The 60,948-nt window shown below is 44.5% G+C and overlaps 1 protein-coding gene across 1 annotated transcript; it reads right to left on the reverse strand.

The window, feature by feature from the left end:
• Nucleotides 1-36,622: 36,622 nt before the first annotated feature.
• On the reverse strand, nt 36,623-60,059 carry LOC136613089 (TRAF family member-associated NF-kappa-B activator-like). The gene is made up of 4 exons (XM_066593935.1): nt 59,881-60,059; nt 42,408-42,529; nt 40,494-41,029; nt 36,623-36,957 (listed from the first exon to the last, which is right to left on the reverse strand). The coding sequence occupies exons 2-4, from the start codon at nt 42,517-42,519 to the stop codon at nt 36,784-36,786; spliced, it is 822 nt and encodes a 273-aa protein (XP_066450032.1). The 5' UTR covers nt 42,520-42,529; nt 59,881-60,059; the 3' UTR covers nt 36,623-36,783.
• Nucleotides 60,060-60,948: the final 889 nt, after the last annotated feature.

Consider the following 60,948-nt stretch of genomic DNA (forward strand, 5'->3'; position numbering starts at 1 on the left):
TTTGTGACCTGCATTGAATCGGAGGTGCAGCAACTTGTGACTCGCACTCCATTGAGTGCTAGGTTGCACTACTACACAGCTATCTTTTGTCAAGCAACTTCTATCGCAGCCAAAGTCGCTGTGTAGACCTAGCTTTATTTTACATTTTCTTATGTGCTGCCACATCTCGATAGATGCAAGGACAAATAACCCATTAGACGTTGTGGTTAGTCACTGAATGCCCACTTTGTCAGTGAATACCCACCCCCACGGCAAGATCACAGTGTGCCGTTCAGTTGTCATGGCAGTCTGGGGCTAATAAATACAACCAGGCCTCACATGGATTCCTTCATAGAAGACGTTCAATGTAAAATATACTATAAAACTGAAATATACTGAAGTACTGCAGTATGTGGTACACAGGATCAAATTACTAGAGTAATTACTAGAGCTGGGTGTTATTATGCATGATGTTATGCACCCAAAAAATGAACTGTTTCTCCCACCTTCCCTGAGGATGGTCTGCACACCTGTATTCCCTGTCTGCATGTTATGCAGACCCCCTCTCCCTTCCTCTTTGAAAGGTGCAGCCTCCAGACAACTGATGTCTTATGTGTGTGTCAGGTGGGTGATACCTGACACTGTTCTCTTTACATCAGTTCAGTGTATGACTGTCTTTCCCCTTGGTCTGAGGACACTTGCACTAGCTATTGTTTAATATCTGAATGCAAGAGGCTCTGGGTGGAATTCCCTCATCTGTTGGTGTGAACAGCAACGTGTTCAGTATCTGTGTAGGTGATCAGACATGAGGTGTGAACAGTTTAGGGTGTGCTGATTTGACCAGTAATGTCATTAAAAATTTCGTAGATGGGCCCATGCATTAGATCATTTTGGACCCTACTGACACTTCTACCTTCATTGGAACATGAACCATTGTTGCCTCACTGTTATATCAGCATCAAGGCTTCTTCACATGGGCATACGCGCATCTACGCTTGCCGCTACGGAGTTAGAAAAAAAAGTGTGAAGATAGGTCCTGTAATATCTTTCTCACACACAATATTAACTACTTGCGAGAAACATAGGGCAAGTCCTATCTTTTCTCACAAATACTATTACTGTGTGAGAACCCCGATAGTGGAAACAAAACCATTGAAATCAATGTTTCCGTTCGGTCCCAATATGTGGTTGGGATTATCATAATGGCACAATATCACGCACATCTGTTTAAGCCCTGAGTTTGTGCTTTTTAAACAAGGGCAATTAGTGGGGGCACTGCTCTGTTTATTTAAGGCTAATGTGTGCTACTAATAAGACAGCTTAATATTTTGCTGTTCATACACTGATGACACTAGTTGTATAGAATTGTAGGTACAAATTAAAGAGACTAATGATCTGTTATGAAGACTACAGTAATCATTTTAGGATATGCCACCAAGCTGCTAATTCTACAACTGCATGTTCTATCAGTTCTGCAACAGTAATCAGTCATATTTAATTGAAATAATTGTCTTTGCCATAAATAACAAGTGTCGGGTTGTTTCCTTATATTCATTATACAACAGCATTTTGTCTTACATATTAACTTTTTCCATCCATGGCAGACCGTATTTGCCACTAGGCACTGGAGGGCCAGTGTCTAGGGTGTCCAGTTTTAGTGGGCAGCCCTCAAGAGCAGCCAAATGATTTCTTTATCTTATTCTATTTTATTTTTCTACTTTCTCCAGACTGTCTCCTCAGGCAAACATGCAGGCCACAAGACTTGTAGGAACTCTCCAGAATGCCCCTCAATCCAATTCTGGACAACTTCGTTCTGATGGAAAGGTGCATGATCCTGCTGGAATATCCCATCATTGGGAGATTAGATGAAGGACTGCAAATGGTCACCAAGCAGTGAAACGTAGTGGGCATTAGTCAATGGTATGTTTAGATGGACCAGTAAAACCAATCAATGACATTAGAACACATCCCACACCAGTATGGGACCAACACCAGCCTGCACAGTGCTTTGTTAATGACTGGGGTCTATGGCTTTATGGGGTCTGCGCCACAAATTAACTCTACTATCAGCCCAAACCAATTGGTGACTCATCAGACTATGCCACATGTTGCCAGTTTTCTAGGGTCCAGCTAGCAACCTTAAGCCAAGGCGAGATGCTGTGTTGAGTGTCATGCTGTTAAGGACTCATGTCCACGAGCGGATCGGATTCTGCATGCGGGAGCCTGCAGCGGAATCCCACCCTGCCTGTGGCTGAGGACACTGCTTACTCATCCTGGTCTTCCACTTACCTGTCCAGGTCTTCTATTTCCTTCACTAAAGATGTGTGTGGAAGCGCTGGCCGCCGTGCCACCCCGCCACCGCATATGTACGGTGGACTTCTTTTTGTAACTCCTGCTTTCCCGCAATTCAATTGTGGGCAGGCCACGGATCGGACGGCTTCTATTAACTTAAATGGAAGCCATCTGTGTGGGATCCGCAGTGAAATGGAGCATGCTGTGATTTTTTTTCCGAACCAAAAGATCTGCAGATCAAATCCACATGCATTATTTCATTTGCCAATGTCCATGTATCCCTATAGGCGGCTTGATTTGTGGATCTTCCACGTGGGTGACCCGCGTGGATTAGGCAAATCAGATCCGCTCGTGGACATTGGGCCTGATAGAGGCACTTTGGTAGGTCTTCTGCTCCCATATAACATGAAAGCTAAAGAACGCTGCACTGAGCTGCGGGATATGCGTGTGCATCCTCCCGCATTGAATGTGGATGTGATTGCTGCCAGAATGGCTTGTCTGTTTGTATATATCATATACATCTCTTGACAGAGTAACCCCAAAATCACGTTTTCTTTTCAAAGCTGGTCATCTTGGGATGTGTTGAGCCAAATACAAAGGTAACGAAAGCCAGTTCTGTGGAGACTGTAAGGAAAACGGTATCAAATTCATTATACAGAAAACCTGCCAGAAACTGCTTAGCTGTTTTGCATTTTAATTACCATTATACTGTGTTACTACATATGGTTTTGGGAGTGGTAGGCCCCAGTACTGGTGGTTACTTGTGCTACATGGACTCATATAGCCTCCATTTTCAGCAGTTGTAAATCTCTAGCACTGCCTGTTGGTTTCAGACCATTTGGTGTGTTGCCAGTTGTCACCATGCTGACAGATCTGCAGACACTGTGATAACAATATCCATAATCTTTGCCTCTCTTGCTATAACAGCTTGTGTGTGTGTCTGTGTGCACACATTCCACAAACACTATAGTGAGTTTAATGACCATTTGGCCAAAATGTCTCTAAATGCCTGATCATCCTGGGAGAGCAGAAGGGTGGGAATTTAGATACTACCTCCCTGCTTATTGCACCCAGTGCAATGCAGCATGGTAGGAACGGGCAAGCAAGTCAGAATATGAGCTAATGACAAAATGCTAGGCTTGCTACATGCCCCCTCCCTGAAAGTGTATTGCAAACAGCAGAACAAGAGAAAAACGGGGGAAAACCACTTGAAAATCTGAATTTACAGACATGAAACAGGGTGCAAACAGCAGCAAATGAAGGGAGTAAGCAGAACCTGCTGTATTTTAAAGACTTATTGAAAATTCAGGTGTGCTTAAAGGCTTTCTCACATTTCAGTTGACAGCGGAGGGTTAATTGTAGCTCAGTTTATTATTTTACTACAGACAGCCATATTAAAGGGATGGTGTGCGGTAAAACGGCCAACCCCTTTAAAAATGATTAAATAGAATGTAGTTGAATTGCATTACATATATTATCTCAGAATATTTATTCTAGGGTCATGGTATGAAATGATTGCGAACCATACAAAACGTTTCAAGTAGTGATGAGCGAGCATACTCGCTAAGGGCAATTGCTCGAGCGAGCATTGCCCTTAGTGAGTACCTGCCCGTTTAACAGAGGCAGTGAAGTCCAACTAGTTTGGAAAGAACTGACTATGTGGACCCTTGACCAAAAAAAATTATAATAAAATATAACTTTTATTAAAGAAATAACTAAAAGGAAGAACATACACACATAAATCTAGATCCAGGAAAACCCATGGAACCGATAAAAATGTATTGATACCACTGTCCATAAACAGTAATAGACCGGTCAGTCTGAGTATCGTTATGACTCAGCCATTTAGTGTATTCGGTCTCTTTGCAGAATCTGACAGGATTATCAGAATCTATTGTATACACGTCAACCTGATCAGGAGATGAAAAAGTGACATAAGTCCGACAGTTGGATGTTACAGAACGTGACCCAAACTCCAGAGATCAGGTTCGGTGATGTATACGTCGTTCACATCGAGAAAATAAGCTATGCCGGACCACTAAAAATTGTGAGCGTAACCCAACGCGTTTCTCCCACAACGTGGGTTCATCAGGGGTTTCAATACGCAAAAAATGGTACTTTACTGGTTTAATGACTCCCAGTCAGAAATCGGATAGTGGTACAAAAATAAAAAATTGATGAAGCCTCAAAATGTCCAGCACTGTCAAATAAATGACACACTGGATATAGAGGGATCAATCAGAGTAGAACTGTCATTTCCACTGGTGACAATTATATTACTAGATAGATTATTGTCGCCATATAAGATAAATGAACTGACAGGACTACGAGAACCCTACTACTACAATGGTAGAAATACAGTAGGGTACAGGTAAGAAAAATTTCTACCCTTTATGCGAGAGAAAGTTATAATTTCTCAGGGATAATAGTCCCGAGTACAGAAAGATAGAATAATTTTAGCCGTTAAGTCAAAGAGTATTCCGAGGGCAAAATTTTGGTAATCGGGTCCCTGGATAATCAGATGGCATATTCACAGCAGCCCAGAATAGCCGCCTTTTGGATAGCCATCTGATAAATTTTCGCTCTAGACCTACAAGGAAAATTCCTAAGACCTATAATAGTCCCTCAATAGAGTGGAAAGAGGATTCAAAGACCTATATTAGTCCCTCAATAAGGTGGTCACTAAGTCAGAGCCTTAATAAGCAAAAACTGAAATCAAACAAATAAACAAAACGGCGGCATGTCAGCCCTGGTGGTGGACCGACAGCATGAGTACCTGCCCGCTCGAGACAAAAGGTTCGGGTGCCGGCGGCGGGCAGGGAGCTGTGGGGGAGAGCGGGGAGGAACAGAGGGGAGATCTCTCTCTCCCTCCCTCCCGCTCCCCCCTGCTGACTCCCGCTACTCACCGCTCCCCCGCGCCGGCACCCGAACCTTCTGTCTCGAGCAGGCAGGTACTCGCTAAGGGCAATGCTCGCTCGAGCAAGCGAGTATACTCACTCATCTCTAGTTTCAAGGTTTCCCCAAGTCCTCCAAGACTAAATGTAATTTACTGTAATCCCAGCAATATAGATGTCGTTTATCACTGGATATAGATGCTTCAAATATCTGCTTTCAATGGCTAGTTAAAAACAACACAATTGAAGTAACTTTTTAAATGCATAGAAATCCTTCTCTCATAAGTTCTTACTACTTCATAAATCTTTATTTTTAAAGTACTGAAGTTTCCATGGTGATAAAGCAATTAAGAAGTGACTCAGATGTTCTTTATACAAAACCTGATAAAATACAACTGAAAATTCCACATATTGCATTACATGATGATAATAGTGTTTGTCTACGAGGCACTTTTTAATGTAATGTATCGCATACAATGAGATTACACTTTTGAGTCTCCTAGTTTCACAAGGATGGTAAACAAGGCTCAGCCCATTATCCTATTTAACTAACCCAGCGGTCCATCATTTACTGCACGGCCAGAAATTAATTCTGAGGTATCTAAGAGGTCGCAAGCCATTATCACTAGCAGACACTCAAAGTCCAAGCCACTACTTTGTGAGTGATTAAACATTCTCTAGATGTTGAATTGATTACTTGGTGTTATCCATGAAACATCTGGCTACTGTAACTGTAAAGAACAGAAATATACGGTACACTTAGTTCAGTGACAAGTCTAAGATCAGCATCTACTGCGTCATACGCCGATCAGCCACTACATTGAACCATCTGCCTAAAGTTTTGTAGGTCCTTTCTTGTACTGCTGAAAAGCTTTAGCTTGTTGAGTGTTGAACTTCACAAGAACTTTGAGGGTGTCCTGTGGAAGTCGACACCACGAGGACAGCAGTAGGACAGTGCGAGCTCGTATGTAATAAAGAGAAGGAATCCGCTCACTGGATCCAGGGAGGCAGATAGTGAGGGACTGGGGATGTAGATGAGTACACACATAATTCCCCCCCGACTTAGCATCGCCTGTCCTATAAACCCATAACTTTAGTTTTTGGGACCAGACAGGCCTACTTTAATCTTTTGACTAATTGGTGTATGTGTGAATTATAATGTACACTAATTCAGTGTTAATTGTAACATAAACGTTAACCCCTTAACGCTAAAGGGTATACATGTACTCCCTCTGGAAGCAGGGTTTGTATGGAGTGGGTCAGGGACTGGGCTCAACCTACTACATCCGTGCACTTGGGGATCATTTTACAAGGACGTGTGTGAATATCTAGGTGTGAGCTGCTTCTTTTTTTCGCTGGCTGTCTTTGACAGCTGCCGCCTGCCCGCAATAGCTGTTGGTCACGGCTGTTAACCCATAAATGCTGGTAAAATCCCAGATCGGCATTTGGGGTGCCCCGAACAGCCCCTCTTCCCGATGAGATTGCAAGTTGCTGTTCAGTTGTCCTGGCAGCCCAGGACCTTCTGAAGGCCCCCAGGGCTGTCATGTATGTTGCCTATTAAGACAAGCCTATGGTCTGTCTTAATGTGAGGCTGGCAGAAATACTATATGGTATACTTTAACCCAGAGGCGTAACTTGAAGCTTCTGGGCCCCGGTGCAAAATCTTTAACAGGGCCCCTAATTATAATGCTTTTTTATAGTACTGGGCTCCCAGTATAGAGAAGAGAGGCCTTATGGGCCCCCTAAAGCTCCTGGGCCCGGGTGCAACCACATACCCCTGCACCCACTGTAGTTACGCCCCTGCTTTAACCCCTTAACGCTAGAGGACATACAGTTATGTCCTGCAGCATCAGGGTATGTATGAAGAAAGATCGCACTCCCCTCCTGCAACGTGGATGCCAGCTGTTTCTTACAGCCGGCACCCACATGCAACAGCTGTAATAAGCAGCGTGGCTCATTGGAGCTGTTAACCTTTTAAATGCCTACGTTAATTCTCACAGCGGCATTTAGAACCCCTGGCCAATGTTCCAGGGGCCTGTACGGCCCCCTGTAAGATGATTGCGGGTTGCCGTGCAGTTGTCATGGCAGCTGGGGGCCTTCTGAAAGGCCCCAGGGCTATTATAGTAGATTACCCTTAGGGTGGCTTGATAGAATGCCTGTCCGATCGCTATGGCATTACATCATACTGCAGGAGTGATCAAAGCATCGCAAGTTCATGTCACCTATAGGGACTAAAAAAAAGTAAAAATAAGTTTTAAAATTTTTTACTAATTCTTTAAAAAAAATACAGGTAATAAAAGTTAAAAAAAACAAACTATTTCACCATATTTATAATAAAAGAATCCAAATAATAAAACAAATATACATATTGCTGAGTTCATGAAAGTCTGATCTATCAAAATAACGCATTACTTACCCCGCACAGTGAAAGTCGTCCAAAAGAAAAAAAAAAGAGCATTAGAACTGTGCTTTCTTGGTCACCACCATCTCCAAGAACAAATGTAATAAAAAGCAATCAGAAAGTAGTATGCACCCCAAAATGGAAACTACAGGACGTCCTGCAAAAACCGAGCCCTCGCACAGCTATGTTGATGAAAAAGTGGCATTCAGAATATGTTGGCAGAAAATAATTTCAAAAAATAAATATTAAATAATAAAAAAAAAAAACTATACAAGTTTTGTATCGTAGTAATAATACTGACCCATAGAATAAAGTTTTCAGGTCATTTTTGTTGTAGTGTGTATGTGTCCTTAAGGGGTTAGGTGAGGAAATGATTGCAAGTTTGCTATGGGGTCTAAAAAAGAGTAACATTAGGCGAAAAAGATTTTTATTATTGTAAAAAATAAAGGATACTAATAGTTTAAAAAAAATCTTTTTTATTGTATTCATAATTTTAAAAAATGAATAAAAAAAACATAGTTGCTACCGCCACATCTGTAAAAGTCAACTCAAAATTATACAATATTTATCCCACTTGGTGAACTGGTCAGAAAAATAAGACAAACGACACAATGGTAGAATTGCACTTTTTTGATCACCCTGTCTTCCCAGAAAAAAAACATAATGAAAAGATATCAAAAAGTCGAAAACAACATGTCATCCAAAAAACGAGCCCTTGCACAACCCCTTTGATGGGATGATTAAAAAAAAGGGGGGGGGGGGCTCAGAAAATGGTGACGGAAAATATATAGATTTTTAAAGATTTTATTTTTAAAAGTACAGTAAAAAAAAACCTAAATAGATTGGGTATCGTCTTAAGCCCCATTTACACGCAACGATTATCGCTCAAAATTTCTCCAAACGACGGCTGTTGAGTCATAGCTGTTGCGTGTAAATGTGCGCTCATCGTGCACTCTTCGTTCATTGCTGACTTCAAGTCAACATAAAATCTTTCGTCTCTGATAAGAGCGCTGACAGCATTGTATGCAGCTGGCAGCCCATGGCAGAACAAAGTAGATGTATTTAGAGAACAGACCACCCGCTGTTCTCTAAATACATGCAAATGAAGCTAGTTAGCTAGTTAGTACCTAATGTAAGATGATCGCTCAAAACTGTCAGTTTCTGATGAATTTTGAGAGATGATCTTTGCGTGCAAATGGGGCTTTAATCATACTGACCCTTGGAATAAAGTTATCATGTCATTCATGTCATGGTGTGTGTGACATAAAAGCAATACTCCCCCAAAGATGGCTAAATTGTGTTTTTTAACGTTTTTCAGTACATTATATGGTATATTAAATAGTATCATTGAAATATACAACTCGTCCTTTAGACAGCTATGTGAATGGAATAATAGGAGTGTTAAAATTTTTTGAAAATGCTGGGGAACCAAAAATCCAAAAAAGGCCAGCGTCCTTAAGGGGTTAAATATATTGTAGCAAGTATATACATCTAAAAATATGAATTCCTAAATGCATACATAGAACAGTACATTGTCATGAATTTGTCTCTACATACATATAGAGTTTTTCCACCTGACATAGAAAACTCTACTCGATAACCCTGAGAGTGAAGATGACAGGGTAAGACGGCTGCCAAGATGCCAACCAGGACATTACCTACAGCTACTGATTTATAAATGGGGTTGTCAGACGACTGGTTTGACTCTGATTCCTCTGGTCCTCAGCTCATGGCTCACCTAGCAGTGACATGGGGACAGAGAAAGGACAAGAAGGGTTGCAGTGCTGTCACGATATTTATCACTACACATTTCTATCACATTATTCTGATTTACTAGAAAATAAGTGGCTGTATTTTTAACCCCTTAAGGACCAGGGTCTTTCGGTCCTAAAGGAGCAGATGCCTTTTAGGGATTTTACCCATGTGGTGGTTTTAAAGTCCTATTTTTTTCTTCAGCTACCACGGTTTTTGCTGCGTTTTTCTCCATGACATATAGGACTATCTTTGAATATCTTTTTTCACTGAATTTCCCCCCCATTACTTTGTTTTATTAGGGGTAAAGGCTTTAAAAAAATATAAAAAAATATTTAACATTTAGAATTATTTTTCAAATTACTATATAGTATATTAACACTAAAATAAAGTACAGGAATGTGTCCCCCATTTTCTGTCAGACGTTTTGATAAATAATTTTAAAAGTCTCAGATTACACGGCAGACATGGGGACCGTTTAGGTTGGCGCCATTTTCTTTTTTTAGAAGAGCTGATCTAGGTCAATGACAGGATAGCCAGGTCGAACAGCGGAAGTGACATTTCCACTTTCTCTGTACACTACATAGCACTGATCGAGGCTATGTAGACTGCAAAAGAGAATGCAGAAGCTATTGAAAACCACTTCTGTCTTCTCCTTCAGGTCCTGCTAGATTGTAGGAGCAGAAGATTTAATCTTGTGCTGTATTTTTACTATGGCGTGGGATTAACGCCCTGGACCAGGCACCATATATTTAAGGCGCTTGGTCCTTATCGGGTTAAAGAGACCTTTGAGGGCGCAGTCAGACAAGCGGGTTTTTTTGCTCGCCTATGTGCGCAAGAAAAAAGCGCTCCTTGCATATTCTGAAAATGCGTGAATGGGCAAAGTTTCATATGCGCTGCACATTAAACTTTGCCCATTCACTGGAGCAGCTGCACTTGGAGAAGTGCAGCTGCTCCATGAAGACAGAGAAGAAGCCCCACAGGGCTTCCTGATTTTCCCAGATCAGTGACAGTGAGCGGAGCTATGAGGGGTTTCCCCAGAGCAGGGAGAGACGGAGCGGGGCTATGGGGAAACTCCTCACAGCTCCGCTCATTGTCCCTGCTCGATGCAAATCCCCCATAACAGCGTTGTCTCTCTGCTATGAGGAAATACTAAGCGCTTCCCCCATGGCTTGCTATGGGCATTTGACGTTTTCGGGGAAAGCCCTGAAACCGCACCCCCCCTCTCTCTCCCCACTATAGGTAATTCCCTTGGGGAGAGAGGTGGGGGGAGTCCCCTACTGCCCCCCACTGCTGGGGAATAGCCCAGCAGGGGGGCAGTAGAAATACCCCGCTGCTTACAGCGGGACATTTAAAAGGTGCTGCCCAGAAGCACCTTTTAAATGTCCCATTGTAAAATCCTGTTAGTCCGGGCAGAGAATAACGGAACCCTCGGGGAGTCCCCTAATCCCGGCGGGTACTGACAGAAGTTAACAGTGGGACATTTAATAGATGCTTCTATTGAGTACCTTTTAAATGCCCTGCTGTAAGCAGTGGAAAAGCTATTGGCAGCACAGGAGTTTCCATTAACTCCTGCTCCCGTAGGAGTCAATGGAAACTCCTGCCAGGGCGCACCACAGATAGTGCATGTCCTATCTTTTTAGGTGCACACCATTTTGTGCTGCTAATTTTTTTGCATATGAACGCTTCCAGAAGACACCATTGGTTCTTTTAGAAGCGTTCATTTTCAATGCATATAAAACAGGCTCATCTGACTGCACCCTGAAACACTGTCAAACAGATTATATCAGGAACCAAAAAAACTGTTTTACTTTCTCGCATTTTTCCACTTGATCATACCCCACTGTTTACACTGCAGCCGTGCCGTGGCCGAGACGCTCTGTAGAGTTTGCAGCAAGCTTGTAAGAGGGGTAAAATAGATACCCTTTGTCTGCAGATAATGGGGTGCCCTGGATCCCTTATAGGGTGGTTTCATACACAGTAGGGGTATTTATCATCAGGTGAATATTTGATGACTAGAGATGAGCGAGCACCCAAATGCTCAGGTCCGCGTTATTCGAGGCGAGCTTTTCGTAAAATTCGAGAGCTCTACTTGAGTAACGAACGCCATTGACTACAATGGAAGACTCGAGCATTTTTGTATGTGGGACGCCGGGTGCCGAGCTTTTTTTTTTTTTTCTTGGTTCCTGTCTCTCTCTCTCTCTCTCCTCCTTCCCCTTCCTGCCAGACAAAATTTTTTTGAATGACGCACGCTGCAGCAGGGAGGGGCCAAAACAGGCACATCACAGTGGGGAGGAGCCAAAATCTGGGGCGGGGTCTAACACGATTTGATAATCGTTCGAGTAACGAGCACCATCGAGTACGCTAATACTCGAACGAGCATCGAGCTCGCCAGAGTACGTTCGCTCAACTCTATTGATGACCTTTTTCTTGCAGTTTTTTCCCCTTCTCCAGTTTAAATATGCAACAAAGTTATCAAAAGTCATACGCTATTGATAAATTAATCACATAATCATAGATTGGAAGGGACCTCCAGGGTCATCTGGTCCCCTTGCTCAATGTAATGCAGAATTCACTAAATCATCCCAGATAGATGTCTGTCCAGCCTTTGTTTAAACACTTCTATTGAAGGAAAACTCACCACCTCCCGTGGCAACCTGTTCCACTCATTGATCCTGCTAACTGTCTAATATCTAATTTGTGTCTCCTCCCTTTCAGTTTCATCCCATTGCTTCTAGTCTTTCCTTTTACAAATGAGAATAGGGCTGATCCCTCTGCACTGTGACAGCCCTTCAGATATTTGTGGACAGCTATTAAGTCTCCTCTCAGCCTTCTTTTTTTCAAGCTAAACATTCCAGGTCCTTTAACCGTTCCTCATAGGACATGATTTGCAGACCGCTCACCATCTTGGTAACTCTTCTCTGAACTTGCTCCAGTTTGTCTGTGTTTTTTTTTAAAGTGGGGGTGCCCAGAACTGGACACAGTATTCCAGATGAGGTCTGACTAAGGAAGAGTAGAAGGGGATAATCTCACGTGATCGAGACTCTATGCTTCTCTTAATACATCCCAGAATTGGGTTTGCATCTTTAAATATGCCTATAGATGTGGAGTTACTTTGTATCCCCCTCACTTACTGGAATGTGATTACTAGAGATGAGCGAACACCAAAATGTTCGGGTGTTCGTTATTCGGAACGAACTTCCCGTGATGCTCGAGGGTTCGTTTCGAACAACGAACCCCATTGAAGTCAATGGGCGACCAGAACATTTTTGTATTTCGCCGATGCTCGCTAAGGTTTTCATGTGTGAAAATCTGGGCAATTCAGGAAAGTGATGGGAATGACACAGTGACGGATAGGGCAGGCGAGGGGCTACGTGTTGGGCTGCATCTCAAGTTCACAGGTCCCACTATTAAGCCACAATACCGGCAAGAGTGGGCCCCCCCCCCTCCCAACAATTTTTACTTCTGAAAAGCCCTCATTAGCATGGCATACCTTTGCTAAGCACCACACTACCTCCAACAAAGCACAATCACTGCCTGCATGACACTCCACTGACACTTCTCCTGGGTTACATGCTGCCCAACCGCCCCCCCTCCCCCCCCACAGCGCACACCAAAGTGTCCCTGGGCAGCCTTCAGCTGCCCTCATGCCACACCACGCTCATGTCTATTTAGAATTGCGTCTGCCATGACGAGGGACCGCAGGCACACACTGCAGAGGTTGGCACGGCTAGGCAGCGACCCTCTTTAAAAGTGGCGGAGCGATAGCCCACAATGCTGTACAGAAGCAATGAGAAATAGAATCCTGTGCCACCGCCATCAGGAGCTGCACACGTGGGCATAGCAATGGGGAACCTATGTGCCACACACTATTCATTCTGTCAAGGTGTCTGCATGCCCCAGTCAGACCGGGCTTTTTAATTCATAGACACAGGCAGGTACAACTCCCTATTGTGAAGTCCCTGTCGACCCACAGCATGGGTGGCTCCCTGGAACCCACCGGCGGTACACAGAAATATCCCATTGCATTGCCCAACACAGCTGAGGTAGTAATGTCGTGCTTAATGCAGGTGGGCTTCGGCCCACACTGCATGCCCCAGTCTGACTGGGGTTCTTTATAAGTGTACAGATGTAGTAAAAACTCCGTGTGCACCTACAGCATGGGTGGGTGCCAGGAAGCCACCGGCGGTACATAGAAATATCCCATTGCATTGCCCAACACAGCTGAGGTTGTAATGTTGTGCTTAACCCTTTCCAATCCAATTTGTATATGGTTTTCCTAGGGGGCTTACTCTTTTTCTGCTGTTATACAACGGCGCTATATGCTGGCTAAAGCCAGTACTGCATGAGCTGACACGTAGGATAGGCTCCGACAGCAGAGAGGCTGGCAATATACAGTAAGAGAACCCCAACGGACGTCTACCAACAACGGAGCTGTACAGCCTTAAACCCTAATGTCTTCACAGGTCACACAGTGGACTGGAAAGGGTTAATGCAGGTGGGCTTCGGCCCACACTGCATGCCCCAGTCAGACTGGGGTTCTTTACAAGTGGACACATGTAGGTTAAACTCCCTGTGGACCCACTGCCTGGGTGGGTGCCAGGAAGCCACCGGCGGTACATAGAAATATCCCATTGCATTGCCCAACACAGCTGAGGTAGTAATGTCGTGCGTAATACAGGTGGGCTTCGGCCCACACTGCATGCCCCAGTCAGACGGGTTCTTTAGAAGTGTACAGATGTATTAAAAACTCAGTGTTCACCTACAGCATGGGTGGCTCCCTGGAACCCACCGGCGGTACATAAAAATATCCCATTGCATTGCCCAACACAGCTGAGGTAACGTCAGCTGTAATGCAGGTGGGCTAAAAATTAATTTGATTACACTGTAGGCGAGGGCCCACAAAAATTGCTGTATCAACAGTACTAATGTACATCCCAAAAATTGGCCATGGCCAGCCAAGAGGGCAGGTGAAACCCATTAATCGCTTTGGTTAATGTGGCTTAAGTGGTAACTAGGCCTGGAGGCAGCCCAGTGTAACGAAAAATTGGTTCAAGTTAAAGTTCCAATGCTTTTAAGCGCATTGAAACTTATAAAAATTGTTCTGAAAAATTATTTGAGTGAGCCTTGTGGCCCTAAGAAAAATTGCCCGTTCAGCGTGATTACGTGAGGTTTCAGGAGGAGGAGCAGGAGGAGGAGGAGGAGGAATATTAGACACAGATTGATGAAGCAGAAATGTCCCCGTTTTGGATGGTGAGAGAGAACGTAGCTTCCATCCGCGGGTGCAGCCTACGTATTGCTTACGTATCGCTGCTGTCCGCTGGTGGAGAACAGAAGTCTGGGGAAATCCAGCCTTTGTTCATCTTGATGAGTGTTAGCCTGTCGGCACTGTCGGTTGACAAGCGGCTACGCTTATCTGTGATGATTCCCCCAGCCGCACTAAACACCCTCTCCGACAACACGCTAGCCGCAGGACAAGCAAGCACCTCCAGGGCATACAGCGCTAGTTCAGGCCACATGTCCAGCTTCGACACCCAGTAGTTGTAGGGGGCAGAGGCGTCACCAAGGATGGTCGTGCGATCCGCTATGTACTCCCTCACCATCCTTTTACAGTGCTCCCGCCGACTCAGCCGTGACTGGGGAGCGGTGACACAGTCTTGGTGGGGAGCCATAAAGCTGGCCAGGCCCTTAAAGACTGTTGCACTGCCTGGGATGTACATGCTGCTCGATCTACGCACATCCCCTGCTACCTTGCCCTCGGTACTGCGCCTTCTGCCACTAGCGCTGTCGGCTGGGAATTTTACCATCAGCTTGTCCGCAAGGGTCCTGTGGTATAGCAACACTCTCGAACCCCTTTCCTCTTCGGGAATCAGAGTGGGCAGGTTCTCCTTATACCGTGGATCGAACAGTGTGTACACCCAGTAATCCGTAGTGGCCAGAATGCGTGCAACGCGAGGGTCACGAGAAAGGCATCCTAACATGAAGTCAGCCATGTGTGCCAGGGTACCTGTACGCAACACATGGCTGTCTTCACTAGGAAGATCACTTTCAGGATCCTCCTCCTCCTCCTCCTCCTCCTCCTCCTCAGGCCATACATGCTGAAAGGATGACAGGCAATCAGCCGGTGTACCGTCAGCAGCGGCCCAAGCTGTCTCTTCCCCCTCCTCCTCATCCTCCTCATGCTCCTCCTCCTCCTCCTGTACGCGCTGAGAAATAGACAGGAGGGTGCCCTGACTATCCAGCGGCATACTGTCTTCCCCCGCCCCCGTTTCCGAGCGCAAAGCAGCTGCCTTTATGGTTTGTAGGGAATTTCTCAAGATGCATAGCAGAGGAATGGTGACGCTAATGATTGTAGCATCGCCGCTCACCACCTGGGTAGACTCCTCAAAATTACCAAGGACCTGGCAGATGTCTGCCAACCAGGCCCACTCTTCTGAAAGGAATTGAGGAGGCTGACTCCCACTGCGCCGCCCATGTTGGAGTTGGTATTCGACTATAGCTCTACGTTGTTCATAGAGCCTGGCCAACATGTGGAGCGTAGAGTTCCACCGTGTGGGCACGTCGCACAGCAGTCGGTGCACTGGCAGCTTAAAGTGATGTTGCAGGGTGCGCAGGGTGGCAGCGTCCGTGTGGGACTTGCGGAAATGTGCGCAGAGCCGGCGCGCCTTTACGAGCAGGTCTGACAAGCGTGGGTAGCTTTTCAGAAAGCGCTGAACCACCAAATTAAAGACGTGGGCCAGGCATGGCACGTGCGTGAGGCTGCCAAGCTGCAGAGCCGCCACCAGGTTACGCCCGTTGTCACACACGACCATGCCCGGTTGGAGGCTCAGCGGCGCAAGCCAGCGGTCGGTCTGCTCTGTCAGACCCTGCAGCAGTTCGTGGGCCGTGTGCCTCTTATCGCCTAAGCTGAGTAGTTTCAGCACGGCCTGCTGACGCTTGCCCACCGCTGTGCTGCCACACCGCGCGACACCGACTGCTGGCGACATGCTGCTGCTAACACATCTTGATTGCGAGACAGAGGAGGAGGAGGAGGAGGAGGGTGCTTTAGTGGAGGAAGCATACACCTCCGCAGATACCAGCACCGAGCTGGGGCCCGCAATTCTGGGGGTGGGTAGGACGTGAGCGGTCCCAGGCTCTGACTCTGTCCCAGCCTCCACTAAATTCACCCAATGTGCCGTCAGGGAGATGTAGTGGCCCTGCCCGCCTGTGCTTGTCCACGTGTCCGTAGTTAAGTGGACCGTGGCAGTAACCGCGTTGGTGAGGGCGCGCACAATGTTGCGGGAGACGTGGTCGTGCAGGGCTGGGACGGCACATCGGGAAAAGTAGTGGCGACTGGGAACTGAGTAGCGCGGGGCCGCCGCCTCCATGATACTTTTGAAGGACTCAGTTTCCACAACCCTATACGGCAGCATCTCAAGGCTGATGAATTTTGCTATGCGGACGGTTAACGTTTGAGCGTGCGGGTGCGTGGCGGCGTACTTGCGCTTGCGCTCGAACACTTGCGCAAGCGACGGCTGAACGGTGCGCTGAACTACACTGCTGGATGGGGCCGAGGACAGCGGAGATGAGGGTGTGGGTGCAGGCCATGAGGCGGTAGTGCCTGTGTCCTGAGAGGGGGGTTGCATCTCAGTGACAGGTTGGGGCACAGGGGGAGAGGCAGGGGTGCAAACCGGAGGCGGTGAACGGCCTTCGTCCCACCTTGTGGGGTGCTTGGCCATCATATGTCTGCGCATGGTGGTGGTGGTGAGGCTGTTGGTGTTGGCTCCCCGGCTGAGCTTTGCGCAACAAAGGTTGCACACCACTGTTCGTCGGTCGTCAGGCGTCTCTGTGAAAAACTGCCAGACCTTAGAGCACCTCGGCCTCTGCAGGGTGGCATGGCGCGAGGGGGCGCTTTGGGAAACACTTGGTGGATTATTCGGTCTGGCCCTGCCTCTACCCCTGGCCCTGGCCACCGCACTGCCTCTTGCAACCTGCCCTGCTGATGCCCTTGACTCCCCCTCTGAAGACCTGTCCTCCTGAGTAAGCGTTGCACACCAGGTGGGGTCAGTCACCTCATCGTCCTGCTGCTCTTCCTCCGAATCCTCTGTGCGCTGCTCCCTTGGACTTACTGCCCTTACTACTACCTCACTGCAAGACAACTGTGTCTGATCGTCATCGTCCTCCTCACCCACAGAAAGTTGTTGAGACAGTTGGCGGAAGTCCCCAGCCTCTTCCCTCGGACCCCGGGAACTTTCGAATGGTTGGGCATCAGTGACGATAAACTCCTCTGGTGGGAGAGGAACCGCTGCTGCCCAATCTAAGCAGGGGCCCGAGAACAGTTCCTGGGAGTGTTCCCGCTCCTGAGCAGGTGTCATTGTAGTGGAGTGAGGAGGCTGGGAGGAAGGAGGAGCAGCAGACAGAGGATTCGGATTTGCAGCAGTGGACGGCGCAGAACTGCGTGTTGACGATAGGTTGCTCGAAGCACTTTCTGCCATCCAGGACAGGACCTGCTCACACTGCTCATTTTCTAATAACCGTCTCCCGCGTGGACCCATTAATTGGGCGATGAATGTGGGGACGCCAGAAACGTGCCTCTCTCCTAATCGCGCAGCAGTCGGCTGCGACACACCGGGATCAGGAGCTCGGCCTGTGCCCACACCCTGACTTGGCCCTCCGCGTCCTCGGCCACGTCCACGTCCTCTAGGCCTACCCCTACCCCTCAGCATGCTGTATTACCAGTGATTTGATTTCACAGGCAGGAAATAAATTGGCGCAAGACTGCAGGCCAAATATAATTTTTTCCCTTTTTGGAAAACGAAAGGCCCCACTGCCTCTAGTGAATGAATAATCTAAGTTTAATAACTGTGCTGTGTCCCTGCTAATGTGTCACAGAACGTGAGGGTAGCAGAGTTATTATAACTCTGGCAGAGCAGGTATTTTTTTTCCCAATTAAGGAAAGCAAATGGCGAAGCCAGCAGTAAAGCGTAGCTGGGTGCGTATGATTTAGCAATGTTTTTCACGCAGCTCACACGTGTCCACCGCCCGTAAGGACGGACAGAGGCTGGACAAATAGATTTGTTTTCACTTGTTTTTCCACCAAAAGGCAGCACTGCGTATATTCAATGAACATGAGAAGTTTAATAACTGTGCTGTGTCCCTGCTAATGTGTCACAGAACGTGAGGGTAGCAGAGTTATTATAACTCTGGCAGAGCAGGTATTTTTTTTCCCAATTAAGGAAAGCAAATGGCGAAGCCAGCAGTAAAGCGTAGCTGGGTGCGTATGATTTAGCAATGTTTTTCACGCAGCTCACACATGTCCACCGCCCGTAAGGACGGACAGAGGCTGGACAAATAGATTTGTTTTCACTTGTTTTTCCACCAAAAGGCAGCACTGCGTATATTCTATGAATAATAACTGTGTTGTGGCCCTGCCTATACAATTCTTTCCCTGCAGTATCAATGGAGGGTGGAATGCTCTGCAGAGGCGATTTTGAGAAGCCCAAAAAAAATGCAGCACAGCTAACAGCAGCCTGGACAGTACTGCACACGGATAAATATGGCCCTAGAAAGGACCGTTGAGGTTCTTGAAGGCTACACTCACTCCTAACACTCTCCCTGCCTATGCAGCACTTCTGTCCCTAATGCCAGGTGCAACGCTCTGCAGAGCCGATTTTGAGGAAAAAAAAATCCCACTGCTAACAGCAGCCAACACACAGCTATCAGTGGCCCTAATAAGGACCTTTGGGGGGTCTTGAAGCCTACACTAACTACCAATTCTTTCCCTACAGCAGCTCCGGTATAAACAGCACTGTCCCTCATCTAACTCACCAGGCATCTGAGGCGAGCCGCGGGAGGGGCCGACTTTTATATTAGGCGAACACCTGATCTCGCCAGCCACTCACAGCAGGGGGGTGGTATAGGGCTTAAACGTTGCAGGGGGAAGTTGTAATGCCTTCCCTGTCTTTCAATTGGCCAGAAAAGCGCGCTAACGTCTCAGGGAAGGAAGTGAAAGTAACCAGAACACCGCATGGTGTTCGTTACGAATAACAAACATCCCGAACACCCTAATATTCGCACGAATATCAAGCTCGGACGAACGCGTTCGCTCATCTCTAGTGATTACTATAAATTTTGCAACATTTTAAAAACTCACAGCCCTAAAAAGCTCACTATTCTCAAACCCTTTTTTCTAGACACTTTTGGAAAAAAAATGACGGAAGATACGTAACATCTATTCTTTTTGGTGCAAATCAATAGTAAATTTGTCTAAATAGATTTGCGCCAACAGGGTTAAGTAATAGTTAGCCAGCATGCCAGCTGAGCGGACAGAGCCACATTGGTGAAGTTAGACTGTCAATAAGCTACTGTTGCCTAAACCCACAATAACGGTCTGATATATTTTTTGCAAAGGAGAAGTGGAATGGTGGTTTGGGTAGCGTGCCAGCCTTAGATAACTGGGACATTGTGAGCGTGTCTGTAGGCCGTATTTCAATGAGACTGTATTATCACTGCTGATAGCACATTGTAAATCGAAGGTAAAAGTCCAGTTGCCTAATCATTATCATACTAATGTTTATTTTTATTTATGTGTTCTAAATAAATATTGGAAACTTTGGTTACTCCATCTGCTGCATAGTATCCTGAATTCTGCATCACTATACCTCACACAAAACATTTTCACTGATGACTACTGTCTTCTACAACTCAAAACTATCTACAATGTTGCAGTCATACATTTCCATGCATCTCTGTATACAAAGCTGTGCTGTTCATAATGCCAATAACCTACAGTTATTATTCATCCTTATTACAACTTCTTGCTTCGGTCTCCAGAACCTTTTTCTGTGATGCTACCATCCTGTAAAACACTTGGACTTGGATCAATAGACTCCCTCTATCCAAAAAATCTAATTTAGGCCTCAGTCAGACGGGCGTTTTTTGCCGCGATTTGCGCATGCGCATGCGTCCGGCGATTTTTTAAAACCATTGCTTTGCAATGGTATCGGACACATGAGCGCTTTTTATGCGCTCGTCCGAAAAATTATAGAACAAAAAATCGCAGATCGCACCTATCTGCGATCTGTGATTCCTGTTCGCTTCTGTATATGCGCTCAATGAGGCCGGCGGCAGCAGCGCCGACCCCATTGAGAACATATAGAAGACAAATCATTCTTCTCTGCCACAGCTGTAACAGCTGTGGCAGAGAAGAACGATGTTTGCCCATTGAATTCAATGGAGCGGCAATACAGCCGCTCCATTGAAAGCAATGGGCTGCCGGCGTGCGCGGGGTTAATTGTCGGGAAGGGGTTAAATATATAAACCCTTCCCTGCAATTCATGCTAAAATGTGTTAAAATAAAAAAAAATTGTATACTCACCTTTCCGCTGCAGCCGGAGTCCAGCCGCGGCCGCTGTCAGTTCTCCTGAACTGCTTCTCGGCACTATTCAGCCGGCGGGGCTTTAAAATCCCCGCCTGCTGAATGATCTGCTCTGATTGGTCACAGCCTGACCAATCAGAGGCCGGTTTCACTCACACACCCATTCATGAATTCATGAATGGGTGAGTGACTGCTGCCTCTCAGCGCTGAGCCAATCAGGGGCAGGTCTGACTCACATCCATTCATGAATTCATGAATGGGTGTGAGTGAGGCATGCCTCTGATTGGCTCAGCGCTGAGCCAATCAGGGGGCAGGTCTGACTCACACCCCCTTCACACACACTGCAGGACGGCTGCCCGGAGCTGCAGGCAGAAGGTGAGAATGCAATTTTTTTTAATTTTAACACATTTTAGGATGGATTGCAGGTAAGGGCTTATATATTTAAGCCCTTACCGACAATTCATCCCGGGCTCGCCCGCAGCGCATTGCTTTCAATGGAGACGGCTCTATTGCCGTCTCCATTGAATGCAATGCGCTGGACAGCTCCGGCCCGTTTCTAATGAAACGCGGCTAGGAGCAGATTTTCGGGCGATTTGCGGGCGACTTGCGCGCACCGGTCACGCGATTTGCGGATGCGCATCCGTCATGCGATCCGCAAATCGCGGCAAAAAACGCCCGTCTGACTAAGGCCTTAATCAAGCACACTGATATAACATTGTTTGTCACACCTACCACCTCCGCCAATAGCCCACATACAATGTAACTTGGCTACCCATACCTCCTTATCCAGCTCTGCTGCTCATATATTGGGCTTTGGCACAGATATAGTTAGATGACTACCTCATGCTAGTATTTCTCCTGGGATCTGTTGTACTGCATGGGTTTTTAGCAGCATAGCTTCACAGGTGGTGTTGATTGTGCTGGTTGATCGTGGATTACTCCAGCCAGCTAATCCCCAAGGTTCATTGCTTATTTATACCAGCTCCTCTGCTAGAGGCTGCTGGCCTTTTCTGTTTGTTTGTTGTGGGCAGTATTGTGCTCCTGCATGTCTGTACATGTGGCTGGATATGAAGTGTCTGTGCAGCCTTCAGGATGTTCAGTGTGAACAGTGTCATGCTCCTGCGTGTCTGTGCAGCTCTCGGTACGTGTAGTGTGAACTGTGTCTTGCTGTGGATCCTTTATCATCTAGAACAAGGTAGGTCCCTAGGTTTTAGAGCAGGGTCATCCCTATGGGGACGATCGCCCCGCATTGCTGGCAGGTTTCCTGGGGTTAGTTGTCTTGTTAGTGTAGGGACCTGCGAGAGAACAAGTACCCTTGATGTTGGGCTTGCGGGCTTAAGTATCTTGGTCAAAATATGAACTAATATCTTGTACATTATATACTTATTCCATCTGGCTATGTGTGCAGGTATGCAGGTGAGTGTTTTGAGTGTTTGTTAGTGTGTTTTGTCTGTCCATGGGTTATGTCCGCTATTTTATGTCCAGTTCGCAGTTCACATGCCGGTAAGACTCTGCTGAGTATTTATGTCCCAGTTTGACGTTACAGAATGCACATGTGCACAGATAAGGAGATATTCATTAATGTCCCTGTTTCCGATTTTAACAGCTAGTTATACAGTATAACGCCTTTCTATTTACAAGTGACTGATTCCATTGTGACTCTACAATGGATTTGAATGGAGAGCAACAACAAAAATTATGAAAAAAATACCTACATTGCAACATAAAGAGAGAGGTAATATTGTGAGGGACATTTATGGAGGGGAGGTTGTCTGTCTCATTTGCTGACCTCACTGTAGAGGGTTGAGATGAATGCAGCAAGTGCCAAGCTACATATTACTTCTTTTAACCTACATGTTTAGGCAAGTACATAATATTTCTCTGCATAAAACATCTTGTTTGCGTTCCTACTTGTCTTTAATATTATGACATTTCGTTGTGACAGATGAGAAAAATAATTTTAATTTGTCACACTATCAGCAGCTTGGCAATCAAATTCCTCCTCGGAGTTGTAGAGTTTCTATTTTAGCCTAGAATTCATCATTTCAGGGGCAGCAAGCCTTGACGTGGTGAAATAAATGCATATGTCGCTACATGTACAGGACACATTAATCAGAAAATAAATCACTCTGTTTTATATCTGGTATGATTCAGACTTTGTTCACACTTAGGCTATTATTTCTGTCCTGTCAGAGGAAACTACAAAAATAACAGAAGTGTCGGCACTGCACTGACACAAGCAGCAATGGACCCCATCCAATATAATGGGCTATTTTGGGTCTTCCACAAACCCAAATAGTGCAGCATGCTGTGCTGTTTCATCCCTGATTTCACAATGGACAAGAGCAAGGCTTTACTAAAAAATTGTACATTTAATTAATGAAAAATGAACAGCTTCAAATTGGCAAATTGATTAATTTTGGCAGTTCATTACAAAAACTGGAATAGTGATTAGGGTGCATTTACTCGGGTGGTTTGGATGTGGTAAAAAAAAGCATCAATAAAACCATGAGGACTTCCGGTTCCGGCGCCATGTAGTGAAGTAGCGGAGGAGACGAGCTCCGACCCCACCGCTCCAGAAAAGAACCCCACACAGCCGCGGATCGCGCTACAGCCCGGGAACAACCTCCGTTAGGTCGGTAGGAACTGTCAGTGGCTGGGGCGCTGTAACTAAGCGGCGCTAACCGCTCCGTTCACCCTGCTGCGCTCACTACGTGCCGAGGAGCGGCAGTGAGCAGCGCTGGTCTGCATCTGCCGAGGCCGCTGCTCAATAACAACGGGTCCCGTTCCCTGTCCCTCACTTACCCGCCGGAGGTGCTGGGAAGGAAGCTACACAGAGAGGAGAAGAGACGTGCCTTCCCTCCTCCCCCCTCCCCCCTCCCCCGGAGGCAGCTGTAGCTATCAAGGGACACACGTGCAGGGACGGGCAGCAGTGAAAGAGGAGAAGCTGAATCACCAAGCCAAAGCAGTGCAGAACTGTATAGCCTGCACTGCTGGAGAAAGTACTGCACAAAACACACGACCATACCATAACCCAGTCCCTGATAACAGTGCCACCAATATAACTCTGCTATACTAAGCAGAGGGGGAAAAAAAATAATAATAAAAGAAGAAAAAAAAAAAAAAAAAAATCTTATGCGCAAAAACTGCAATTGAAAACCAGGACTCACACCCATACAGCGTACCAGAAGCCACAGCTCCATCCAGCCCAGCCCCGTGTCGCTGACCCTCGGAATTCCATACGCTCAATTGAGAATTCAGGGATCCTTCTGTATATATATGTATATATACACACATATATATATATATATACACACACACACGAACATTACTACATTGCATGGAGGACTTTGTCATCAAAATGGGTCGTTCTAAGGCAAAGCAAGTTGATACGACACCAAACAAAATCCCAGAAAAAGTCGCTATAAATAAGGAAGGAACTTCGATTACTGCGCCCCCGCCTCCCCCGGCAACATCAGAAAACAACAGTCTCACAGAAAAGGAAGCATCAGTAATAGATTATAAAAAGCTGGCGATAGAGGTGGCAAAACTAATATCCCCTGACTTACAAGAAACTTTGGCGGCGACAGTTGCAGGCACTCTGCATCAGCTACACGAGGTGGTGGCGCAACATGGCAATCGTTTGGAGAATATAGAACATGAGATTGAAGTTTTGTCAGCGGAGCAAAGCTCCAAATCTAATTGTATTGACAATCTTCTAAGCGACAACAAAAAATTATGGGATCGCCTAGAGGACTTAGAAAACAGATCCAGACGAAACAATCTGAGAATTATAGGGATCCCTGAATCAGTTTTACAAAAAGACTTACGCCAACTGTGCGAATCCACGATCCCCAACGCACTAGGGATCACCCATGCATGCAAAGCCGAACGTGCGCATAGACTGGGGCCAGACGAACGGGCCACCAGAGATAGTAACTACTCACCCACAAAGAAGCGACCTAGACCGGTCATTGTGAAATATTTGGACTATACTGATAAGACCTCTATTTTACGTAATTTTAAAAGCCGACAAAACCAACTGGACATTGGGGGAGGAAAAATCCTAATCTTTGCAGATTTTTCGGCAGAAGTCCAACGGAAAAGAAAGACATTCTCACCAATATGCACGGCTCTGTACAGAAAACAACAGAAGTTCGCGCTCCTATATCCAGCGATTTTGAAAGTCTACCAACCAGACGGCTCTTGCCTAACATTTCAGGATCCGGAGAAAGCGGAGAGAGAGCTGCGACTGACGTCACCCAGAACCTCACCAGGCCGACTGGAAGAACGCCCCCCGCGCGGGTCACGAGATGATATGGACTGGAGAGAGGGCACCTCGGCCTCTTCCGCGGCACCAAAGGAGCAGCGGCGCAGGCATGCACCAGCACCGACACCTGCTACTTAAAGTTTGAGCGACGTGTAGTGAGTATGACGACTCGAACGAATGCGCTAATTGAAAGGTGAACTGTTGCAGGACTCTAAGCACAATTTCGCATTAGATTTACATTCCTGATATTGATGCATAGTTTAAGATTCTGGAGCGGAGATACAGATTTAATTAAGAGAAATGGTTTGCTCCACTTTGTTATACTATCTTTCTCTCCTTAAATATGTTTAAAAAAAAGGAGCAAAAAAAGAGATGTGAGGTGATATCTCCACCATTGCACACAGATTGTGATAGATAAAGTGTTTTTTTCTCGTCTTTCCTGACGCTGTTCACGAAGTGGAAGTAAGGGAAGTCAATTCATGCACCCTCTTTTTAGGCCACTGCAAGGCATTTTTCCCTAAAAGAGGCCGCATTCTTCTTCTTTTTTGTTCTCTAATTCGTACTTTACGCGACTTGAGAGAACCCCAGTTTAGTAATAGTTTAGGGATTTGTTTTTCTTTCCCCCTTTCTTTTTCCCCTCCTTTTTTTTTTTTTCTTTCCTTCTCTTCTTTCTTTTCTTTTCGTCTTTGTTTAAACCTAAGGTGTTATTTGGTGGTTTTTCTAGCGACTTGCAAAACCTTTATCAGTTATAGATAGACAAACATTTAATATGAAAATTATCTCTTGGAACGTAAAAGGACTTAGGTCCCCACAGAAACGCACAATGATATTGCGCCATTTGAAACGGTTAAAAATAGATATCGCGCTACTTCAAGAAACACACCTAAATGAGGCGGATTACTATCGCATGCGCAGGCTATGGGTGGGGGAGGTCTATGGGTCACCCTCAGTACACTCAAAGGCAGGAGTGTTGATACTCATTAAAAAAGGTTTGGGACTGACAGTTCAGGAGCATTGGCACGACTCTAACGGGAGGATCCTCCACATACGCGTCAAAAATAGTTTGGAAGAATTCAGTATTTATAACATTTATGGCCCTAATAGCAGCAGCAAGCAATTCTTCATGGAATTGTCTGACCGGTTACTGACAGACACCGGGACACTTAAAATAGTAGGAGGAGATTTTAACTCAGTCCTCAATGATACTGAAGATCGCCGTAGCCAGGCAACGCATAGCAACACTCCTAGATATCTGGACAACACATTCAAAAAATTCTATGAGACACAACAGCTTAGCGATGTATGGCGAGACCGTAATCCAGAGGGACGCGAGTTCACCCATTTTTCCCACGCACACAACTCCTGGTCGAGAATCGACTATATACTGGTTTCACCTAACTTGATCTCTAGAGTCGCCAAAATTGATATCGGGGAAATGGTGATCTCCGATCATTCCCCAGTAGTGCTGACAATACGCGACAAGGTCCCCAGGGGCACCGACTACATATGGAGATTCCCTTCATACCTAGCAGAGGATGAAACCTTCCAATCAATGCTGCGGGGATGGTGGCTGGAATTTACCTCAGATAACGAGGCGCACTCTGATAATCCCCAGCTGCTTTGGAATACAGCCAAGGCAGTCCTTAGGGGCAGACTGATCTCATATGTAGTTTCACTAAAGAGGAAGACTAACGAGAAGATAGAACATTTTAGCTCACTCCTACGAGAAACATATACCCAATTCCAATCAAAACCAAATTCGCAAAGTAAGCAGAAATGGGTGGAAGCAAAGGAAGGGTACGAACACTGGCTACAAAAACGAGAACAATTGATACATTCTCGTAGGGAGGCACATTTGTTCAAATTTGGAAATAAGGCAGGCAAGCTTATGGCCAATCTGGCAAGAGGACCATTTAATACGTCAAATATCTCAGGGCTGAAAGATCAAAGCGGTAGATTCCACTCCCATCCAAAGAAAATAAACGATATATTTCTCGAGTTTTACGCACAACTATACATACAAAAACCAATGTCACACGTCACCCCTATAGTGATTCCTCCAGATATAGAACTACCGACCCTGACCACAGAACAATGCGAGTTTTTAAACTCCCCTATTTCTCAGTTAGAAATAAAAGATGCCATCTCAAATCTAAAAAATAACAAGGCCCCGGGTCCAGATGGATATACGGGAGAGTTCCTTAAAATCCTTAAAGACCAGACAACCCCACTATTAGAATCTTTATTTAATGGATATATGCAAAATTCCCCTATACCGCCCGAAACTAATACTGCGCACATCAAGCTACTCCCTAAACCTGGCAAAGATCCCAGCAATGCAAAGTCATATAGACCAATTTCCCTGATAAATATTGATCTGAAGCTGATGGCGAAAATCATGGCCGACCGACTTGCCGTTGTGATGCCGCAACTGATCTCCCCTCTGCAATCGGGTTTCGTAAAGGGTAGATCAGCAATTGCAAACATAAGGAAGATTCTGACCATCCTGGATGAGATTAAAATTAACCCATCAGACCATCCTAGCGCGGCGCTGCTTACAATAGACGCAGAGAAGGCGTTTGATAACGTTTCATGGAAATGGTTGGAAGCAGTGATGGATAGAATGGGTTTTAAAGGCCCTTTTTGTACCTATTTATGGAACTTATACGCAAACCCTCAGGCGCAAATATACACCCCTGGCTTTCTCTCCTCGAGATTTCCCTTGCAGAAAGGTACCAGGCAAGGATGCCCCCTCTCCCCATTGTTATTTAATATCGCTATTGAACCACTGGCCCGTACGCTAGAGGGAAATGGAGAGTTAGAGGGCATTAGGATACGTAATAAGACTGTTAAAACGATGCTGTTTGCTGACGATATCTTACTAGCACTCGCAAAACCGAATAGAGACTTACCAAAGGTCTTCAATTTACTTGAGTCATTTGGAGGGCAATCAGGCTTCAAGGTTAACACCACGAAGTGCGAATTATTGGACATCTCCCCCGGGAACAGAACAAATACCTTAGATACTGAAAGAGTCCCTGTCAACGTAGCAAAGACCTCTATTAAATATCTTGGGATAAACATAGGCAAGAGCTCCGAAAGTCTATACAGGCTGAACTATCCCCCAATTATACACAAAATTATAAATGAACTCAAAAGATGGAATAACCTTCCACTCTCATTTTTGGGCCGCTGCCAATTGATCAAGATGATCAGTTTCCCAAAGCTCCTCTACCCTCTACAAACTATCCCACTTCTGATACATAGACAAGATTTGGGAAAGCTGTATTCCGCTTTCTCTGCGTTTATCTGGGCCCACAGGCGCCCACGTATTGCTTTGAAAAAGCTCATGCTCTCCAAGGATAGGGGGGGACTTGACTTCCCGGATATACGCACATACAACGTGGCAAGCCTCATGCGACATTCCCTAGACTGGCTGCAGAGGGCTGACAAATTTTCCAATTATGAACTTGAAGCAGAACTATCTCATCCGTGGAGCCCAAATGCTCTCCTACACACGGGATTCTCTAGTCTTCCACCAGAGGTTAAGCATTCTATCATGATAAAAGATACTATCGCCGCTTGGAAAGCATCTCGTAAAGCATATGGCCTTTCGTTTAAAATGTCAAAATATATGGATCTATGGGGGCATCCGGAATTTAGGGAAGGGCAGGTAAATAAAATGTTTGCAGTATGGCGAGGTAAAGGCATAGAGACGGTCCAACATCTCCTCCATCCAGTACAACCTAGATATAGAACATTTAAAGAGCTGTGCGACACATATGACCTTCCTGCATCACACTTCCTACCCTACGCACAAGTACAAAATTTCCTGCGATCCAGATTTAGAGATATCACCAGGGAGGCAATAATTAACCCTATGGATATAATTATAAAAGGTCTCCAGCAGAGGCACTCAATTTCAGACTTGTACTCTAGATTCAGGGACGGATGGACGCAACAGAATGACTCTCAGGTATTCAAGAAGTGGGCACGAGAGTTACAGGACCCTGATATACCACAGGGAATAGTAGACGGGTGGGCCTCCGTAAGAAAGGCTATTAAAAATGAGAGATGGCGAGAAACATATTTTAAAATTATACATGGAGCAATATATGGATTTAATATCCCCCAACAACCTGGAGGCCCAACAAGACTGCACGCATGCCCTAAATGTTCCGAACCCAAATCCGACTTCTTACACGGTATTTGGCACTGCCCTGAAATAAAAACATTTTGGAAAGATACTCAGAAGCTTGTGAACGTAATTGGGGGCCACACAATACAGTTATTACCACAAGAATGTATATTTCACTCTTTCCATGAGCAACCAAAAAGTCTCAAAATGACACATACTATACTTTTAATAAGTAAGAGATGCTTATTGACAAAATGGCTGCAAGCCCAAACCCCATCAGTATCAGATATCCTACAACAGCTAAAATATCTTTTACGGATGGAGAGACTAGAGCTGGAGAGGTGTGCAGAATCTCAGGCTGAGGGCTTTTTTGAAAAGTGGCGGACATTTATAGAAAAGTTCCTAGACTCAAACGAAATCATTGAATGTATGAGGCCGTTCAGTAACACAACCTGGTATTATATTCAAGATGGTGCGGACCGCCTGGGGAAACTAAAAATAACATAACTAGGGGCGTTCGAATATACATGAGATGCTCTAGACGACAAATGTATAAACCTTGAGATGTGAGTTATTATTGCAGCTTCAATTTAATTTAACTTCAAACAAAGATGAGACTAAGAGGATACGTTAGTAATTTACCACCTATATTCTTATTTTTATGTATACGATTGTTAAGTTTAATTTTGAGGTTGACTTTGTCGAATTTTTGTTATCTTAATTGGACCACATGAACCAAGCCACAGCTGACAATGGCTACTATGTGAAATTCGGGAACCATATAAGTATGTTGTGCTTTTCCACTTATCTTTCTTTTCTCTATGTGTAACCAATGCAAGATGGAATCTCTACATATGTGACAATGGTCCAGAAGTAAGATAACAATGTAACGTTATATGTTCAATGTGATACTGTTACCTTTGTTAATATGAAAAAATGACAATAAAAAGGAGTTTAAAAAAAAAAAAAAAAAAAAAAAAAAAAAAAACCATGTGTGTTTTTTCAGTAAAACACAGCAAAAGTGCACTTTGTGAATGCAATATATTGGGGTATATTTACATGGAAAATTTTTACCTGAACGGTACAAAATCAGAGCATATTCATTTCAATATGAATAGTCACATGGGCTTTTTTTCACTCAAATAAACAGTCCCAGTAAAAAAATGGCAGCGTGTGCTATTTTGGTATTATTTTTGATCGAAAAATCACCCATTCAAGTCAATGGGAGTGTTAAAAAAGGTATTTCACTTGCTTGATGTGATTTTGATCCCTTTTTAAATGCATGTAGCCATGGGGACCATAACAAAAAATAAAGAGAACCAGAAAGTGTAGAGCCTGTACATTAAAGAAATGCATCAATGCAATTGGAAAATGGGGGCAAAAATGGATGGAAACATAAACAGCACAAAAAATTGGAATGATTTTTGCATATATGCAATCAGACCAAGTTTTTGTGTGATTTTTCAACGCATGATGGGTTCTGCACACTTTTCTTTTAGGTTTCTGTGGTTACAAGCAATAAAAATGGATCGCAATTGCGTCAAACAAGTGCAATCCAATTCTTTTTTTATATACACCCACAGACTTCTGAAAATTAGGCCCCTTGATGTGAGGCTGTCCCTATCAAGGTGTTAAGAAAATTATAGATCAGTGTATCAGTTAATTGTTTTTCTATTGGATTGTAGACTAGAAAGATATAGCATGATGCTAGTATAAGTAGTGAAGGGGTTAAAAAAAACTTTTTCTATACCAGTACTGGTAGACAGACAGAAGATAAGAGTCTCTCAGACCGCCTCCCTTGCATTCCTTTTCTCTGAATTCATTAGGGTTTCATTGTATTTTATAGTAACACCTTAAAAGGTATAACTTATGTTAATCATTTTAGTAGTACCCTATCATGTATTCTTATTAATCTTGGAGGTATGTACTTTTCCTGTGATGTCATTTATGGTATATAAACTACATACACCTTAGAATAAATTAGAAATCATCTGATACCGCACAGGCTGGTGTGATTTGTATTTCTCCTGGGTCCAGACTTCTGCACGAGATCTGGGATCATCTTCTCATTGATAAACACATAAATTCTCCCTACACGAGGTGATTGTCCTGCTTCTAGGCAGGGTGTGCCACACCAAAGTTGGTTATGAAAAGCATTCCCATCCTTGTATTTCTGTTGCCGTTACTTGCCCTATTTAGTGTTTCTCACATTTTAGTGTAATAATACATGTCTATTTGTCCATTGCGGACATTGGTTACGTCTAAGGGCTCCTTCACACTGGTGCTGCGCTTTTCAGTTGACCGCAGCGTAGCCGAAGATCGCATTAATGAATGAGAGGCAGGCGTGACCATGTCACGCCTGCATCTCTCCTTTAAATGCCTGTTCAGATGGCACAGGTGCGTCGAGTATATGCTGCAGGACAGGATACCGTCAGCGGGGGGAGAGAGTCTAGCTCTACTAAACTCCCTTCCCCTTTCCGGCTCACAGCAATGGGTGGGGGCGGGAGCTAGTATGTTAAACTCCTGCTCCATCCCGCCCCCTCCCCTTCCTGGCAAGGGGCGGAGAGGGATGGGGGAGGGAGTTTAGCCGAGCCTCTAAACTCCTAACTCCCTCCCACCTCCCCTTTTTGGCAGCTCTCATAGGAGTCTATCTTCTCCGGTCGGCATAAAAACAGCCTGATGGAATGCTCGCCGTATGCGCTATCTTTTCGGGCTGGCCATTTTAATGCATCGGAAAATCGGCCATCTGAACCGATGCATTGGAATCCAATGCATCAGATAGTCGTGTATATCAGCCGTCCGTGAAAACGGGGCCAATATACTCTCATGTGAATAAGTCTTAAAGGGGTTGTCCCGCGGCAGCAAGTGGGATTATACACTTCTGTATGGCCATATTAATGCACTTTGTAATATACATCGTGCATTAAATATGAGCCATACAGAAGTTATACACTTACCTCCTCCGGTGCTGGCGTCCCCATCTCCATGGCGCCGACTAAAGCTGCCTTCTCCTTCCATTAGACGTGCTTGCGCTGTCCGGTCTTCTGCTCTGTTGAATGGGGCCGCTCCGGCGTGTTGCGCCGGAGAGCTGGTCTGCGCATGGTCATCGTAGCTCCGCCTCCGTCACGTGGTGCCGATCAGCCAATGAGGTGGCTGTAATCAGCAGTGGAACGCAAGACAGGAGAAGAAAATCCACGGTGCACCATGGGAGAAGACCCGCGGTGCACCGTGGGAGAAGACCAGCGGCGCTATCTTTAAAAGAAGAAATCTTCAAAGCTGCAGAACGGGGATGCAGGTAAGCGAAATGTTTTGTTTTTTTTAAAACTAACAAATGCATTCTTTTTAACAGTGCATAATGCAGGGGTCTATTGAAAAAAAACATTTTTTGATTTCGGCGCGGGACAACCCTTTTAAGTGTGATATGTTGGTGACATCTATCAGGGGCGCTGTATTTGTGCCCTACACGAACATAACACATATGGAGGTTTAGAAAGGGTGCATCATTGTGGTTTTTACAACATGGCGCTGAAATATGGCCAGGTGTATGAGGCCTTAAATTGGCATAGGACTATTTCTGTCACATTAATGAGATTTCTGATGTAAAAGGTGCTGGTTAATGGAATAATTATCTAATTAAAAGCGGTCTGGGTATGGTCCCACATGGAGGCCGCAGTATGGCTGCAGCAACGATATGGCCAAGAACCCCACCACTGATGCAGGTCCATGCAACTTGGCAATGAATTAAGTGTTAAGTAAATAAGTGTTAACAATTAAGTTAACTGTTTAATGGCCTGCAACCTACCAATTAACGACCCAGAGCTAGTGAAAACTTAATTCATTATCAAGCTGCATAGACCTGTATCTCCAGCGGGGTTCTTGGCTGTATGGCTGCCGCATCTCAGCTGTGCGACAACCGCTATGTAGGACTGAATCTTTCATGTGTTTTGCTGGAGGCGATTGCTGCTAATAGTGAATCCGATTTTAAATGTAAGAGTTCACTTACTTTTTCTCCCTGCGCTGCAAATATATACTGAACATGCTCAATAAACGACATGAACGCTACAACTATTTGTGTTATTAGTTTAGTTGGATTTTTTTTCTAAAATAGTGGAGGCGAACTTATGGCACGCATGTCAGAGGCGGCACGCAGAACCCTCCCTGCTGGCACGTGTGCCGTTGGCTGCTCACCACGATAGTGATTATCGTCTTGTGCACCTCCATAGTTGGTGTTTGACTGATACATATGGCATAACAGGTCTGAGCTGTGCTGATGTCTCTGGTATTAAAAATAATGAGCATTAATATGTCACAGATATCATTAAACATGAAGTTTCGAATACAGTAAAAACTCAGATGAATGTACACAAAAATTTTGCCTATTGTATACGCCATGTCAGTTACAGTACATGTGAGTGCTCAGATTCCCTGTGGAATAAATGTTTTGTAGGAAGTAACATTCAGTTATCCTTGACATTTGACAGCAGGATGAGCTCAGTGGGATTCCATTCTTGTGTTTCAGAGCCCCCTAGTGGCAAACTTAGAAATCAAGCCTGGAGTTTTCTTCCACGAGGCCTCTTGTAGGGAATCTTTCGGTGCTTTCTCTACTCAGTAACAAAGATGGAGCTGGGACATCTCTCCAGGAGAAATGATGAGATGAGGGTAATACTTCTAGGATGGTAAGGCATTTTGCGGCTTTTTCTCAAACTGAGTGATGAAGAACTCACTATACTTTCCCAATACATCCTCATGTTGTGGTTCAGCTCACTCAATGAAACTGCAAGATATCTTCAGTGCCTCTAGTATTAAAGAGCATCTTCTGTCCCATCCCTTATACTTGTCTGTGTGTTTCGCCTTACCATCCAAATGTGCATGGCTTTTCAGGAATACGCATTCTCATCTGTGGTGACCATGAGAACATTTGTTCTGTCACTGATAGCAACTACCATATTTTTCGGACTAGAAGACTCGGTTTTTAACAAGAAAAATCTCCTGCTAAAAAGCCTCTGCATTGCATAATTCTATGTTAGAGGGCCAGACCCTTTCCTCAAGCCCCATTTACACACAACGATTATCGCTGAATAATGTCTTTTGAGGAATAATCTTTGTGTGTAAATGTTACCATCATTTGCTTTTCATTCGACCGGTGATTTTTAGTTGAGTTTAAAATCCATTGTTCGGATGGAAAGCTGATAGCAGGGACCGCACGCTGTGATTCTCCATGAGAGTGCTGATAACATTGTATTCAGCTGCAGTCCTGCTGCAGAAAAAAAGGGTGGTATGCAGATAACAGACCACCTGCTGTTCTTTGCATACAGCTCAGGGAGGCTTATTTACATGCAAATGAAGCTAACAAGCTGCTAATGGCCATTAGTGCCCATTAGCAGCTTATGCAAAATGATCACTCAAACTGTCATTCCCCCTATCTTTTGAACGAATATTGAGAGATCATCTTTGCATGTAAATGGAGCTTTAATGTTTGAGCAGAGTGCTTATTAAGCATTCGGTCTGCCTGGCACAGGGACGTTGTGTCTCCCACAAGCTCCAGCACCCAACTTATTTAATCTGATTGGGTCATTTCTATGCCTGGCTGCCTGGTGATGCCTCTCTCCAAGGGTTATTATCCACTTCCATAAGCGGCACCCAACCACCCAAAGCCGCTATCTTACTGTAGAGGTGCTGGACTGCCTCTTACTAGCAGCATGCAGAAGGGCACCCCTAGGCCTGCTTGCTCCATCAGATGCCTTTTCCAAGTGGACCCTCTATGCTCTAACTGGCCCTCCTCTTAGGACTGGCCTTCTGCAGCTCAGAGCCGCGTGACTGCCAGCGTCATCCTGCTCCAACTTGCCTAGGAATGGGCAAATAAACTAAGATGTCACTGTTTTGTATGGCTGCACTGTGGGTAGGCCTCTTGCCCTCATAAACCCAGCCATAAGTAATCTAATCGCCCCATAACATACCACAGAGCAATTTACATGCAGCTATTCCCCATTAATGGGTCAATCACTGAAACTCTCCAGCTTTATTTCAGGCTGTAGTCCCCATCACCCACTAGTCTTCATTTACAAAGTCACTTTAAGGGAGACCACAGTGATAATAACTAGAGATGAGCGAGCATACTCGCTACGGACAATTACTCGATTGAGCATTGTCCTTAGCGAGTACCTGCCTGCTTGGAAGAAAAGATTCGGGTGCCGGCGCAGGTGAACAGCGAGTTGCGGGAGTGAGCAGGGGGAAGCGGGGGGGAGAGAGGGAGAGAGAGATCTCACCTCCGTTCCCCCCTGCTCTCCCCTGCCGCTCCCCGCCCGCTGACGGCACCCGAATCTTTTCTCCCGAGCGGCCAGGTACTCGCTAAGCACAATGCTCGCTCGAGTAATTGTCCTTAGCGAGTATGCTCGCTCATCTCTAATAATAACCTCTCCGCTCCTTTAGACCACCAGGAAAATGTAAATTAGTAGAAGTTTTTTTTCCTATTTCCAGTTATCTAAAAACTGAGTGCGTCTTATAGTCTGAAAAATACAATATATATTTGTTTGTACTCATATCCAATATCATTGCTTTTAAAGTGGTTGTGCAAGATTAAAAAAATCATAGCTGCTTTCTTCCAAGCACAGCACCACCCTTGTCTTTTAGGGTTGTGTGTGGTAGTGCAGCTAATCTCCATTGAAATAAATGGGAGCTGAGCTGCAATATCAGACACAACCCACAGACAAGGGTGGCGCTGTATTTGGCCATGATTTTCTAACCCCGGACCATCCCTTTAATCAGGTTCCAGAGATGAATTGGACATTTTGTATAACATAAAGTGCCTCTACTAACATATCTCAGTGTGTTGATTACAAGTCACCATATGGGCTTGTACACTTCTAGTATTATTAAACTCACTTTTAACATACAATATTCTTAGAAACCCCAGTTAGTCGTACATTACCTTTTAGAAGTTTTAGCCATATACTGTACATGATTATCCTTCGATGCAGCTCAGTCATCTTTCCATATTGTCAGATAGATTTGTAGAGCTATACAAAATACTTTGCATTAAAGGGGTTGTCCAGGGTTAGTCAAACATGACTGCTTTCTTCCAAAAACAGCACTACCCCTCTTGATAGGTTATGTGTGGTATTGCATCTCAGCTCCATTGAAGTTTGGCTCAGGTTCAATACCATACCTAACCTGTGGACAGAAGTGGTGCTGTTTTTGGAAGAAAGCAGCAATTTTTTTTAATTCTAGACAACCCTTAACCCTTTCCAATCCATTGTCTGACCTCTGAAGACATTATGATTTAAGGCTGTACAGCTCCGATGTTGGAAGACGTCTGTCGGGGTTCTCTTACTGTACATTGCCAGCCTCTCTGCTGTCGGAGCCTATCCAATGTGTCACCTCATGCAGTACTGGCTTTAGCCAGCAGATAGCCCCATTGTATAACTGCAGAAAAAGAGTAAGCCCCCTAGGAAAACCAGGATACAAATTGGATTGGAAAGGGTTAAATGCATGGTATGACTAAGAGATCAGCACTTACCTAAAGAGTACTTGGAAAAACCTAAAGGGTTCAATAAAGTATTTAGTAAAGTTGCAGGATTGCATTTACAAACCAAGAAGTGAAAGTTACATGAAGGTGCAGAACATAATACAGATGTTGAATAAAGTGTATGGCCAACTTTAGGACTCCTGTGCCAGTCTTGGTGAATGGGCTGATAATGAAGCTTATTCCATGTGCCCGGCAAGATGTCCAAGAAACTCCCCTTCAGTCGCTGCTCCTGCTGGAAACACTGCACCGCAGAACTCGCATATCTGGGAAGTCAGTCCAACATCTGAGTTGATATTGATGCGTTGGCCAAATGGACAATCTTCTGACAGACAGCCTGGACTCCAGGAGGACTGTAGGAAATGGGACAAGATTGGCTCAACTGTTAGTAGTATCTTTTTTATATATACATTAAAAAATATGTTAATAAGTAACATAAACAATCCCCCATGTACCATTATTGTCTATCTGTCCATCTACCATAAAATACTATGGCCATTTACTTTCCTTATACAGTATGAAACTCAAGGATTAATGGATATGGAAACTAATTAACCACCTTTCTCATGGGTGAGAGGTATAATCCTTTACATGGAGAGGGGGAACGAGAAAGTCACACAATTGTCCGTCCCGTAGCTGTGCGTGGACGACAAGTTCAATTCGAGTTTTTTCTTATACATCAAACATCCACAATGGGGATATGGTTTTATTCCATAAAGTAGGTGTACCCTAATGGAAGTAGAGCTTATAGCTAAAATCACGATGCTCTTATTTAATCTCTTAAATAAACCTAAATCCCGGAAATCAGTCATATAGTGTGTGGATGAGAGATTGGAGAATACACAAGGGTTTATAATCGCATCCATTTATCCTCTGTCAGGAGCATGGGACCCACTTGTTCAAAGAGGATCACTAACATTAAGCTGCATTTTGACCCTTCCATCACATATTCCAATAATCCTTTCACAGATGTTGATGTGTGTCCCATATGTTAGTACTGAGTATAATAAAGTCAACATAAGGACTTCATGTAAGACGCTGTATTCAAGTACGGATTATGTAACTCACATACTGTAGTTGGATTAAAGAATGTATTTGAAGAACAGGACTCTACATATATGTTGTAAATGGACAAAACAGGCAGAACTGCATCTGCTACGGTTGTCCTGTATACAGTCAACCAGAGAGAATGTACAATAGATATTACACAGCTCAGAAGCAGAACATAGAAACATATGGGACCTTTTACAGGGGCCAGAATTAGGACGCACCCCTATTGGCAACCGCAGAATTTCACACCAGGTTTAACTGCGGATTTTGATGCAAAATTGCAGGCAGGTTTTAAGCAATTTTCAATTTTGTATCAAAATCTGCACAGAGGTATACATCAGGAGTATTTTCCAACATATACTTATGACATGTCCAATACCCCCATGCACCCAGTGTATGGCAAAATAGTGTCCATTTGGCATACAGTTGGCCAGTATACCTTTTTCAGTATACACACATACACATTTATAATACTGTACATTTTTATACAATGGGAACCTATTGGTGATGTATGCTGATACCTCAATTGGAGGTATATGTAGGTAGAACTGTATACCTCCTTCATATGCTCAAAACAAGATGTAAACAGAATCTTAGTAGTACTTCTGTTTTCGCTTGTTACACTGTATAAGAAAAGGTTTAGGCTAGGGCTACACTTTCGTTGAGAGAGCTGCAGTGCTGGATTGCAAGTTATACTCATTTCATTATTTTAAGCCCTGCACACCCGTCAGTAAAACATTATATTGTAATTGGACAACCGTTTAACTGTGAATGACACTAAAGGGTACTGCTCTTGGCAGTGTTAGGGCCCTTTTACACGTCTGATAAATTGATCAGACTTCCACATCCAGCAATAATCTGAACAATTATCGTGAGAAAACCTAGAATACTCGCAGCTAGGAAACTGCCCTTCATACAGTTTGCTAGTAATTTATATGCAGCTCACACCACATTATAAATACTCATATCAAGCAAATTCTAGGATCTGTGCAACGGATAGGTAAAGTTGACATTTGTGTGCACACCACCCACTGTAAGGTTGCTACTAGAGATGAGCGAACGTGTCCGTTACGGACACATCCGCACCCGGACACCCGCTTTAGCGAACACTGCAGTGTTCGCGCGTAAGTGTCCGGGTGCCGCCGGGGGGCGGGGAGAGGCGCGGCGGCGCGGGCGGCAGTAGCGGGGAACAGGGGGGAGCCCTCTCTCTCTCCCTCTCCCCCCCACTCCCCGCCGCACCCCCCCGCGCTGCCACGGCGGCCCCCGAACTTTTTCGCCCGAACACCGAGGTGTTCGCAAAGTTCGGTGTTCGGGCGAAAAAGGGGCGGGGCCGAACGTGTTCGCTCATCTCTAGTTGCTACTCGTGTCTGCCACCCTCAGCTGCAAGCATCTCTGCTCTCCCTGTCTGCTTTCGTTCAGCACTGAGAGGGTTAACCAACTCTCTGGCTCTCAGCTCACCTGTGGGGTTAAATAGGCGTTACTCCTCTATTTAAGGTGAGCTGTGGCACTTCCTCTGGGCCTCAGAATTGTTGTGTGTTGGTGTGTGTGTTAGGTTCCGATATTTAGCTTTCTTTGATCACCTACTTCTCTCTGAGTTCTGTATATGCAGTCTGAGTTCTGCCTATGCTTCTATGCTGGTTCAGTTCTGCCCTGCTCTGTGTTCTGTGTATGCAGTCTGAGTTCTCTCTGTATTCCTTAGTTTGTGTCCGGATTCTGTTTATGCTGTCTGAGCACTGTATCTGTCTGTACGTTTGTTTTCTGTGAATTCCCATTCCTGTTTATGGTTTGTCCCTGTCCTTTCCTACATCTGTTTGCTGCCAGTCCCTGCGTTTGCTACACCATCAGAGATAGTCAGACCCGAGGTTCCAGTGCAGGGCTGCCCTTATCGGGGCGATCACCTTGCTGGTAGGTAAGGACTTTCCATTCCCTCTGCAGCCAAGGGTCAGTCACTCCTTTCCTGGCAACAGTCCCTCTATCTGATGAGTCAACTGCCAACTGCACCAGAACCTGTCTAGGCTTGGGTGGTCCAGTGGATCCACAATCCGTAACACCGACCTAGGCATACCATTGGTTTAGACCCTAAAAATCAATTTCACAGTTTTCCTTTAAAACTTTAATTCATTCTATTCTTCTGCTATTCCTCCTGAATTATAAGTAAACAGTACTAACATCATTCAATCAGTGATCTCAGTATCCAACTTTGTACAGACACACTCTATTAACGCGCCCAGTTGTAAATTTTTTTTTCTAAATTTCCAGGAGGAATAACAGAAGAATTGCCCAATACAATGTTCTAAGAAAAGATGCTCCAGCCTTGTTACTTCATGTGGAATACAAGTATTTAAAGGGAACCTGTCACCAGGTTCATGCTGCCCAAAGCAAGGGCATCATGAACCCAGGACAGGTATGTGCAGTGTGCTCATGTATGTCGGATTCTGAAACACTGGCTATGACGTTTCAGAATAAATATACTTTTAAGATTAATCCCTAATGGTACTGGGAGTCACAGTGGTGGTCCTGCCAGAATCATATAGAGTCACAAAAACAGGGAGAGAGACCTCACTGTAGGCGATCTGGGTTGGGCGAGGTCAGTATGGCCAACCACCATGACTAGGAGCCACGTTAGGAATGAATCTTCAAAGTATATTTATTCTGAAATGCCGCAGAATAAGACAAATTAGCGCACTGCACTCACCTGTCCTTGGGTTCATGATGCCCTTGCTTCGGACAAGTGACAGGTTCCCTTTAATAAACATGCTTGGAGAAAGGAGGTCATCTTTAAGAACAGATATCTAAATATTATACATTATGTGATAAGCAGGAAGAGTCACTTCCATACCTGGGCAGGTCCTCTGACTCCATTAGAATTCTTATGTGGTTCTAACAGCGTTCCAAGCGATATGTCTCTTGAATGCAGGAAGCTTATATCTTCATACATATTCGAAAAACTAAAGTTACAGTCTCTATTAATCGGAGTCAAGAGGTCAAGATATAATTTCCCAGGGTCTTTTTTATCCCCAATATTGTCCATATCCAAAAATGTAGGAGTGTAGTTCTTAATAAACAAAGCATAGTTAGCATTTACTGCTCTTCTATCCGAGTTCATGTCAGCCGATGGCATACCTACAGCAGCCTCTTCTTTAGCAGCCGCACTGGCCAAGAAATTGTATTGGTCCTCACATGGGGGAAACCGTATATCTAAGTCCAATAGCAGACTGGAAACTTCTTTTGGTTCCAAAGACAAATCGTCATCGGCCTTTGTCTTGGAAATTTCAAGACATTGATCTTCTTTAGCTTTTAGGTTGAAGAATGGGCTTTCGGCACACGCGTCATCCCCTTTATCAGTGCACTGGATTGGTTTTGAAACAGGCAGTTCTGCAATATAAAACAGGATAAGACCATTGATATTAGGGATTTACACTCGTAAAAGTTGTTTGGACAGTTAACTAGTTTATTGCTCTGCATATGTTATGCTTTTATATATGACCTGGCTCTTTTATGCAAGCAGCAAACACCATGTGATGTAATATGGTGCCCTGACCACATCTATTATAATGGTTTCACATGTATTTTATGATAATGTAAATTTTTTGCCTAAAGTATACTGAAATATTGTGCTAGACAATAAAATAAGGATTTTCCATCTTGTGGGACATACTGTAATAGGCAAGGCTGGAATATGGTATGGGCAAAGTAAGCACTGCGCTAAGGTATAGTGACCATTCATGGATGGTGGTCGGTGGCATTAATTTTAATAACCACTGCTTAGTTTTATTCAACTGCCCCAATGCAGTGTTTGCAATACAATTCTACTGCAACTCTACATAGATACACCCTAGTTAACAGTAATCTTTTGTATGCAAAGAAGAATGGGGCTGTGGGACAGGAAAATACATTGTATTATAATACCGCATAAGGATTTATGCTAATCAGGTTTACATTTGATGAAACAGGTGATATAGGATAATATACTGTAGCTGTTTTTATTGCATGATCTGTACATAATCACTTTGCAGTATTTCTTACATTATATAATAAATGTCTATTTTCACTAGTTTGTATCACAGATTAGCAATCTTGCCCTAATACAAATTTGTTTTGAATCTAGTACTTCTTCATTGCTGGGTCAGGAGGGGTAGTCTTTCTCCTTGTGGAGAGCACCAAGTAGGCATAAGAAGGCTTACAGGCGATGCAATGCTCCTCTGGGAAATGTGGTATGCAAATGGAAGATGGTGCAATGCCTCTGCAGTGCCACCTATTGGAAGGCAGCTACTGTATAAGTCAGACTTTCTCACTGGCCTTGCAATATGACTAAGGATATAAGCCAAACCAGAAGCTTATCTTTCCCTTATGGTGAAGATTCTGGTTTGGCTTATATCTTAAGGCTGCCTTCACACCGGCGAGACAAAATCATGTGATTTTTGCACGATGCAAGAGCACGAGAAAAAGCAGAATTATGAAACCAATGATTTTTAACAGCTTTATTCCCATTTGCGATGTTTTCTATCATGCAATGTAGATTTGTAAATCGCAGACTGTCCTATATTTCTGCGTTTTTCTTTTTTTTTCTCGCCGATGTATCCCTATAGAGGCTACACACCTCACATGATCACTGCAGCCTCTTCAATCAGCTGATTCCTAGCAGTGGACCCCCACCAATAAGATATTGATAGCCTATCAATTTTTAAAGGCTGGATATCCCCTTTTAATAAAACAAGAAAACAACACAGAACCTCTTGAAGGTATCTCTTACCACTAGTGTGACCTTTTTCTGAAAGCAGCTTTTGGAGAAGTTTGGCCTGTTTCGCGCATATAATTTGCAACTTTCTAAATTCTTGGTAAAGTTCCAAAAAAGCATCTTCCATCTTACATTACCTAAAAAGGGGGATAATAAGGAAAAACATGTTTTAAACAAGTGGTTATATGTCTCCAGTTATGATCAAAACGCTCCTTATAAGTTGTTTGGTCCCCTTTTTGCGTTTGTAATTGAAGAGGAACAATTTTTCGGCATTATACAGACTTTGAGTCCTCCAGTGAATGTTTTCATTAAACCTTCCCTTCATAGCAACATATATATATATATATATATATATATATATATATATAGCAAAAGTCTTGCCACTAATTCTCTAACTTCCTGGTGTTGTATAAACGTGAAATTTGGCACAAGCATTTTTTAGGTCCTAAATAGGAAACGTACAGGGATCACAACTCGAATATTCAATGATAACTGGAATTATTCAACCGACTGGGTTGACACCGAAAATACGGTGGATATAGTATATCTTCACTTTAGTAAAGCATTTGACAAATTATCTCATACCATCCTTATTGGAAAAATGACCAAATATGGGATTTACAAGGCAATTGAAGGCGGATTCATACCTGGCTGAGTGATCGTACTTAAAGAGTGGTCATACATGGCTGCACACCCAAGTGGAAGAATGTATCAAGTGGGGTACCACAAGGCTCCTAGGCCCAGTGTTGTTCAACATTTTTATAAATGATCTGGAGGAGGGAATTGATGGGAAACTGATCAAATTTGCAGACGACACAAAGCTAGGAGGTATAGTTAACACTAGAGAAGAGAGAGAGAGGATTCAAAAAGATCTAGAAAAGCTTGAACAGTGAGCGGTGACTAACACAATGGTATTTAACAAGGATAAATGCAAAGTCCTACATTTGGGCAAGAAAAATGAAAAAAGCACATACAGAATGGAAGGAATTGGGCTAAGCAGCAGCACATGTGAAAAAGACTTGGATATACTAATAGATCATACACTGAACGTGAGTCAATAATGTGATGCAGCAGCCAAAAAGACAAACACAATTCTGGGATGTATTAAGAGAAGCATAGAGTCCAGATCACATGAGGTAATTATCCCCCTCTACCTTAGTCAGACCTCATCTGGAATATTGTGTCCACTTCTGTGTACCCCACTTTAAAAAAGACAGACAAACTGGAGGAAATTCAGAGAAGAGTTACCAAGATGGTGAGCGGTCTGCAAATCATGTCCTATGACGAACGATTAAAGGATCTGGGAATGTTTAGCTTGCAAAAAAGAAGGCTGAGAGGAGACTTAATAACTGACTACAAATATCTGAAGGGCTGTCACAGTGCAGAGGGATCAGCCCTATTCTCATTTACACAAGGGAAGACTAGAAGCAATGGGATGAAACTGAAAGGGAGGAGACACAAATTAGATATTTGAAAACACTTTCTGACAGTGAGGGTGATGAATGAGTGGAACAGGTTAACACGGGAGGCGGTGAGTTCTCCTTTAATGGAAGTGTTCAAACAAAGGCTGGAAAAATATCTGTCTGGGATGTCTTAGTGAATCCAACAGTGAACAGGGGGTTGGACCAGATGACCCTGGAGGTCCCTTCCAACTCTACTATTCTGTGATTCTAAGTGAAAAAGTAAATGCGCCCCTACATAATGTATCTAATCTAATTCTCTGACTTCCTGGAGTTGTACAAACGTGACATTTGGCACGATCATTCATTAGGTCAGAAACAGGAAAAGTATAGGGGTCACAACTCGATTATTCAATGCTGAGTGCAAAAGCAAGTGCACCCCTATGTTATGTCACTTCCCTGTGTCATACAAACTTAAACTTTGGCACGATTATTCTTTAGGTCCTATACAGGAAAAGGAAAGGGGTCACAACTTGAATATTTAATGCTAAGTGCAAAAGTAAGTGCACCCCTATGTAAAGTACCTAATAAACTTCTCTATGGCCATTAGAACCATACTGTATATGTGATAGATGGAATATTCGTTCCACTGTGGAACGCAATACCGGACGGGCGAGGACTGCGCATGCGCGGGTGACTCGATGACGTATTGTCACATGACAGTCACGTGTGAATGGCTGCGGGACTCTGGGAAAATCGCGCATGCGCGTTGATGATTATGTGAACGCCAGTGATGATGTGGAAACGCCATTATGCTTATCCAGTCAGCTATTGTTATGCAGTAATTGATTGACTGATCATGTGATTGTTTTGTCCCTATATATATGTTGCTATGTACACTATGCTTTTAGATTTAATAAAGACTTCAAACAGTCGAAACGTTATCTGTTTGGGAGAAATAAAGAATACCTTTTACTTGCACCCTGTATGCTGTCACAACTGCTTTCTTGCATATGAGGACTATATGGATCCATGAATTGGATTCAGATTGGTGACGTGCATATTTCCATCCAACTAAGTATAGTATAAGGCTGTGCTGTTGATACCCTTCTTCTACTATGTGTATATACTGAGAATCTACCTCACCTCTATGTGTATATACTGAGGAGAATCTACCTCACCTCTCTGTGTATATACTGAGGAGAATCTACCTACCCTCTATGTGTATATACTGCGGAGAATCTACCTCACCTCTATGTGTATATACTGAGGAGAATCCACCTCACCTCTATGTGTATATACTGAGGAGAATCTACCTCACCTCTAAATGTATATACTGAGGAGAACCTACCTCACCTCTATGTGTATATACTGAGGAGAATCTACCTCACCTCTACGTATATACTGAGGAGAATCTACCTCACTTCTATGTGTATATACTGAGAAGAATCTACCTCACCTCTATGTGTATATACTGAGGAGAATCCACCTCACCTCTATGTGTATATACTGAGGAGAATCTACCTCACCTCTACGTGTATATACTGAGGAGAACCTACCTCACCTCTATGTATATATACTGAGGAGAATCTACCTCCCCACTATGTGTATATACTGAGGAGAATCTACCTCCCCTCTATGTGTATATACTGAGGAGAATCTACCTCCCCTCTATGTGTATATAAGGAGGAGAATCTACCTCCCCTCTATGTGTATATACTGAGGAGAATCTACCTCCCCTCTATGTGTATATACTGAGGAGAATCTACCTCCCCTCTATGTGTATATACTGAGGAGAATCTACCTCCCCTCTATGTGTATATACTGAAGAGAATCTACCTCCCCTCTATGTGTATATATTGAAGAGAATATACCTCCCCTCTATGTTTATATACTGAGGAGAACCTACCTCACCTCTATGTGTATATACAGAGGAGAATCTACCTACCCTCTATGTGTATATACTGAGGAGAATCTACCTCCCCTCTATGTGTATATACTGAGGAGAATCTACCTCCCCTCTATGTGTATATATTGAGAAGAATCTACCTCACCTCTATGTGTAAATACTGAGAAGAATCTGCCTCACCTCTATGTGTGTATACTGAGGACAATCTAACACTCCTCTCTCTAGGTGTATATACAAAAAAGAATCTAAGTCACCTCTGTGTGCATTTACTGAGCAGAAGAAAGCGACCATAAACTGCAAGGATGGAGCATGCCCTTAAGGGTGACTACCCACTAGCGGATTTTTTTTCTGCTGCAAATTTGCTCCTATTTTTTCTTCCAATTGTCAATGGGACTTTCTAATGTTAAAAACGCAAAGTTGCGTTGCGTCACGGTTTTAACATTAGGAAGTCCCATTGACAATTGGAAGAAAAAATAGGAGCAAATTCACAGCAGAAAAAAAAAACGCTAGTGGGTAGTCACCCTAATGTATCTGCACAGGCGATTTTGTCTCACGATTTTGTAGCAATGCGGCAGTGCTACAAATTGCATGTTTGTAGAGTCCATGCTTTCCTATGGGTTCAACCACATGAGCGATGTTTTGTAGTCTACTACATTACGGGACTACAAAATTGCGGTATGCTCTAAAGGCCTTGCTTATACGGGCAACACAGCATCGCCGTGAGAAAGTGGATATCGCTGTGTCTTCTTGCGACAATAACGCAATTCTGTAGCACTACAAAGTCGCATGTGATGCTACAAAGTTGCGCGACTTTGTAGCACCATATGCAAGGATTTTCAGAGGGGGGGGCTTGAAATATAAGCCCTGCCCTGGAAATCAGCCAAAGCTGAAGTAAAATTTTTTTTAAAGTATACATCACCTCTCCCGTGCTGTCTGGGGCTCCCCTGCATCTTCTCCCTGGGTCCCGGCACTGATCTTCTCTTCTGGACGGCGATATGCCCGCAAGTCGTGAGGTTTTGTAGCCCACGTTTCCCCATGCAGTCTTCCTCTCTGTTGCATCGCACGAAAACACGGTTTTCATGCCGTGCAATGCATTTTTGACAGTAGCAAATCCTACTGTCAAAGCTATAATCTAAGCCCTACCTGCAGAAATAAATAAATATACATACATCACATTAGAAGCAATCTCCGCCCCTGGAAGTGCTGACTGTGATTGGCCGATGCTTAGCCAATCACAGCCAGCATTTCCAGAAGGCGGGGATTTTTCAATGCCTGGCCAAAGATTTTGAAAAGAAGCAGTGCGAACAACACGTAAACACCTGTTCCAAATTAACTCGGGCAAAGCCGGGTATATCAGCTAGTATTATATAAGGCTGAGAAAAAGTCATATGTCCATCCAGTTAATCCTATTACTCCCACCCCTCCCCAATGTTGATCTAGAGCACATGTGTCAAACACAAGGCCCGCAGGACAAATCCGGGCCGCTGCCTCATTTTTTTTGGCCTGCGGCATGCCGACGGCCGCTCACCACTCTAGTGAATACCAGCTGGGTTGCTGCAGCTCCCAGCTGGTAAGCGCGCTGTTACCGCTGATCCCAGCGCACACTGATGTCAGTGTGCAGCCGGGATCCTCCTCCCCTCAGTCCCCTGCACTTCAGTTCCGCAGGAGAGGACTCAGGGAGGAAGCGTGCAGGGCGCACAAACTGACGTCAGTGTGCACCTGGGGATCAGCATGAGCAGAGGGGGAGCGGCGCTGACAGCAGGGAGGAGGTAAGTATATGGGTTGGGGGGAACGGACTATTATTACTGAGAGAGGGGGTAATGTTGCTGCAGGGGGTTAATAGTGGCTGCTTAGGGTGGAAGTTAATGGTGGCAGCTTTGCGGGGGGGGGGGGGGGTTAATGGTGGCTGCTTTGCAGGGGGGGTTAATAGGGGCTGCTGAGGGGGGTAATATTGCTGCTGCTGGGGGGGGGTAATATTGCTGCCGCTGTTGCTGGGGGTGGGGCTTAACATTGCTGCCGCTGCTGCTGGGGGGGGGTTAATATTGCTGCTGCTGCTGGGGGGGTGGTTAATATTGCTGCTGCTGGGGGGGGTTAATATTGCTGCTGCTGGGGGGGTTAATATTGCTGCTGTTGCGGGGGTTAATATTGCTGCTGCTGGGGGGGATAATATTGCTGCTGCTGGGGGGGTTAATATTGCTGCTGCTGGGGGGCTTAATATTGCTGCTGCTGCTGGGGGGGTTAATATTGCTGCTGGGGGGGTAGTATTGCTGCTGCTGCTGGGGAGGAGGTAATATTACCTGTTACTACTGGGGCCACGGGGGGGTACTGTTACTACTGGGGTCACTGTGGGGTACCCTGTTACTACTGGGGCCACTGTGGGGGTCGTTATTACTACTGGGCCCATTGTGGGACTCGCTATTGCTAATTGGCCCACTGTGGGGGTCGCTATTGCTAATTGGCCTACTGTGGGGGTCGCTATTGCTAATTGGCCCACTGTGGGGGGCCGCTATTGCTAATTGGCCCATTGTGGGGGTCGCTATTGCTAATTGGCCCACTGTGGGGGTCAATACTTTTACTGGGGCCACTATGAGATTCACTATTACTACTTTGACCACTATAGGGGTCACTATTAGGGCTCGTTCACACGGGTGTAATCTTATTTCGGTCGCCCAAATACGCTGCGTATTTGCGCAATCGAAAACCGCTTATGCCTGCATATTTGGGAACGCAAAAAAGAACACAGATGGGCCCACTGAAATGGTTCGCAAATATGCCGTGAATACATAAGTTTCCTGCGCATTCACCACGTATTTGCACAGCCCATTCACTTTAATGGCCTATTGGGATGCGTAGTACACAACAAAATAGATCATGCTGTGTGAAAATATACATTGAAATCAATGGCTTCTATTCACTGCATATTATGTACGCAAATACGCTTGTGTGAACGGGCCCTTACTGTACTGTCTTACTATCAGCCCTTTGAAGGTCACCATAAGCCTGATGTGGCCCTCGGTAAAAATGAGTTTGACACCCCTGATCTAGAGGAAAGCAAAAAAAACCCAAGAGGTAGAAGCAAATTTTCCTCATTTTAGGGGAAACAAATTCCTTCCCAAATCCAATCTGGCAATCGGACTTATCCCCGGATCACCGACCTTTCTGAAGTAATCAGTGACTATAACATATAATATTGTTACACCCAATAAATGTGTCTACATATTCTTCACAGAGAGGGGGCTGGAGCTCAGAGCACTGCTCCCGGCTCTTCCAGCCTCCTCCCCCTGCAGAGAGAAACGCCGTATATCGGCTGGGCGTGAAAACCCAGCTGATATACGGTGATCTGAATGCAGCCATAGAGTCACAAAACTGCTCAACTTTCATATGTAAAATCGCTTTTTGTTTCAAATTCATCGTGGGGACTTTCAGTGAGTGGTTTACATTGTTTGTCCCTTCTACAATAGCTCCATAAGATATGAAGTATGTCTGAACTAAAAATGTAACACATGTATAAACTGCTACAGATTTCATTTCACTTTAGAAGTGTTTATTGTTACTTTTCAGTTCCTCTTCAGTCAGATAAGGACGGTGGATTATGTGTAAATTTGTAGTTTTCAGGGCAGAAAAGCAAAGAGGAAGTGATGTGAAATACTCAAAAATTAGCAAGTTTTTAGTGCAGAAGACAAGTATGAAGAATGATCAAGATTCTGAAGAAATCAATGAATATTAGATTGCTCACACACTTTTAAAGTGGAAATTTAATTTTAAAACTCGGATAAGTGCATTAAAGGGACTCTCCATGAATCAATCATTTTCCCCAAAATCGCATGAATCACACAGTGAGTGGAAATAGGCAGCCTGATGCCCAAAGCTATTGACTTACTTCCCCCTTCCATGTTTTTGTGACCCATTTTCTCCTAGTGCTTCCTCTTTCACAAAGCAGTTCGGGAGGGTTCTTATTCTTACACCATGTGACCATTGGGAAACTATTTCCCAGCAGCACACTGTGGCTCTTCTCTGCTCCAGGTACCTCCCTGTTCTCACCTGTGTTCTGCTGATGTTGTCATACCTGCAATAGGTCCGCCGGCTATATTGTGATAACCGGAGAAGTGCACAGAAGACAACACGGTAAAAACAGCCACAGAATTTTCACTTCCTTTTTTTTAAATTTCCCAACTTGTCAGGATAAAATGTTAGTACATACAAATCTAAACTAACTCTCTCTTGAGATATATATATATATATATATATATATATATATATATATACACACTATGCGGGTGCCCTCAGTCTAATCTAGTAGCATCTGCTGCAAAAATCCTCAGCCTCTTCGAACAAACATCCCTTACTAACTGCACTGTAATAGATGGCATCTGTGCAAGTAAGGCTGCCTGTCCACGGGCAGGCGATAATCTGGCCACGGGGAACAGAGTGAAAGCTGTCCATAGCGTTGCTATGGAGAGCGCTTCCCCCTGTCCACGAGCAGAGAATCATTGCGACTCTCTGCTCGCGGCCGGCAAATCGCAACATGCTGCGATTTGCCATGATTCTCTGCGGTCAGTCTAGCTGTCAAATAGGCTGACAGCGGAGATCTGTCTGCTGGCTCCTGCTTCCCAGCAGCTGTATCCCGCGGAGGATCTCCGTCACAGGATACCGCAACACCCATGGAAAGGCAGCCTTAGTCTTTCCCCTGCAGTGTGGTATTTATGAGAGTTGATTAACCCCTTAGTGACGAAGCCTGTTTGCGCCTTAGTGACGGAGCCAAATTTTGGAAATCTGACATGCGTCGTTCAATGTAGCATAACTCCGTAAAGGCTTTACATATCCAAGTGATTCTGACATTGTTTTTTCGCCACATGTTGTACTTCATTTAGGTGGTAAAAAGAGACCGATATAATTTGTGTATATTTATTAAAAGCGCCAAAATTGGGAAAATTTTGAAAAAATTGTCATTTTTTCACATTTTCAACTGTAATATCTCAAATATGTCCAAACATACTGTACAAATTTTTGATAAGATATATATTTCCATCTGTTTACTTTATTCTGAATGCACATTTGAAAAACTTTTGTGTTTTTTTAACCATTTAGAGGACATGCAAATTTAACATTACTTTTCAGCATTTTGAGGAACACTTTGTTTTCCTGCACCAAGCCAAGTTTGCAAAGGTTCATTAGTGTCAGAATAATAGATATCCCCCCCAAATGACCCCATTTTAAAAACCACACCCCTTAATGTATCCACTGAGGGGTGTCATGAGTATTTTGACCCCACAGTTTTTTTTCAGGAATTAATTAAATTTAGAGGAGAAAAAATAAAATTTCATATTTTTGCAAATATGTCATTTTAAAGACATATTTTTTTCCTATAGTGGCCATGAAAATGAGGATTTACACCCCAAAATGGATACCCCGTTTCACCCATGTTCAAAAATATAGCCATTGTGGCCCTAATCTTATGTCTGGATGCACAACGGGACCCAAAATGAAAGGAGTAGTCGGTGTCTTTCAGAACATAAATTTTGCTTGAAGGCGTTTTAGGCCCCATAGCACTTTTGTAGAGCTCTTGAGCGGCCAAAACCAAAGAGAACCCCCACAAATGACCCCATTTTGAAAACTAGACCCCTTAACGAATTTATCTAGGGGTGTACTGCCCATTTTGACACCACAGTTTTTGAATGAATTCAAGCAAAGCAAAAGGAAAAAATTGTGATTTTCGTTATTTTGTCAATTCTGTCATTTTAAAAACAGCTTTTTTTGTACAGCACACACATGAATGAAGCCTTGCACCCCAAAATGGATACCCCTGTTTCTCCCGTGTTCAGAGACATACCCATTGTGGCCCTAATCTTATGTCTGGATACACAACGGGGCCCAAAACGAAAGGAGTAGTCGGTGTCTTTCAGAACATAAATTTTGCTTGAAGGCGTTTTAGGCCCCATGGCACATTTGTAGAGCTCTTGAGCGGCCAAAACCAAAGAGAACCCCCACAAGTGACCCCATTTTAAAAACTACACCCCTTAACGAATTTATCTAGGGGTGTACTGCCCATTTTGACCCCACAGTTTTTGAATGAATTCAAGCAAAGCAAAAGGAAAAAAATGTGATTTTCGTTTTTTTTGTCAATTCTGTCATTTTAAAAACTGCTTTTTTTGTACAGCACACACATGAATGAAGACTTGCACCCCAAAATGGATACCCCTGTTTGTCCCGTGTTCAGAGACATACCCATTGTGGCCCTAATCTTTTGTCTGGATGCACAAAGGGGCCCAAAATGAAAGGAGTAGTCGGTGGCTTTCAGAACTGAAATTTAGCATGAAGGTGATTTAGGCCCCATTGCCCACTTGTAGAGCCCTTGAGCGGCCAAAACGACAGAGAACCCCAACAAATTACCCCATTTTGAAAACTAGACCCCCTAACGAATTTATCTAGGGGTGTATTGTGTATTTTTACACTACAATTTTAGAATAAATCTAAGCAAAGCAGTAGGAAAAAAATTACAATTTTCATTTTTTTGGCAGTTGTATCAATTTAAAAACAGTTTTTTTTGTACAGCACACATAGGGATGAAGACTTTCACCCCAAAATGGATACCCCTGTTTGTCCCGTGTTCAGAACCATAACCCTTGTGGCCCAAATCTACTTAAAGGACACATGGCTAGGCCTATAATAGAAGGAGCACCGTTGGATTTCAGGGTACAACGGAATAAATTCCAGGCCCCATTGCCCACTTATAGAGCCATTGAGTGGCCAAAACGATAAAGAACCCCCACAAATGACCCCATTTTAAAAACTGGGCCCCTTAACGTGTTCATCTAGGGGTGTACTGCGTATTTTGACCCCACAGTATTTGAATAAATCTAAGCAAAGCAGAAGGAAAAAATTACGATTTTCATTTTTTTGGCAATTTTGTCAATTTAAAAACTGTTTTTTTTGTACAGTGTACATAGGAATGAAGACGTTCACCCCAAAATGGATACCCCCGTTTGTCCCGAGTTCAAAAACATACCCATTGTGGCCCTAATCTACATACAGGACACATGGCTAGGCCCATAATGGAGGGAACACCCGTTGGATTGCAGGGTACAACTGAATAAATTACAGGCCCCATTGCCCACTTGTACGGAATAAAAATTGACACCTTAAAAAATATCCCCCCCCTCCACACACACACCCCTACCCCTCCGCGCCCTTTTCGGCGTTCCCTAAATCTTAGAAAAAAGTAATAATGTGAACTATGTAGTATTTCCAAAGACAGGGGTAATTATGGAGGCTGGTTGGGATGGGTACATGGGGCAATAAAACCGGTATCCCCCCTCCTCTCATGCTTTTTGGGGGTCATTTCTTGACCTCAGTGGTGGGTATAGGGTGTAAAAAGTGGGGTTTCATGAGTCTCCATAAGCTTGATGAGGTGCGGCGGTCTCACACAGAAGGCGCTCAACAAGGTGCTCCTGGAACTGCATGAAGGCAAGCGTTCCCAGGGCTTCTTGTAAATTGCGTATTACAGGTAGCGGTCTGAATAACGCCGGGCTCACACGGCCGTAGGTGGAATCCGCTTGCGGAGGCCCGCAGCGGATCCCAGCTGTGAGACCGGCTGTGACCCGGCGTACGGCCGCGTAATGTACTGCGCATAACTGCCTACTCCCACGGGCGGTCATGCGCAGTACTTTTTTTTTGTTTGCATTTCCCGCACTGTCGCTTAGCGATGACATGGGTACCCGCAGCCTGTTTACAACGTAGTTGCGGATGGGCTGCGGGTATATCCGCGACCATGGAGTACAATGGGCTCTATGTTGCGGCTATCCGCGGTAAAATAGAACCTCCTGCGTTCTCTTTTCTGCGAGTGGATTACGCAATTCCGACCCGCTAATGTGAGCGGAATTGTGTAATCCAATGCGATTGATCTGCGTATTACCGCGGATCAGAAGCATGCGGAATCCGTAATTCCTATCCGGTCATGTGAGACCGGCCTAAGGTAGATCGCTACCTTTTTTTCACGTGACCGGCAACCGCTCCACGTGGCCACCCGTCACTGCTCCAGGCTCTCGGCGACCGTTGGTCGCTGGGAGTAAGGAGATTTTAATTTTCCTGGGCTCCTCGACTCCTGCGCATGTGTCCGGTGTTTTGCCGTCGGTCGCATGTGCAGAATCCGGGAAAGTTCACGGAGGAAGATCGCGTCGGGGTGCAAATACGGAGGCCTCCGGTAAAAAGTTTCATCTCATCTCACCGATCGCATCGGTGAGGGGAGATGAACCTTCACCTTTTTTTTTACTTTTACGTGATCGCCATTATCCATTGGATAACGGTGAACATGTGAGCAGGAACCGCTCACCGCGGCTCTCCGTGAAATCTCCAGGCTCTCGGCTAAGTTTTGTAGACAGGAGCAGGGAGATTTTAAATTATCACAGCTTTATCACAGATAAATCCGCGGGCCTTAGGTACGTCATTTCATCCTCCCTCACAGATATGATCCGTGGGGGGAGATGAAATGCAAGGCTTTTTAACTTTTTAAAACTTTTTGAAACTTTTTTTTTAACTTTTTACCCTTTTTTTTTTTTTACTTTTTACCCTTTTTTTTTTACTTTTTACACTTTTTTTTACTTTACATGATCACTGTCATCCATTGGATGACAGTGATCATGTCCCCAGTGACATCCCTCTGCTCTGGGCTACACATGGCAGCCCAGAGCAGAGGGATTTTAAATTTCCCGGGGCTCGAGCCCCTCTGTGCACGCGCCCGATGTCAATCATCGGGCGCGCATGCGCAGACGGGCACTTCGGGTCCCGGGACATCGCAGAGGACCCGAGGTGAGTATTTTCACCTCCCCTTATGGAGGTGACACTTTTAAAAAACTTTTTTTTAACTTTTTCGCGATCGCCGCTATCCAATGGATAGCGGCGATCGCGTGCCCGGGGACCGCTCACAGCGGTCCCCGGTAACACCTCCTAGTTCCAGGCTACCTTCAGGGTCTCCCAGGCTTCTGCGCGTGCGCGTGACGTCATCGTCTGGCGCGCATGCGCAGAAGGCCGGCGGCGGGTCCGGGAGGACCAGATCTTCAGCCGGCAGCGGGGAGAAGGCGGGTGAGTATTTTCAGCTGCCCTGATGGATGCGATCCAGCAGGGCAGCTGAATATCTAACTTTTTACACTGTTTTCTTTACTTTTTTGCGATCGGGGGGGGGGGGGGGGACTGCCCGCATCCTGGGATGACAGCTCCATGCTGTCGGCTACCTGCGGGCACCGACAGCATGGAGCTGTCACGTCCTCAGGCAAGTGGGCATTAATCCAAAGAGGATGCATAAAACTACGTCCTCTAGGATTAAAGCCCACTTACTGAGGACGTAGTTTCCCGATGGGGCAGTCGTTAAGGAGTTAAAGATGTTGCGAAAAATCTAAGTGATATCGCAATGCCCGTGGACAGGCAGCCTAAATGCTCGCACCCACGGTTGCCATTGTTCCTGGGTTGTGAAGCTATAGAGAAGAGATTCCGACAGGTTACACAGTTCAGGAGCAAAGACAGCCATCGATAGAAGTTGATCACCTGTCTCGTGAGTGTTAAGGCAGCAGTATGCAGTCCTAAGCTCTTGCTCACAACCTGAAGGTTGTGGTCCATTCCCACGTGGTTCAAGTAGCCAGCTCAAGGTTGACTCAGCCTTCCACTCTTCCAAAGTCTGTAAAATGAGCTTGCTGGGGGGTAATAAATAAATTATCTGAAAGTGCTGCGGAATAAGTTGGCGCTATACAAATAACGAGTCCCTTTCCCTATGCAAAAATTCTTTAGCCGTCCCCACAACACACATACAACCCGTATAGAAGAAAAAAAAGTAATACTTATGTCACTGCCACAAACTTTGTTTCAGAGAGGAGTATGTTTACACGTTGCTGATTTATTGCAGATTTTGGTGCAGATCCGCGGCAGATTTCACCCCTTTAATTTGAATTCAAATTGGAAGGGCGAAATCTGCTGCAGACTAAAGTTCGCGACAAAATCTTTAGCAAATCTGCGATGTGTAAATATGACTTTAAGCTGACTCAATGTATCAAGAATAACTCACAGAAAAGGAAGCCAGGTACAAGATATATACTGCAGGGAAGGCTCAATCCCCATATACCCTAGTAGCATGCAGCAAGCCAGATTGCAAAATATGGGAGCAAAAGTGTTCATGTGCAGACTGATGAGCTCCACTCAACTCAACCCAAGGTGGGGGAGGGGTGACTGCTGACAAACCTGGAGGAGCCCAGGATGGCATGCTAGTGTGGCACACTTTGTTAATGCAGGGCAATCCGCTGCTTTGTCAGTGTGGGTTGCACCCCTGTATTGTGTGGCGCACTTATCTATGGCGGTCATTCTTGGTATTAGCTCATATTGTGCAGATTAGGGTTGTCAGCAGTCACCCCTCCCCCACCTTGGGTTGAGTTGAGTGGCTGCTCATTAGTCTGTACATTAACACTGTTGCTCCCCTGTATTGCAACCTGGCTTGCCGCGTTCTTCCTACACAGTATGTGGGGTCTTCTCCTCTGCACTTCCCCACTCTATGACAGTGCCTACCGCGGCTCTACAGCTCCAGTGCTGTGTAACAGGCGGTCAGTCTGTGATTACATCAGAGCTGCCATTATGGCGTGCAGTAGATCTTGCAAGGCCTCACTCACACGGACGTCTGCAATTTTGGTCCGTGAAAAATGTACTATTTTCACTGCATGTGTATGCGCATTTTCAGTGCATATGCACGTTTTTTTACATTCGGGTTGCATCCGTATTCACTAAGTTTTTTAAATACGTAAAAAAATGCAAGAAGGTCCAATTGATGTCATTTTTTCCCGACAGTCTCTTGACAACATGTGTAAAAAGCGCAGTGAATACACATGCAACTGTGTATTTGCCGCATTTTTATGTGTTCCCATAGACTTCAAGGACCTCTTCACACAAGCGTATGGATATCTGCGCGAGCCAGAGTAGGGACGCATCGGCGTATTTTACTGTACTTTTTGCACCCACAAGGCATGTTTATTTGTTAGAGGCTAACAAAGACGCAGCGAATGAAATGGCTCATGAGTTTAATGAGTTCCAGATGTGTTCTTCTTCCTGCGCAGTTACGCAGTGTTTCACGCTTCTCCTGGCCTATTTTCCTGTACATTTGTGCATCCCCATTGGCTTCTTTAGGGATTTTGGGTGCACAAATGCGCAGGCAAACAGAGCATGCTGTGTTTTTTTTCTTCGACCGAAATTTGCAGGAAATACACGCATGTGAATGAACCCACTGAAATCAATGTGTTCTATTCTCTGCATATCGCGAGCACCGATTTTGCTTGCGCAAATATACCTTTGTGAAAGGGGCCTAATGGGTGATTTCGGTCAGTGATAAGATTGGATTGGCTTGCAGAGAGTCCCGACCTGAACCCTACTGAGCATCTACTGAGATAAACTGGAAGGTCGGGTCTGGAAATATGAAGTGTCCATGTTCTTTGAGAGAACTTGCCAGATGTTTTCAGGATGAATGGAGGGAAATACCAGTTGAAGTGTATCAGATGTTAGTAGAAAATATGCCATTGAGAGTATCCAATGTCATTAAAGTCAAAGGAGCCCTGTAGATATTGTTATGTGTCCAAGATGAGAATAACACTTTAATCCAATATAAAGGGGTCAGTAAGATTTAGGCTAGTTCGACGTTGTGCTTTTGCGTCTGCCCCATCCCCCCCCCCCTCCCTCTTCACCTCTCCATCTTGGATTTCCATGTTTTATGCCAAAAACAGCATCGAGATGGAAATCTGAATTAAATCTTTGCTTTCAATGTTTGCAATGGAGACTACATTGGCCTCAATCTCACAAGGTCTCGGTGGACCAAAGGCTTATTGTTTAACTATTAAACCCTTAAAGACCAAGTGCTGTAAATTTACGACTCTTGGTTTTGGGCTTGAATCCCGCCTGATAGCAGATATACGGCGCGGGATTAAAAGGCCTCTTTTACACGGGTGACAGATATATCACCGCAAGTAAATTGCAGCAATATCGCATCTGTGTTCTGTGCAATATCACTGCGTTTTCGCTATTTTGTGTCACTACAAAGTCGCGTGAATTTGTAGCGCTCTTTTGTCGGGATTTTCGGGGGGGGGTTGAAATATAAGCCTTACCCGGAAAATAAGCCCTAGCTGCATTAAAGGGGTTGTCCCGCGGCAGCAAGTGGGTCTATACACTTCTGTATGGCCATAATAATGCACTTTGTAATATACATTGTGCATTAATTATGAGCCATACAGAAGTTATAAAAAGTTTTTTACTTACCTGCTCCGTTGCTGGCGTCCTCGTCTCCATGGTGCCGACTAATTTTCGCCCTCCGATGGCCAAATTAGCCGCGCTTGCGCAGTCCGGGTCTTCTGCTCTCTTCAATGGAGCCGCTCGTGCAGAATGCCGGCTCCGTGTAGCTCCGCCCTGTCACGTGCCGATTCCAGCCAATCAGGAGGCTGGAATCGGCAATGGACCGCACAGAAGAGCTGCGGTCCACGGAGGGAGCAGACCCCGGCGGCCATCTTCAGCAGGTAAGTATGAAGACGCCGGACCGCCGGGATTCAGGTAAGCGCTGAGCGGTTTGTTTTTTTAACCCCTGCATCGGGGTTGTCTCGCGCCGAACGGGGGGGGGGGGGTTAAAAAAAAAAAAAACCCGTTTCGGCGCGGGACAACCCCTTTAAATAATACATCACCTAACAGCCACTGTCCGCTCCAATGCACGTCTTCTCTGCAGGTCCCTGACACATTTGCTTGTAGTTTTCCCTCAGTGCTTCCTGGTTCAGATGTTCAAAATCCTCACCTCCAAAAACTGCTGGCTGTGATTGGTTCTTGAACACCGCGGCTAGGGCTTATTTAAGGGCTTTTATAGTAGGACTTCGTACTGTAAACGTTGCATCGCACCACACGAAAACTGCGTTTTCATGCGATGCAACAGAAAAGAAAGCTTCATAGGGAAACATGGGCTACAAAACCTTGCAAATCGCTGTAATATTCAGCAGCCCGCAATTTTTGTTTTTCTTGCAATGTAGCAGGTTACAAAACATCGCTAATGTGAAGGAACCAATTGGAAAGCATGGGCTCTACATACATGCGATTTGTAGCGCTGTCACATCGCAAAAAAATCGTGCGATTTTGTCACCCATGTGAAACCGGCCTTAAGGCCAGCTTCACACGAGCGTATACGCAATTGTGAGCGCCTTAACACAACGTTTTTGTACTTTGAATAAGGCTTTTTGGCACGCCTATTAGCATATTTTACTGTACTTTTTCTGCCCACAGGGCATGTTTATTTGTGCTGGAGACAAAGACACACCAAATAAAATGGCTAATTTATCTAATGAGTTCCAGATGTGTTCTTTTTCAGGCATGCGTATTGTGCATGCATTTGTACACCACCCATTGACTTCTGTTGGGGACCTTTGGTGCGCAGATATGTAGAAAAATAGAACATGTTCCATTTTTTTGCGTGGCACTTGCAAAATATGGGGATGTGTATGAACCTATTGAATCAATAGATTGCATTCTCTGCACATTGCGTGTGCAAATTTTGTGCGTAAAAATATGCACGCAAGTATGTCCATGTGAAACCGGACTCAGAGAGATACTCTATCTGTATTTTAGATAAAGATATATTTTAATTGCAATTCTATAGTAGTTGATATTAAAGTAACAATTTCTACCTGTATTAATAATTATTTGAGATCCAAGTGATTAGGCCCATTACTTGTGTATTGCACACTGCTATATAATCGGCTGTTTTCCTAATGTATATAAGATCTTGTTGCCAGCCACTTCCAGTATTCTGCTTTGTTCTAGGAGCAGAAGAATGAAAAGTGACAGCAGTACTGAATCCATCATTTGCCAGACACCAACAAAGACCGACGCACCCCAATTGACTATGATTGCTATCATGGAGTCTGGGAACGAAAATAGTGTTGTATACTGGTAAATTTAGCAGAATCTGCAACAGACACTCTTAATGGAACCTCCGTCACAGATGTGAACCAGGCCTAAGCCAAGTACCCCCTACTCAAATAAGTTACTTCCAAATACCCCCAAGGTTATGGTCATACAATAAGCTACACATATTGTAAGCCAACCATGAGGACAATATAAATACTCTAGAGACATGGATTACACCTTTTAGATTGAAGACTTAAGATCTAGAGATCACACTTACCTCCACGATCCCAAAATCTCTGAATTTTTTGTTTCGGTTGGTCTTATGTTGAAAGAAGCAATTGAGGGGAGATTCCATATACAAACGTATCCCTGAGCAGCCGTGCAATGAGGAAGAGACTTGCATTCATTAAAATGAGGATTTTCTTACGTTTGCAAGTTGCAAACAGAACAGCCTTGTGTGTCCCTTGGCTGCTGTTGCAATAGGACCTGTTCAAAGAGTCGTCTGCTTTACTAAGGGGAAATTCCCAGCTTCATTACACTGAAAATGAAACCTGCAACCCCCACAAAGACAGGAAACCTGAAAACTTTCTTGATAACATTGCCTTGTAAAATAGATTCACTTGTCTCCTTAAGAGATGTAGGACGCTGGACATCAGAGACGTGGACAGAGCAGTCAACATGAACGTGGCACTCTAATAAAAATACAGTACCTACCTGGTAGCAGAGGATACAATGTAGTGGCCTTCACTACTGTCCTACAATTAAGTGTCTACAGCTCTTTTAAGTTTATAGACTACAAACAAAACTTATTTTGTCTGATTGTGCAGACATGTTTCACTACATTTCTCCCTTACTTTCTAATCTAAAATTCATGCTATAAAACATGGAGATGTATACGTCTGCACTGCAGCCATGAGTGTCCGTATTGGCACCCGGGGCACAAGCCCCACAATTCTGTCCCAGTGCTCTTGATCCATAGGCAACCGAATTGTCCGGACGCAGATAAAGTTGAAGGCTATGGTTGGCAAAAATTACTATGGTAGACCACAGGCCACTGTAACCTCGCAGCCTTGAAGCTCTTAGATGGGACAACACTCTATTGCACTGGTCTCCAAGGGATCCCATCTCAGTGTCTTATAAGCTACAGGTCTGAAAAGTCCTTCAGGCTGAGCAGTTCCATTCATCCTGGGAGGGGGGGGGGGCATTTAGTGGGCTATTGCAAACACAGCAGGGCACCATTTCTGAGTTGAGGGCATTAAGAAGGCATCATTACTGTGGGGGCACTTTTAATAATAATAATAATAATAATAATAATAAACTTTATTTGTATAGCGCCAACATATTC

The sequence above is a fragment of the Eleutherodactylus coqui genome, chromosome 1 (genome assembly GCF_035609145.1).
Source record: "Eleutherodactylus coqui strain aEleCoq1 chromosome 1, aEleCoq1.hap1, whole genome shotgun sequence".
Lineage (NCBI taxonomy): Eukaryota > Metazoa > Chordata > Amphibia > Anura > Eleutherodactylidae > Eleutherodactylus > Eleutherodactylus coqui.

Excerpts from the sequence above, each read along its gene's own strand:
- LOC136613089 (XM_066593935.1), bottom strand. The coding sequence starts at position 42,519 with ATGGAAGATGCTTTTTTGGAACTTTACCAAGAATTTAGAAAGTTGCAA. Across the intron at positions 41,030-42,407 it reads AGAAAAAGGTCACACTAGTG|AACTGCCTGTTTCAAAACCA; the intron begins GTAAGAGATACC and ends TTTATATTGCAG. Across the intron at positions 36,958-40,493 it reads GAGTCAGAGGACCTGCCCAG|TCCTCCTGGAGTCCAGGCTG; the intron begins GTATGGAAGTGA and ends CATTTCCTACAG.